General features: G+C 35.2%; 2 protein-coding genes across 2 annotated transcripts; both read left to right on the forward strand.

Annotated features, from left to right (window-relative positions):
• Window positions 1–20012: 20012 nt before the first annotated feature.
• LOC142230170 (uncharacterized) lies at window positions 20013–27765 on the forward strand. Its single transcript, XM_075300799.1, has 2 exons — window positions 20013–20697; window positions 26461–27765. Exon 2 carries the CDS (start codon window positions 26467–26469, stop codon window positions 27250–27252), a length of 786 nt encoding a protein of 261 aa, XP_075156914.1. The 5' UTR covers window positions 20013–20697; window positions 26461–26466; the 3' UTR covers window positions 27253–27765.
• Window positions 21199–26391, forward strand: LOC142231024 (uncharacterized). The gene has a single exon (XM_075301642.1). It carries the CDS (start codon window positions 21199–21201, stop codon window positions 26389–26391), a length of 5193 nt encoding a protein of 1730 aa, XP_075157757.1.
• Window positions 27766–72089: the final 44324 nt, after the last annotated feature.

A 72089-nucleotide genomic window follows, 5' to 3' on the forward strand; every position in this document is an offset into this window, starting at 1 on the left:
TCTAAGAGAAGCAAATTTCATCCGATCCGGTTGAAATTTGGAACTTGATGTAGCATATGGTCACTAACAGCCATGCAAAAATTGGTCCACATCGGTTCATAACTATATATAGCCCCCATATAAACCGTTCTCCAGATTTAAACTCCGGAGCATCTTGGAGGAGAAAAATTCATTCATTTAAATGTGGAACGTGGTGGTAGTATATGGTCTCTAACATCCATGCAAAAATTGGTCTATATCGATCTATAGTTATATAGCCGATCCCCAATCACACAAAAATTGGTCCATATCGGTTCATAATCATGGTTACCACTCGAGCCAAAATTTTATTTCTATAGAAAATTTTGTCAAAATTTTATTTCTATAGAAAATTTTGTTAAAATTTTATTTCTATAGAAAATTTTGTCAAAATTTTATTTCTATAGAAAATTTTGTCAAAATTTTATTTCTATAGAAAATTTTGTTAAAATTTTATTTCTATAGAAAATTTTGTCAAAATTTTATTTCTATAGGAAATTTTGTTAAAATTTTATTTCTATAGAAAATTTTGTTAAAATTTTATTTCTATAGAAAATTATGTTAAAATTTCATTTCTATAGAAAATTTTGTTAAAATTTCATTTCTATAGAAAATTTTGTCAAAACTTTATTTCTATAGAAAATTTTGTCAAAATTTTATTTCTATAGAAAATTGTTTCAAAAAATTTTTTTCTATAAAGAAGTTTGTTAAAATTTTATTTCTATAGAAAATTTTGTCAAACTGAATTATATGCGTATTTAATTGGTCCTTTTTAATTTAATATATACCACGTATGGACTTACTTACAATTTAGAAGGCAAGCGTTACTCCAACTCAAGTAATTCGATTGTGGATGACAGTTTTTGGATGATGTTTCTACGCAATCCACGGTGGAGGGTACGTAAGCTTCGGCCTGGCCGAACTCATATGGAAACGACATTTTGACACAATTTCCTCTAGAAATGAACTTTTTGGGGAAATGTCGTATATAAATAAAATTTTGAGAAAATTTCCTATAGAAATGAAATTTTGAGAAAATTGCTTAGAGAAATGAAATTGTTGGAAAGTTTCCTATAGAAATGAAATTTAGAGAAAATTTCCTATAGAAATGAAATTTTGACAAATTCTCCTATAGAAATTAAATTTTGAGAAAGTTTCCAAAAGATGTGATATTTTGAATTTTTTTTTTAAAGAAATGAAATTTTGAGAAATTTTCCTATAGAAATTAAATTTTAAGAAAATGTCCTGTAGAAATAAAATTTTGACAATATTTTCTATATTAATGAAATTTTAACAAAATTTCCTATAGTCACAAAATTTCCAATACAAATGAAATTTAAATAAAAATTTGCTATGGAAATGAAATTTTTACAAAATTTCCTATAGAAATGAAATGTTGACAAATTTCTCATAGAAATGGAATTTTGAGCAACTTTCCTATTAAAATGTACACTCAAAAAAAAGTGAACTCTCTATTTCACTAAAGCCAATTTAACTTTATTTTAGTTCATGGAAATATTAGGTTTGGAGAAAGTTTTCTTTACTCTAATAATTTTTTGTGTACGTTAGTTAAATTAACTAAACCCGAGGAAAAAAATATACTCAAATGAAGCATAAAGATTAACTAAATTCGTACCTTCCACAAAATAGTTCAGAATTTCTTTAAATTTGTACATTTTACCAAAAATGCGTCCATCATGAACTTCGTATGTCACTAAAGACATTCTTGCAATTTTTAACTCCAAGTTTTTTCTTCAAACTACAAAATTTTCTTTAACAAGTGAAAAAACTTAGTTATGTCTAATAAATTTTCTTGTATTTGTCGAAAAATATTTACTTATTTTTATGACATCGGCGTGATGCCAACGTTTGTAATACTGTTTAGTTAAAATTTTCTACAAATATTCCAAATTTTTTAAAATTAACCGAAAGTTTTCTTACTGGTGGGTTCACTGTTTTTTCAGAAATTTGCTGCATAAATAGTCTAAGTGAGCCTGATACATCGGGCTGCCACCTAACCTAACCTAACCTACTATGGAAATAAAATTTTGACACAATTCCTACAAAATTTCCCCCAGGAAAGGAATGTTGTCAAAATTTTCTATTGAAATGAAATTTTTGCCAAAATTTCCTATGGAAATTAAATTTTTTCAAAAATTTTCCATTGAAATGAAACTTTGACAAAATTTTCCAAGGCCATTTTAGCAAAAATTTTCTTTAGGAATAAAATTTTGACAAAAATTCCTACATACAATAAGTTTTTAAATATTGGTTTACAAAAGCCAAATTCGGATTTATACCTATATATTCCTTGTATGTTTTATGCATACTTCATGAGTCATAAGAAAAACAAAAAGTATTTTCAACACCTTATTTTCTGCAAACATTGTTCGCTAATCGATTTTTGTGCGCTATCGAAATAACAAGTGTCAAAGGATAACATCATCCATTCTGCATGGGATTTTAGTTTGCACTTGAACAAACTATGGAATCAGGAGTGGGTAATCAAAACAATTGTTAATCATATAAAATAAATATTCAATGGAAGACAAATATTGAACATGAAATGGATTTTTACAATACCACAAATACACCCAAAAACCGCAATTTAAGATAAGAAACTCATCAAACTAAGGTCCATAAATGAAAAGGTTCAAGTAGTTTATATTGGATGGAAAATAAAACAGCATGAACGACATGACAAACATGCATCCTGTGACCACTTAAGTTGAGGAGAATCAACGACAAAAAACAACAAGGATCAAAAGGGAAAATGACCAAAACACTTGTTGTCACACTATTGGGATATACACGCAATCCAGGCTTCTGGAGGGTGCGCCCGAAAACAGAATAAAAGAAAATAGGTGAAAGATCCAAACAAAAACATGCGAAACCAATCACTTCAAATGCACACCTACCACCAAAGGACATTGTGGATCTGAATGTGACAACGACACCATTTCAAAATTCGTCCTCAGTCACAAAGGCCTAACAATGAATCGAAGCGAAACACTTCACCTACCAAAAGGGACGACAATAAGATGACAATTGAATTTGATGATCCTTAACGAAATCAAAGTCAATAGCAGTCATCGAACTAAGAATAACAGAAATGATTTTGAAGAAAATAGGATTAAAGATCCCTCATACAACAGCAGTTGGGTGCTGTTTATATTTAAAATTCGAATGTAAAAAAATATACCAATAGGTTGCTTCACCTAAGTAGACATTTTGTACCTGGCAGACATACAGGTATGACAATCTTGAAAAAAAAAGACAAAGGACAGAAAAAAAGTGAAGCATAACAATGTGATGAGCGTAGTTGACATATTTCACGAAACAATGGATCAGTAGTGGAACTATTACAGTGTTGGACAAAATCATCAACACTGTTGATGGTGAAAGTTTATTAACAAATACAAAAACAGTTAGCTATGTCTACCGCTAGGTTGGGATCAGGGATCCGGAGCGGTCCATTTTTTTCGCTCCGCTCCCGCTCCGGAGAAAAAAAACCGCTCCGCTCCGAGAAAAAAAATCGCTCCGCTCCGCTCCACGCTCCGCTCCGCTCCTCTTCAAGGAAATTATAGTACAAACATTGTATTATTTGTTCAATTGAGTTTTATTTTATTTAGAAAAATCGGGCGGTACATATATGGGAGCTATAGCTAAATCTGAACCGATTTCGATGATTTTTTGCACATATAGTTAGTGCTATAGAAGATTACATTTCGCCAACTTTGAGTAAGATCGGTTGATAAATAAGGGTTTTATGACCTAATTTGGCAAAATGGGGCGATACATATATATGGAACCTATATCTAAATCTGAACCGATTTCGATGAAATTTTCAGACTTAAAGGGTGATACAGAAGATTATTTTGTGCTAAATTTGACGACGATCGGTTAGTAAAAAAGTGCAACGTGACCCCATTTGTCGAAATGGGGCAATACATATATATGCTATATCTAAATTTGATCCGATTTATTCCAAATTCAATAGCGTTCGTCCTTGTGCCCAAAAAAACTCCCTGTACCAAATTTCATCAAAATCGGTTAATAATTGCGACCGGAATCCTGTGAACAACAAATACATGGACAGACGGACGGACGGACACCAAGCGCTAGATCGACTCAGGAGGTGATTCTGAGTCGATCGGTATATACTTTATTGGGTCTAAAATCAATATTTCTGGTAGGCACATTTTTTGGCAGATCAAACTTATTATACCCTAACCACTATGTGGTTTAGGGTATAATGACTTTAAAACAATGTGTTGAAACATTTTATTAATTTTGAAGATTTTTTCAGAAATATTAAATCCATTTTGACTTCATTAAAACAAAATTTTCATTCATGTTAGGATACACATTTTTATGTCGAATCACTTAGCTATAAGGACAAACAGACTTCATTGAAAAGTTTAGAGACTTTTAGACAAGGAAAAAACTTTACTTCAGAGAAATAGGTTTTCTATTCTAAGCAAAATTCGTATTCATATTTTACGCATGTGAAATATTTGGCCTCCCGACAATATTCTTTGCGGTGCACCATCTACTATTTAATATGTGATAGAAACCAAATTTATGAAAATGGACCAAATTCTGTTTGGTCCGACCATCGGACCAAATTTAAAAATTAGAAATTTTTTGGACCAATTTTGGTCCGATCGGACCAAAACGGCAACGCTGATTGGAATTGAAAGTCTATACACAGAGTAGAAGTAGCTACTCTCCGAATGTTTTTTGTTTTGCAACAGACGTAGAGAAGAGGTTTTGTTATATTTGTAATGTGTGTGTGTATGTTTATGTTTGCAACAACCTCCATCGAAATCAGTCCGTGGTATACCTACGAATACTCTTACTCAGATCTAGTGTTACCTAATTTCGCTTTTTTCACTTTTAATGCAAAAATACATTTTCGAACAGCGTTTTTAAGAAATGTTCGTTCTCAAAAAAGTAGATAACATGCAATAATACAAATCAAGTCAATGTGAAAAAAAAATAAAATAAATGTATATGCGCACATTTTTCAACCAAAATTGAAACTATCCATAATTTTAATTAAATTTTCGAGAACTAATATCAGAAATAAGAGAATTCTAGGATATAGTACAATAGTAAAGCAATATGAATGTCCTTACACTGAAAAAAATCATGCCCGGTTCCAAAGATTTTGTCTTTACTTTAACAGTAAGGATACTTTAAAGACGTAATTCTCTTTTAAATTTGGGGGTTATGTAATTGCTTCTAGGAAGCAAATGTTAATTTTTCATTTTTTTAGATTTTTTTCGTCAGTTGTTATGAAAATCCTTTAAAAACGAGTTAACGAGTTATTTTTTTTTTTTCCATATTAAGACTCGACTTCCAGTAGAAATTATGCTATGTTTCAAGTAAAAAGCGTCTTTAAAATAAAGTGTTGAAAAACATGTATTATTTTTAACTATTTTTTGCTTTGTAGGCAAGATGCAAAAAGGAAACAAATTTAAAGACAATTTTATTAATTTTAAAGAATTTTTCTTAATTATTAAAGTCACGTTGACCTTACCTCAAAAATTTTATCTTTCATGTTATGATACTCATTTTTAAGTAAAATCACTTAATTATAAGGACATTACAACTTCATTCAAAAGTGTATTGCCTTTTGGACAAGAAAAAAAAACGTTATTTTAGAGAAATGCGTCTTCCATGTTAAACAAAATTTGCATTCTTATTCCATGGACATGGAATCTTTGACTTCACGACAATATTTTTTTCAGTGTAGAAAACTAAAAAAATAAATATAAATAAGATCGTTTAATTGCATTTATTTGACGTTCATTACAAACATCTTTGTAGTAATACGGGATGAAATTGATCGAAAGTACTGTTATTACTTTTACAACACATACTAGAGATATATTTTGACATTTGCCGTTTTTGAAAACAATTACTAAAAAACACGTTGTGTTTTCCCCAATGTACGTACGTACAAAAATACATATCGTACATTTTAAACGTTTGCTCACACTACGCTAAGTACTAGCTAAATTTGAAATTACCTACACAGTGTAATTTCATAGTTACACATTTCATTCAAGTAATATTTTATTCGGAGCGGAGCGGTTTTTCATTTGGAAACCGCTCCGCTCCCGCTCCGCTCCGGATTTTAGAAATGCCGCTCCCGCTCCGGCTAAAAAAGGGCTTGCTCCGCTCCGGATCCCTGGTTGGGATGTCCTAAATTTTAGGACGCTAAATTTGGGAGCCACCGTGGTGCAATGGTTAGCATGCCCGCCTTGCATACACAAGGTCGTGGGTTCGATTCCTGCTTCGACCGAACACCAAAAAGTTTTTCAGCGGTGGATTATCCCACCTCAGTAATGCTGGTGACATTTCTGAGGTTTCAAAGCTTCTCTAATTGGTTTCACTGCTATGTGGAACGCCGTTCGGACTCGGCTATAAAAAGGAGGTCCCTTGTCATTGAGCTTAACATGGAATCGGGCAGCACTCAGTGATAAGAGAGAAGTTCACCTATATGGTATCACAATGGACTGAATAGTCTAAGTGAGCCTGATACATCGGGCTGCCACCTAACCTAACCTAAATTTTAGCACGCACAATTTAAACAATATTAGCGGCAAATTTCTTAAAAAAAAAATAATAAAATTCAGATACCTTGCTAAATTTAGGAAACTGATATTTGGAACGTCTCTCCGGTAATGTCGTATGTCTTTGAAGTGAAGTAAATTTTCCTTAAATCAACTAAGATACCAAATATTTGGATTAAAGATCAAAAGGTTCAAATATAAGCTAACACTTATTTTTAGTATTGTTTTTTTAATCAAAAATTCTGACAATGTATGTTAAAATTGTATGTTAAAATTTGAATTTCAAAACTAACTTCTATTTGTACGAAAATCGTTTTGTTAATATGTATATCGCAAAAAGTGAATGCCAAGTTTATTGTTATAGAACCTAGATTCAATGCTAGATAACATCCTAAAAAATGTTTTATTTTAAAGAAACCGAATCTTTGGCTCGGAATCTGTACCAAAGATCAAAATCGGTGGATCTAATTTTTGTATTACCAGATCGACTATACACATAAAGAATATTTCATTAGAATTGCGCCAACGATATTTTTCATTAATATAACGAACGATTTTCATGACAACAATATAAATGTTCGTTAATAGAAGGAAACGTTTCGTTGTTTAATAGAAAATTCGTTTCAATAATGAAATTATTCATTATATTTACGAATTTGTTTCGTTGGCCTAGTTTTAATGACACATGTCGCTATTATAATGAAGGTTTTCTACCAGGTAAACATGTAAACTGCAACTTAAAATTCCAAATGCGAACTCGATCTCAAGTATACGTTATCATGTTTCAATTAAAAAGCGTCTCTAAGGTAAAAACTTGAAAGACGTATCCTATTTTTTAATGGTCTTATTTTTTATGTTATCAGACCTCATAGAGTATATGTCATCGAGAAATACTGAAGAAATTCGAATCTATTGTTCAAGCACTTTTGCCACTCTGATAGAGGTATCTCCAAAACATTCGTTCTGAATACATCAAACGCTTCTTCAGGTGTCAAAAACATTGACTTGCCATTTTATTTAAGTGCTCAAACATGGATTTTTTTGAGTCGATGTATGAAAGCTTGCATTGTTGTGGTGAAGTGTTCCGTCCCCGGCGGTTGGCCAGAAGAAACTGTTCTAGTGGTACGATTTTCTGATTTCTTTCCGAAAATTTATTTTTGTCCCACTAATGTCTGAGGTTGTCTCAATTTCACGATAGACCACATGACGAACTTTCAATATTAGTTGGTGCACAACATCTATAGTTTCCGGAACAACAACTGAATTTGAACGAATTTTACGAAATTCGTCTAGGAGTGAACTACGACCTCGGTTGAATTCACAATACCATCGATAAAACCCTAGTCCTTGATGGAGCTAAATCGCCAAAAATTGAATTAAGTTCATCGATGCACGAAAATGTTCACGATTTAATTCCATTTTTGTGGGCGATCGAAATTTCATAAGTTGCAGTAAACAACACAAATAGCCGGTGATGCCAACTCTCGAAGGCCAAAAGGCACCAAAAATATATTACAAATTCTAACATACCAGTTCTAGAGCTTTCATTCGGGATCGATTTTTATAAATCCCGGGATTTTTTAAATATTTTAAGTAATAACAATCTAAAGCTCCAAAAAATTGTTGGACATTAAACCAATTAATGTAATTCAGTTTTATAAACAAAAAAAAAAAAAAACAACAAGTATATATGGCCGTAAGTTAGGCAAGGCCGAAGCTTATGTACCTTCCACCATGGGTTGCGTAGAAACTTCTTCTAAACACTGTCATCCACAAAAGAATTACTTGGGTTGCGGTAACGCTCGCCGATGGCAAGGTATCTTAAAACCTCCTAACACCGTCTTCTAAATTGTAAGTAAGTCCATACGTGTTATATATTAAATTAAAAAAGGCCGATTAAATACGTATATAATTCAGTTTGACAAAATTTTCTATAAGAATAAAATTTTAACAAAATTTTCTATAGAAATACAATTTTGACAAAATTTTCTATAGAAATAAAATTTTGACAAAATTTTCTATAGAAATAAAGTTTTGACAAAATTTTCTATAGAAATAAAATTTTAACAAAATTTTCTATGGAAATACAATTTTGGTAGATTATTTTTGGCTCGAGTGGCAACAATGATTATGAACCGATTTGGACCAATTTTTGTGTGATTGGGGATCGGCTATATATAACTAAAGACCGATATGGACCAATTTTGGCAGGGTTGTTTATATAGGGGCTATATATAATTATGGACCGTTTTGGGCCAATTTTTGCTTGGTTGTTAGGGACTCACACCACGTTCCACCTTTGAACCGAATCGGATAAATTTTGCTACTGCAAGAGGCTCTGGAGGTCAAATCTGGAGAGCGGTTTATATGGGGGCTATATATAATTACGAACCTATGTGGACCAAATTTGCATGGATGTTACAGACTATATACTAACACAATGTTCCACATTTGAACCGGATCGGATGAATTTTGCTCCTCCAAGAGGCTCCGGAGGTCAAATCTGAAGAAGCGTTTATATGGGGGCTATATATAATTATGGACCGATATGGACCAATTCTGGCACGGTTGTTGGAGACCATATATTAACACCATGCTCCAAATTTCAACCAGATCGGATGGAATTTGCTTCTCTTAGAGGCTCCGCAAGCCAAATCTGGGATCGATTTATATAGGGGCTATACAATTATGAACCGATGTGGACCAAGTTTTGCATGGTTGTTAGAGACCATATACCAACATCATGCACAAAATTTCAGCCGGATCGGATGAAATTTGTGTCTCTTTGAGCCTCCGCAAACCAAATATGGGGATCGGTTTATATGGGGGCTATATATAATTACGAACCTATGTGGACCAATTTTTGCATGGATATTAGAGACATATACTAACACCACGTTCCACATTTGAACCGGATCGGATGAATTTTGCTCCTCCAATAGGCTCCGGAGGTCAAATCTGGAGAACGGTTTATATGGGGGCTATATATAATTATGAACCGATGTGGACCATTTTTAGCATGGTTGTTTGAGACCTAATACCAACACCATGTACCAAATTTCAGCCGGATCGGATGAAATATGCTACTCTTATAGGCTCCGCAAGCCAAATCTGGGGGTCCGTTTATATGGGGGCTATACGTAAGTGGACCGACATGGCCCATTTGCAATACCATCCGACCTATATCAATAAAAACTACTTGTGTCAAGTTTCAAATCGATAGCTGTTTCGTTCGGAAGTTAGCGTGATTTCAACAGACGGACGGACGGACATGCTTAGATCGACTCAGAATTTCACCACGACCCAGAATATATATACTTTATGAGGTCTTAGAACAATGTTTCGATGTGTTACAAACGGAATGACAAAGTTAATATACCCCCCATCCTATGGTGGAGGGTATAAAAAGAAATTTCAAATTGCTATCATACTTAACGAACACCTAGCCCAACTCAACATTATGAAGAAAAGACAATCAACAAAAATTATCGAAAAAAATTGTTAAAAAGCAATTTCATAACGCTCTCTTATTCAGCAAAAGATCTTAGGGATTTTGATTATACAAGGTATATTTTCGAACACAAGTATCCTTTTGTATTTCATCTTTTTAAGAACCCTCTTAAAAATATCGAGCCATCCAAATTTTTTAGGATAAACGCGATCTTTTCCTATTGTAGACGGACCTTTTATCATTGCTTTTTATTTTATGTGGCGCGAATTCCATTTCACTGGTACTCATTGTTCAAAGGAGGAACTGATCGTTTACTTCGATTTTTGATGAAGTTGTGCTGTTTATAGTATACGCATGTAATTATAAATGAAAACTGTATTAAAATTTGGTAAGTACGTAAAAATCGCATTCGCATTTTAAACACAATATTTTTTTCAGTGATACTACAATACCCTGACCCTAGCAATTTAATTTTCTAGGTCATACAAGTTTGATTTACACTGTACTTTTTAATCTCTTACACCAAAGACTGTGTAATCTCAAGTCAATATTGTCGAAGGATAAAAAAGTCACAATGACAATGAAAAATCAATTTTGAATTTTTCTCCTCTCCTTGTTGACTTACATCCTAATGTTGAAAAAAAAAAGAGAAAAACAAGAAATAATAACAAAATGCACATGTTGTTGATCATTGGAATGACACAATTCGTTAGTAACATTTATAACAAAAGGTTCGTAGTGGCACTATAATGCGTCATCTCTTTCCCTCATATTCCTCACTTTCTTCCTTACATTAGAATGATGTATGATATTTTCAAGGGCTCATAAAGGTTTATTTTAAGTTGAACCTCCTCTTTTCTGGGCAAACATTCACCACACGGTGTCACTAATGATAGGCTTGTGTAGTGTAAGAGTCACCTTAATGCCCTTGTCTGCAGCATCCTTACCTCAAATTGACAATACTTACCAAAAAAAAAAAAAATGGAAAAGTAGGCTCTGACCCTATAATTTTCTGCTGGGGACATTTGATTTGTGTGTCGAAGACTAAAACCTAACGTAACAGATTATTTGATTTCATTCTTCCCCATGGCAATGACGAACTGTCAGTTTCATTTGTTTTTGTTGTAGATTTGCTTTTCTTCAAAACTCTCTTCTCATCTAAAAGTCTTTTGTTAACTTCCTGCTACGGTCCATCGATTGTTATAATGACAGTCATTAACTTTTGACAATGGCCTTCATATATAGTGAATGCCTAAGCGGAGATTCAAAGGACAATAGTTCAGACTGTTGATTGTTCATTTGCTGACGCCAGCATTGTATGTTATAGAGCATGTGTTTTTTATAGACATTTTGATGTCTAGCTTCATCACGAAATTCATTAATCAAAAATTTCTTTTTTTTTTAATTTTTTTTACAATTTAAATGAAATCAGTTTTAAATTTAGTTTTGTATTGTAGATTGGTATGACATACACTTCATTTTGCGTATATGGGTCACGTTGTTAACCTACATATATTGTTTGTATAGTGTGTGTGAGTTTCTCATGCCAGTAAGAAAGTTCTGGTAGTTCGGATCCCGAAAACAATTGCCAGAGAAAAATATATCAAATATTGATATATGATTTTTTGGAAGATCCGGTGATTAATCACGAGTCACAAGAGAGTCGTCACGGCATTTTCGTGTGTGAGTACAAATGTTCGTTTCGTGAGTGTGCGTGAGCTTAGGACCCACTCTCAAACAATTTCGTGCGTGAGTAAGACTTTTCCGTCGTGAGTGTGCGTGAGTAAAATATTACTCACGTGCACACCTCTAGTGTGGATGGACTAGTCACAGTTCTAGTCAAAGCGCACACCCAAAGAAAAAATACTTTCCCCAGAAACGAAATTTTAGACAAACGAAAATCCCCTTTAATGTAAAATAATTTATTTAAGAGCAAATGAATCCGAATTGACGAGAAACGATTCAACGATAGTCTCCAATCATTTTTATTTGCTGTTAAGGAAAATATGTTAGAGTCAAATGAAAATTTTGTTTTTTTTTTTAAACTTCGCTCCTCAGAAAAGAAAACTCTTCTTTCAGTGTATGGACGTAATCGGTCAATTTACCATGGGGTAAATTTACACTTTATTATACGACTGGGACTAATTCCAAAGGACATATCCTGGGACAACTTAGTATTGAGATGTCCTCATTGACCAGTCTGGGACAAACTCTTAACCCATTTCGTTTGGATTATCCGAATAACACCAAAATGGAAAATCTTTGAGAAAATGCTGAACAATAGATTACTCTGTTAATTGAATTTCATTTCAGTGCTTTTAAAGAAAATTATTAAAGTTAATTTCGGTTGTCTAAAATTTCGCTTCTAAGAAAAGAAATTATGCACAATGGACTGAAAAGAAATAGTCAAATATCTACCATCAGTAAACGAGTCTTTTGATAAAAAGAAACGAATCTATAACCTTTCAAAGGAGCGCATTAACGGCAATAATTTTTTCTATCACACTTAAATTATTACTTGAAGTATTACTAGTTCAGAATTTCTTAAAATTTTGAACTCCAATTTTTTCCTTCAAACTACGAAATTTTATTTCGCAAGTGAAAAAATTAAATACTTCCGGCATTTTTTACACAGTTTAGTTAAAATTTTCTTAAATTAACCAAAATTTTACTTTCTAATGGGTTCATTTTGTTGATTATATTTCAGCCCTCAAACAATGACACCAACACTAACCAATTCCGATCCGATTCAGATATCTCGGAGGACATTTTGTAATCTTCGCATCGCCATTATATACACCCCACCAAAACATGCCTCTTTATGCTGTAGCACAAAATGTACTTGAAATGTCACGCTTTTCCGATTTTAATCTCAAGTGTACAACAGACGTATCCATTATTCTCAGCTAACAGAAATCAATGGCAAAGTTTGAAGATGCCATTTGGCATGGGAATGACATTTTAAAATTGTGAGCAAAAAAAGCTCAAATAATGAACGACGTCATTAACAAAATATGAAATAATTGAAAGCATAAAATAATTCGTTCTTGTCATCAGCGTCATCCTCGATGTCGTCGTCAACCCCTAATCCCAGAGAGGATTTATTTCAAAATTAAAATATGGCAGGACACTTAAGCCATCCATCCAACATCAGCAAGGACAACATCAGCCTCAACTTTCAAGCATTCATCAAATCCTCACCGGATATGCTAAATACACAGATTTCAAGATGCCATTTTATCCATGGGAGATTGAAAATCCTGCCTACTACTAGACATGTCCTTTGCTAAGTTGGTCGTTGGTAAAAAACAAGCGCTTGGAATCACAAAGCTCAAATGAATGCATCAAGTTGTTGATTGTTTGCTTTCATTAGAGGCATATGAACTCAAGGAGGAAATATTCATTCCATCCTACTCTCCCATTGTAAATGGAACAAAAATGGTGGATAGCGGCGTTGTGAAAAGGGAATGAGTCCTTATATATGTACATAGAGATTGTAGTACATAAACAAAGACAGTGCTTGTTGGAATATGTCAAAAGGATAATATTGCGCCATAGGAAAAAATGACGTCTTTCATGTCCTTTGTTATCATAAGAACGGTAAAGAGTAGTTCAGGGCAACTCTTTGACGTGGATAATGAATGAATATCCACCCCAGCCACCGACCACGCTACCACTTTGCATTGGGTGCTGCAAAAGCCCTGGATGATCCTTGAGTTTTTAATGAAAAATAACATACAGACTTCAAACTGAAATCCTAAACGAGCTATAACATTATTGGCCGCAATTAAGGCCAGATACAGGCCTTTGTGGCCCTTGTGGATACAAATATTTATAGCTGTCTCCTTGTTGAATGCGTTAGCCATGTAAACTAACAACTTTTCCCTCGCCAAAAATGTTGAAAAAAAAGCACATGACAAGCTCACAAATCGGTTGAAAGACTTAAATTTCATAGATTCCTGGAGATTTATTTTTCGTCAGATCTGCATGAATTCCGCTACTTTTTTTTTGTAGTCATCCTCCAACACCAACTTAAAACGTCGTCTATAATGGTTCAGAATTAGCTTTATATATACCCCTATCTTTGATTTTCACAAGCAACCGCATATGTCACATAGAACATCGTAGCATATCGGAATATTGATCTTAGACCCCATAAAGTATACAGTGTAACAACCAACTTCAGGTTGCTATCAATCTGGCAGCTGACATTGATTTATACCAGTGACAGTCCATTTCATTGTTTGCAAGCTTACAAAATAATTTTCATCTATTGAATTCAAAAATTTAAGCCCTGGCCAGACCAATATTTTGAACACAGACTACACGCAATATCATTACCTCAAACGTGTTTCAAGAGCAAAATTTTATTTTTGGATGGTGACCATGTAATATGTTTATCGCAACCATTTTATTTTCTCGGAAGTTATGTATCTGACTTCGCAAACATGTTATGTTGGCGGCTGGGAGTTATATCTAAATCGGTTAAAATTTAGATATAGCTCCCATGTATATGTACGCCCGATTTGGGGAAATATGGTAGAATGTTTTATATTTTATACCCATTTTCAATGGAATATGCCTCCATTTGACTTGATATTTTGCACTGAGAATATATTTAATATCATATTTAAGTGAGTAAAATTTGATCCAATTCGGTTCAGATTTAGATTAAGCCTCCATATATTTGTTCTTCCAGTTTAGGCAAATATGGTCAAAGTACATTTTACACAAAATTCTGTGAAGATTTCCCCCATTTCATAGTCATATCCTACACAATGTAATGCCAGACTTCCAACAGAACGATTGAGATTTAAGTAAGGCTCCGACTTGTGGAAATATCGGTCGACTTGTCCAAATAATATAACACAACCCCCAATTGACCACCTAACTTGGCAAGATCTACCCAATATCCTTGTAAAATCGCCACTGCTACGTAGCAGTATTAGTAAAAATTACTCAAATTGTCCTATATCTCCTATACATACATATGTATCGCCCGATAAATGAAAAAGAAAATGCTCTTTTGCACAATTGCATTAAAATGGCTTTAGCTTTATGTTATATTTCCCATATTTAATTAATATGTAATTAATAACATAGTGTCGTAAAGTGTGCCGAATTCGGTTGAAATCGGTTGAGATTTAGATATAGCTCCCATATATATCTTTCGCCAGATATACACTTATATGGCCCGACAGGCCAGAGCTTTACTTTGATATGCTTTAAATTTTGTACAGAGAGTAGAGTTAATGCTTTGCATATGCATGCCAATTTTGGATGAAATCAGTTCAGATTTGGATATAGATCCCATATATATCTTTCGTCCGATTTACACTCATTTGGCCACAGAGGTCAAAGATGTAATCCGATTTACTTGAAATTTTGCACAGGGTGTAGAATTAACATTGTAACTATGCATGCCAAATTTGATTGAAATCAGTTCAGATTTCGATATACCTGTCATATATGTCTTTCGTCCGATTTACACTCATATGATAACAGAGGATAAAGTTGTAATCCGATTTACGTGAAATTTTGCACAGGATGTACAATTAACATTTTAACTATGCATGCCAAATTTGGTTAAAATCGGTTCAGATTTAGATATAACTCGCATATACACAGTCTCACACAAGTTAACATACTTCTCAGTTTTGTACCTCTTAACTAAACCTGTTTATTGTTGTTTATAACCCACACCAACAAAATCTTCTTTAAAATTAACAAATAACATAGTTTGTTTTTCAAATTAATTTACTAAAACTAAAGGATATATATGTATATTTCTTATACCCTCCACCATAGGATGGGGGGTATATTAACTTTGTCATTCCGTTTGTAACACATCGAAATATTGCTATAAGACCCCATAAAGCATATATATATATTCTGGGTCGTGGTGAAATTCTGAGCCGATCTAAGCCTGTCCGTCCGTCCGTCTATTGAAATCACGCTAACTTCCGCACGAAACAACGTATCGACTTTGAAACTTGGCACAAGTAGTTGTTATTGATGTAGGTCAGATGGTATAGCAAATGGGCCATATCGGTCCACTTTTACGTACGGACCCCCAGATTTGGCTTGCGGAGCCTCAAAGAGAAGCAAATTTCATCCGATCCGGGTGAAATTTGGAACGTGATGTTAGTATGTGGTATCTAACAAACACGCAAGAAGTGGTCCATATCGGTCCATAATTATATATAGCTCCCATATAAACCGTTCTCCAGATTTGACATCCGCTCCGGAGGTCTATATACTAACCATATAGGGACCATATACTAACAACCATGCAAAAATTGGTCCACATCGGTTCATAATTATATATAGCCCCCATATAAACCGTTCTCCAGATTTGACCTCTGGAGCTTCTTGGAGCAGCAAAATTCATCCGATCCGGTTCAAATTTGGAACGTGGTGTTGGTATATGGCCCCTAACAACCATACCAAAATTGGTCCATATCGGTCTATATTTAGGTTAGGTTAAAGTGGCAGCCCGACTAAGTTTCAGACTCACTTAGACTATTCAGTCCATTGTTATATATACCCGATCCCCAATCATATCGGTTCATAATCATGGTTGCCACTCGAGCCAAAAATAATCTACCAAAATTTTATTTCTATAGAAAATTTTGCCAAAATTTTATTTCTATAGAAAATTCTGGTAAAATTGTATTTCTATAGAAAATTTTGTTAATCTTTCATTTCTATGGAAAATTTTGTCAAAAATTTATTTCTATAGAAAATTTTGTCAAAATTTTATTTCTATAGAAAATTTTGTCAAAATTTTCTAAAAATTTTATTTCTATAGAAAATTTTGTCAAAATAAATTATATACGTATTTAATCGGTCTTTTTATACCCTTCACCATAGGATGGGCGTATATTAACTTTGTCATTCCGTTTGTAACACATCGAACTAACGTAGATATATTGGTCCATAATTATATATAGCCCCCATATAAACCGTTCCCTAGATTTGATCTCCGGAGCCTCTTGGAGGAGCAAAATTCATCAGATCCGGTTGAAATTTGCAACGTGGTGTTAGTATAAGGCCGCTAATAACCATGCCAAAATTGGTCCATATCGGTCTATAGTTATATATAGCCGATCCCCAATCACACAAAAATTGGTCCATATCGGTTCGTAATCATGGTTGCCACTCGAGCCAAAAATAATCTACCAAAATTTTAGTTTTATAGAAAACATTGTCAAAATGTTATTTCTATAGAAAATTTTATCAACATTTTATTTCTATAGAAAATGTTGTCAAAATTTTATTTCTATAAAAAATGTTGTCAAAATTTTATTTCTATAAAAAATTTTTTTCCAAATTTTATTTCTATAGACAATTTTGTCAAAATTTTATTTCTATAGAAAATGTTGTCAAAATTTTATTTTGTCAAAATTTTATTTCTATAGAAACTTTAAACTTAATTATATACGTATTTAATCGGCCTTTTTTAGTTTAATATATACTACGTATGGACTATGTGGTATATATTACGGTGTTAGGAAGTTTTAAGATACCTTGCCATCGGCTTCAGTAGAAGTTTCTACGCAATCCATGGTGGAGGGTACATAAGCTTGGGCCTGGCCGAACTTACGGCCGTATATACTTGTTTAATTTCAAATATGCCAAGTATGGACTTATTACTTACAATTTAGAAGACGGTGTTAGGAGGTTTTCAGATACCTTGCCTTCGGCAAGCGTTATCGCAACCCAAGTAATTCGATTATGGATGGCAGTGTTTAGAAGAAGTTTCTACGTAATCCATGCTGGAGGCTAGCCGAACTTACGGCCGTATATACCTGTTAAAATTTTATTAGCTAAAGAAAATATGAATTTTTTAGCCGTATGTAAACTTGTGTGAGACTGTGTATATGTTTTTCTGATTTAGGCAAAAATGGTCAATTTCCTTGTAAAATCGCCACTGCTAAGTCGAAAACATGTAAAAGTGACTGCAATTTTCCTTTACTTCTAATACATGTTGCTAAATCGTAAATAGAGTTATGCGAAGTTGCCTAAAAATTGCTTAAGATTTAAATGTTTCCCATATTTATACCTGTAGCCGACTGAAAGTTTGAGTCTATAGATTTTTTATAAGTCTAACAAATTTTGTCCAGATCTGGTTAGATTCTAATATATCTATATATAGATGATGATTTTCGTAATAAGCTGAAAATCAAATACAAAAATAATTGAAATCACAATTTTTGTGTTTGATTCAAGTATTTACTTTTTTCTGTGTATGGGAACATTAACCTTTATATATAGTACCCAACATATTTGATATGATATCGAACATATGGATCTTCAAGATGGTTCAGGGTTTAATATAGTCGGCCCCGCCCGACTTTAGCCTTTCCTTACTTGTATCTCGATTGTTTCCATAATTAGAAAAATTAAATGCGCATCCGAATATCGTAACATACACTCAAAAAAAGTGAACCCTATATTTCACTAAAGCCGATATAATTCTATTTAAGTTCACGGAGGTATTACGCTTTAGGAAAGTTTTCATGACTTTAATAATTTTTTGCCTACGTTAGTTAAATTAACTAAATTAACTTATACTCAAAGGAAGCATAAAGATAAACTAAATTCGTATCTTCCACAAAATAGTTGAGAATTTCTTAAAATTTGTATAATTTACCAATAACGCGCCCACCTTCAACTTCGTATAACACTAAAGATATTTTTCCAATTTTGAACTCCAATTTTCACCTTCAAACTTGGAAATTTTCTTTAACCAGTGAAAAAAAATGAATTATGCCAAATAAATTTTCTTGAATTTGTCGATAATTATTTACTTATTTTTGTGAAATCGGCGTGACATGTGCATTTCTAATACAATTTACTTAAAATTTTCTAAAATTAAACTATTTTTTCTAAAATCAACTAAAATTTTCTTTCCTGGTGGGTTCACTGTTTTTTCAGTGTAGGGAACAATTAACGAAGTATTTGCTATAATTTTTTTTTCATTTTCTCATGTAGCACTCTTTCGTGAAAAGGCCCCTGATATGATCGCCTTAAATTTCAAATTTCATTGTAGTATCAATGTCATGCTTGAATGAATTGCAGGGGTGTGACGGTTGTATTTTTGTACTTTAATAATAATGTCCTTTTGCATATCTTCTGTGTATGTGTGTGATGCTAAAACCAGAGCATTGGTATTGAATCAAAGTGTGTGTGTATGCGTGTGAATGTATGTGTTTGATGCTTTGTGGTTGTTTAATGCTGCTCATTATAAACAATTTTTGCATAATGAATGTTGTCATTGAGAAATTTACTCATTGTACAGCCAATGTGGTTGCCTGGCTGTTTGCCAGTATGTGAGTACAGGCTACTCTGATTCATAAGGATTATTAAAGAACAACCACCGCCATCACAGGGAAGTGATTAAAACGAGATGTGAAAGGGTGCTATTGCCATGAAATTCACATGACTGTTGTTGTTGTTGTTTTTTTTTAATTTTTACTTACATAAATGAAGGAAGGGAACGTCGTCGCATTGAATCACAGTAACAGGAATCATGTTTCACAAACACACCAACACACACACACATGTAATAGAACGACAAAGGATTAAAGAGTAAGTTATGAAATATGAACGCATTGCTAGCAATGCAAGTATTTAAAATCTTTATTTTCCTCATAAGGAAGCCACTTAGAAAAACCATAGGTTTTCAATAAATCCAGAAGGTATTCCAAGTGAATACGCAATGTACTTAAAATCACAAAAATTAATATTGCAAGACATTCTGCCCCATACATGGCCTCTTGAAAATGCCATATTGGCTCTTTAATTTATATACAAAGATACATTGAAAAGGATGTGGACAGAATAAGTGGTAAGGGTAATTTACTTAGCATGTCCCTGATGATGTTTCTCTAGACAATTCTCGTCGCAGGCAACCATTTATGACGTTTTATATTTTCATAATTAGTATTGTTGGCGCCATCTAGTGGTATCCAATAATAAATACTCAAAACTTCATTGCACTGAACTTCAAATTTCATAGCAATTAGAACTCATATATATCATAAAAAAAACAACGATTCGCCCTCTCAAGTTTCAAGCAACGATAGTACTGAGTTTCCTGTCACAACCTTTTGCATCGTAGAGAAAAGCAGAACAGCCATTGAATTATTCAAAAAAAAAAAGGAAACAAAAACCTAAATATAGTTTACGTTAAACCATACAATAAAAAGCAATTTATTATACAATCAGCACAAAATCCTTCGCGTATTATTTCGGGGAAAATAATAGAAGTGCGTAAGCCGCTAAAGAAAGCGCCAGAGGAACACCCTGACCCATATTGCATCACTCTTGCTGCGACTACCACTCCTAACCAGTCTTGTCGGGCAGTGGTCACTTCACCAGCTTTGTCAGACAGTGGTCAGTTAACCACCAGTGTGGACAAGTTCCCCATAATATCACAATTCGGAACGGTTGGGTCCCTCGTGTGCATTGACTTAGCTCTGTCTCTAATTGTATCCAGCAGAGAACGAAGATTTCGCCAGGAAGCTGGTGAACTAACCACCTAGGGCACTTGGGCATTCCTGTACGGCGGACGATACTGGTCAAGACTCGCGAAGATACATTTGGTCCTTCTCCCCAGTAATTGAACCACGGATTGAGGTACGTAAGAAATATTTTATTGTGGGTTTGATATGCATGTGGCCCATATATAGTGTGTATAAGGCTGATGTGGAATAAAAGTGAGGTTAGCCGAAATTTTTACATAACGTGTGGGTATATGTACAAACGCCATATTTGATCCGAGCTTACGGTACATTGTTGTTGGTGGTGTTCCTCGTGTATTGGCATATAATAGTGAGATAAAGGGACTGTTTCAAGATTTCATCAACGTAACAAATACAAATTTGCGGTGCTCCTCGTATGGTCCGAATACTGATATTGTTGGTTTGTTAAGAATTTATGCCGTCCTAGCCAAAATTGAGCAGTGCTAGTGAGTAGCGGTTGTTCTTTTTTTATGAGTTTGAGTTGTTGGTCCGTGTGCCGGCGTCTTACGCAAACGAAACTACCTGGACGAGGTTACGTCATTGTTGTAATTATTACAATTTGGAAAGTTCAGTTGGATATTCAAAAATAGATTCGAAGTAAATTTTTGGATATAAAATGTCGGTGGCGGATACATACAATGAAGTGGGTGAGGAATTGTCGCGCTATGAAAATCGATTGAAAGCGGAAAATTTTTCCGATTACTCGATGGAGGCTGTGGATTGTGAGAGAACTGAATTAGAAATATTGTGGGCAAAGTATAAATCGGCTTATGAGGAACATGCCTCAGCTTCTAAGGAAAAGAAAAAGATTCACCTTCTGCATAATCAATATCATAAAACATACATCAGATGCGTAAATATTATCGCTAAGGTCCGAAAGAATGTTCAAGAAAGTGATGCTCAGACAAATGTTGCTCAAAAGTCGTCAGAGCTTTCGATACATGTACCTCCTTGCGATACTGGAGTTTTTGCCGGTGACTACGCATCGTGGCCGACCTTTCGTGATTTATTCACTGCAATATTCATTAATAATTCGAAACTAACCGCTGTTGAAAAACTATTTTACCTATTTCAAAAAACGGAGGGCGAAGCTAGGGAAATTAATAGGAATGTGGCGTTGACCGCTGAGAATTTCGAAATAGCGTGGTCCAATCTGAGAAGACAGTACGAGAATAGGCGAATTTTAGTAAACAGTCAATTACGGTTGCTATTCAATATGGTACCATGTCAGCAGGATTCTTTTCAGGAAATAAAAAGGTTACAGCGAGATATTAGTAATTGTATGTCGGTTCTTAAGTTATCCCAGATAAATATCGAGTCTTGGGACCCGATATTTGTGTATTTATGTTCCGCGAAGTTGTCAAAGGACACGTTGAATCTTTGGGAGCAGTCAATACAGGATAAAACCGAACTGCCAAAATGGAGTGATTTGGATAGATTTTTGACAGGACGTTTTCACGCGTTAGAAAGTGTTTCAGATATTCTAGCACCTGCGGATCAATGGGGTGTCAAGGCACAACCGATAGTGCGAAGTAGTCATCAAACTATGTCAAAGGTAAAAAGATCTAAATCCCATCACTCCAAGAGCGACGTGGTACAATGCAAGCTGTGCAAAGAATCACATCTCATAAGCTCGTGCTATAAGTTTTTAAACATGGATCGTAAGAATAGAGCGTCTATTCTAAGAAAATTTAAATACTGCTTCAATTGTCTTAAGATTGGCCACATGTATGCCAATTGTCCCGGTCCAAATGGTTGTTCGAAATGTAATGGTAAACACCATACACTTTTACATAGAGAGGACGTTTGCAAAGGTCAGGGTCAGGAAGGGTCAGCAGGTCGTACTAACCCAGGTCTAGGTACTTCTACAAGAAATGATAATATACAGTCCACTAGTATGGCCAGTGATCTCGGTTCAGTACAGGTCCATCATATCCAGGGGTCAAGAAACGTAATGCTTGCAACTGCTTGGGTAAATATAGTTCATCTGGGTTCTATGTATGCAGTGCGAGCATTGATTGATCCATGCTCAGATGAAAGTTTTGTATCAGAAAAGATACAGACGTTATTAAAGCTACCAACAGTACCGATCTCAGCCGAAGTATCGGGATTGGGGGGAGGTCTGGTTAGTAGGTCCAATAAGATGGCACGTTTCCAAATCAGTCCCAGAGCGGGAAGGGGAAGTTCGCTACCGGTGGAGGCCTTGGTGGTCAAAGCAGTAACTGGTAGTATTCCTACTCATTCAGTGTGTCTTCCAAAAGGCATGGTGTTGCCAGAATTGGAGTATGCTGACCCAAGTTTTTACCAAAGTGGTAAAGTAGACTTACTTCTTGGCGGTGATTTGTATCCGATGATATTAATGAGTGGGGTGAAACATGGTATATTTGAATCCCTCGTGGCTCAGCAAACTATTTTTGGCTGGATAGTTACAGGACCCACCAATGGTCATGAACGATCGCGAATATCAGTAAATACATACTTCACGAAAGTTTCCTTGGATGAACAGCTGTCCCGATTTTGGGAGATCGAAGAGGTTTCTCGTAAACGTTTTTTATCCGAAGACGACAAGAAATGTGAGGAGATTTATTGCGCCAGCACAGTGCGACGCCCGGATGGTAGATATGCGGTGAATTTGCCTTTTAAATTGGAGCCATTCGAACTTCAGTCGAATCGGTATATAGCATTACAACAATTTTTACGGAATGAGAGGGGTTTGATGCGTGACCCAGAAAGAAAACAGTTGTATGACGACGTCCTTAGAGAGTACATAGAATTGGGTCACATGGTTAGGGCGAAGGAGCAAAGAGAGGGTCCACATTATTATCTGCCCCACCATGGGATCTTAAAGCCAGATAATACAACAACAAAACTGAGGGTCGTATTTAATGCGTCAAGTCGGTCGATGAATGGGAAAAGTTTAAACGATTTGTTGTATGTGGGCCCAATTTTACAGGCAGATTTAGTCATGTTGGTTTTGAAATGGAGATTTTTTCGTTTCGTGTTTGGTGCTGACATTTCGAAAATGTATAGGCAGATTTTAGTGAATCCAGACCACACTCGTTTTCAAAAAATACTATTTAGAGAATCAACAGAAGATCACGTAGGAGATTTCGAGTTAAAAACGGTGACCTTCGGTGTAACATGTGCGCCATATTTAGCAATGAGAACTTTGTTACGCTTGGCTGACGATGAAGAGGATAGATTTCCTATTGGTGCTCAATGTCTTCGTGAATGCCTTTATGTTGATGACGCGTTGGTTGGGGCTAATACGGTAGAAGAAGGACGGGTGGCGCAAAGACAGTTAATTGATATTTTGCAGTCTGCAGGGTTTGAACTGAGAAAGTGGACAGCAAATGATACTGGCCTTTTGGCAGACATACCTCCAGAACATTTGTTGAGTTCTTCGTTCCGTTGCCTTGATGATAAGAGCATAGTAAAAACACTTGGAGTGCGATGGAATGCGTCAGGGGACTATTTTTATTTCGTAACTGAGAAGATGTACATGAAAGACAAGTATACCAAAAGGGAGGTACTTGCTCTTATATCACGTCTGTTTGACCCTGCTGGGTGGCTCGCCCCCGTGATCGTGACCGCAAAAATTTTGATGCAGCAAATGTGGCTAGATAGAATTGATTGGGATGATGAGATTAAACCGACCACGTTACAAAGATGGAAAGGATTTCTATCAAGATACAATGAGATAGATTGTATTAAAATTCCCCGTTGGGTGGGATACTCTCCTGCATGTGATGTAGAGTATCATGGATTCTGTGACTCGTCAGAATCCGCGTATGCAGCAGCGGTGTACGTGCGAGTAGCTATTGAGGACCAAATATTTTCAAATCTGTTAGTGGCAAAGACGAAAGTTGCTCCAATAAAAAAGTTGTCCATTCCTAGATTAGAGTTATGTGGGGCGGTGTTGTTGGCAGAATTAGTGGAGGGTGTCATTTCACAGATGAAGATAACAGCAGCTTCTCGGTATTTGTGGTCAGATTCTACTATTGTATTAGCATGGCTCAAGAAGCCCCCATGTGTGTGGAAGACGTTTGTAGCAAATAGAGTTGCTCTTATTTTGGAAAAGGTGGGTAATATATCTTGGTCGCATGTGAGCACGGATTGTAATCCAGCCGATCTGGCCACGCGGGGGACCCATCCTTCGGACCTAAAACAGAATTCTCTGTGGTGGCATGGTCCAGATTGGCTTAGAAGTGAGAGATGTTTTTGGCCACAAACAAAAGATACATGGGAGACCACACAGGAATCAAGAAGGGTACAGGCTTACGTTGCCCGATCGGGACAGGATATTGATATATTGGAACGGTTTTCCACGCTTCCCAGAGCTATTAGGGTCCTCGCGTATGTGTTTAGATTTTTCAACAGAGTACGTGCGAGAAAGGATTCATCAGTAATGGCCGCTACGTCCAAGTTGACGGCACAGGAAGTGACTTTTGTTCGTTCACGTCTGTTTCTGCTTGCCCAACGTCGTTCCTTCCCAGATGAATATATGAAGCTTTCAAAGAAACAATTTGTTGCCTCCAACAGCCCACTACTCAGCCTAACACCTTTTTTAGATCAAAAGGGAATTATTCGCGCTAATGGGCGACTGGGTGCTACCACCAGTTTAACCTATAATGAACGACACCCTATTATTCTCTCTCATACCTGTAGACTAGCTAAGTTGTATGTGGACTTCATTCATAGACTTACACTGCACGGAGGACACCGATTGGTACTCAACACCATTCGTTTAGAGTGTTGGATTTTGAAGGCTAAAACCCTGATAAAGTCTCACATTCGGAATTGTAAGGAATGTGTTTTATACCGCAAACAGTGTCTGGGGCAGATTATGTCGGTGCTTCCCGACACTCGAATTACCTGCAATCGCCCTTTTACAAACACGGGGGTCGACTTTGCTGGCCCATTCGAACTAAAGAGCTTTGCTGGAAGGCGTTGTAAAATAACTAAGGGATACGTGTGCCTTTTTGTCTGCTTCTCGACCAAAGCTATTCACCTGGAGGCGGTCAGCGATTTGTCGACCCCTGCCTTTTTAGCTGCGTTTGTAAGATTCGTATCGCGTAGGGGGTGCCCCAATCGAATGTATTCTGATAACGGTAGGAATTTCGTGGGCGCCGCTCGTAAACTAAACTCCGAATTACAATTGCATGTGAAGGAGCTCAAAGACGAGGCGCTAAACAAATATGGGCACCAGCAACTATCGTGGCACTTCATTCCTCCCGGAGCACCTCACATGGGGGGCTTGTGGGAGGCAGGCGTTAAAAGCACAAAAATGCATCTTAAAAAAATTAGTGGTCAAACGAGATACACCTTCGAAGAATTTGCTACAGTATTGGCCGCTATCGAAGCGTGTCTCAACTCTCGTCCTCTTACTGCTTTGTCGTCAGATGCTGAAGATTTGTCCGCTCTAACTCCCGGTCATTTTCTGATTGGTGGTCCAATCTTAACCCCGGCTGAACCAGAAGAAACTTCTTCACCGGAAAGTTTAATCAACCGTTGGCGAAAAGTCAAAGCAACTCAAACTGAATTCTGCCGTCGATGGAAGAAAGAGTATCTCTTCGAGCTTAACAAACGAAATAAGTGGAAGGTACCCCAGGTCGATTTAACGGTGGGTGACCTCGTAGTTCTAAGACATGAGCCAGTGTGCCCAACTGAATGGAAGTTGGGACGGGTTATAAAAGTATATCCTGGTCCGGATGGACAAGTTCGGGTGGCCGAGGTCAAGACTCAGACTGGGATAGTAACTCGACCCATTCATAAGATGGTGCTACTACCTCGTGGCCCACAGCTATGACACTATATCTGCTGCAAAGTTTTCCACCTCTCTCCAACATTCATGGTCCAACTATTTTTGTCTTTTCAGCTTCTCATGGCTTCGTGTTTTTTCAATGAACGTTACGCATGTCCAATATGTGGCCGTTGGCATGCTATCCGGGATTGTACTAGATTCTTGGTTTTGGACCCTGGTCAACGTCGGGATAAAGCTTTAAGCAACAGTCTTTGTACTAGCTGTTTGGCACAGTCGCATGAAAGACGTGATTGTTCTTCCGAGACGAAATGTCAATTATGCTATCGTGGTCATAATTCACTGCTACATCCTATAGGTCCGAACAGCTGTTGGTTCTCAATGACCGCCAAGGCCAGAATATACCCAACTGGAAATGGGTGGCACCGACTGATTAGGGTAGTTGTTGATCCAAACCTGCCTCATTCGTGTATTTCACTTGACGGAGCTGAAGAATTAGGCTGCCGTATCATCAAGGGGTACACCAAAGTTACTTTACGACATCGTCTCTTTGACAGGGACCCAGTGGAACTGAAATGTGCGGTTGAAGATACCCAATACGAAAACACACCAGATGCTCCTTTAGACAGTTCTTGGGTCAAGTATCATCCTGTGGTGGGACGTGCTCATCTAGCTGACCCAGATTGGGACACTCCTAAGTCCTATCAGTTGATTGTAGGAGCTGACGCCATTCCGGTGGTCTTAAAAGGGGCAGCGATAGCTCCGCCTGGGAAATGTAGCATTCAATTTTCCGTTTTTGGTCCAATGTTTTTTGGAGAGGGTAAGAAACAACCCAGTGTAATATCTTTATCTATGAGAGGAAGCCATATAGAGAAGCCGACAGTAGCAAGACAAGGACTCCAATCTTAGTTTTAAAGGATAGGCATATTCCTGACCTATTTTCTTATATCTCATTTTTTTCTATGTCATTATATTTTTTTAATACTATTGGATTTAAGAATTGAATGAATTTGAATTGATATCTTATGGTTTATACATTGTATTTCACAACACTACATTTTATAAGCAAATGAAATATTATAATTTTTCCTCTTTTTTATACTACATTGCACAAGTGGTGCAAGGCCGGGAGTATGTTGGCGCCATCTAGTGGTATCCAATAATAAATACTCAAAACTTCATTGCACTGAACTTCAAATTTCATAGCAATTAGAACTCATATATATCATAAAAAAAACAACGATTCGCCCTCTCAAGTTTCAAGCAACGATAGTACTGAGTTTCCTGTCACAACCTTTTGCATCGTAGAGAAAAGCAGAACAGCCATTGAATTATTCAAAAAAAAAAAGGAAACAAAAACCTAAATATAGTTTACGTTAAACCATACAATAAAAAGCAATTTATTATACAATCAGCACAAAATCCTTCGCGTATTATTTCGGGGAAAATAATAGAAGTGCGTAAGCCGCTAAAGAAAGCGCCAGAGGAACACCCTGACCCATATTGCATCACTCTTGCTGCGACTACCACTCCTAACCAGTCTTGTCGGGCAGTGGTCACTTCACCAGCTTTGTCAGACAGTGGTCAGTTAACCACCAGTGTGGACAAGTTCCCCATAATATCACAATTCGGAACGGTTGGGTCCCTCGTGTGCATTGACTTAGCTCTGTCTCTAATTGTATCCAGCAGAGAACGAAGATTTCGCCAGGAAGCTGGTGAACTAACCACCTAGGGCACTTGGGCATTCCTGTACGGCGGACGATACTGGTCAAGACTCGCGAAGATACAAGTATCACAATTGAGCTATGCTGTTGTTGTTTCTGCACCCTTTTTTGCCCTCGTATTAAATGTCGCCGGTTTTGCCGCGGAATGGGATTTGTGCAAATGTCCCATTGAAAATGTCAAAAGCATGTCATTGGCTTGGGGTTGTTTTTTTAGGATTCAGTTTTATTGTTGAGCGAGAAAAAATATGGCGGTTTTTTTCTTTTGAGAGATCACTAGACATAACGACGGCAATTAGCTGTGGTTCCATCTTGAAGATATGAGGAGGGGGGTCCTATTTCTATTTTAAGGAGTTGAGATTTCAAAATTTTACCACAATTTAATTAGCTCCAAAAAATCATTTCGCTGCTTTCCAGTCAAATTTATAAAAGTATGGATGTCTAATATAACGAAAAGAGGGATTTCTAAGAGAAAATCATAAATGATTCTTAAGAGAGTATCATATGTCTTATGCGATAACTCAGGAGATCTTTAATAAAGAGTTGCGAAAATATATGACTACAACATACACCATACATTGAAAAAAAAAAAAATACTTACATGATATTAAAGATAACGCATCCTAAATTTTAGGATGCGAAACTTTCAAAATATTAAACAAATTTCTTTAAAATAATGAAGTTTTAATTAAAATAAAGTTTATAATCTTTGCTTCAACATTTTTTTTTTCATTAAATTTAGGACACAAATTTTATAAAGTCACGTGTCTTTGAACTAAGGCTAATTTTCCTTAAAGTAAAGAAACACATTTTTGATTGAATAAACTGAAATATTGAAACTTTAAGATAAAAACACTTCAAACATAGGCTAAGACTTTTTTTGAGGATTTAGCGTCTTCGGTTTTAAGATATTTTTTTTTTTTGAATTAAGAAAACATTTTTCACGTTGAAGTATCCGTTATAATTTGGATTTTTAAACTGGCATTAGTTTGTAGGTAAGTACTTTTATTAATAAACCGCGGAAAGAGAATGAAAATTTGATAAATGAGATCTGTATGCTAATTTTAATTTTATTGGTCCTAGATTGAAAACCATTTAGGTCGCTAAAAATTTCTTTATTTTAAAGAATTCACATCTTTGGCTCGGAATCAATACCAAAATCCTTAAGGGAAGGTCAAAATCTTTGGATCCAAGTAAACTTTTTTGAATTTAAAAAAATATTCTACTAACCAACCAAACATGTCAATTATCCCGAAATCGGTGATAATCTATATTTATGCAGATATATCTAAATAAGAACGGATTTTTTCCAAAATCAATAAGAATTGTGTCATACAGAAAATTTTATTTCTATAGCAAATTTTGTCAAAATTTTATTTCTGTAGAAAATTGTGTCAAAATTTTATTTCTGTACACTGAAAAAAATATTGTCGTGAGGTCAAAGATTTCATGTCTTTAAACTACGAATGCAAATTTTGCTTAGCATAGAAGACGCATTTCTCTAATATAAAGTTTTTTTCCTTGCCCAAAAGTCGATAAACTTATCACTGAAGTCATATTATCCTTATAATTAAGCGATTTCACTTAAAAATGGGTATCATAACATGAAAGAAAAAATGTTTGGCCTAAGGTCAACTTGACTTTAATAATTCAGAAAAATTCTTTAAATTTAGTGAAATTATCTTTAAATTTGTTGTCTTTTTGCATCTTGACTACAAAGAAAAAAATCGTTCAAATATAGGACATGTTTTTCAACACTTTATTTTAAAGAGGTTTTTTACTTGAAACATAGCATAATTTCTACTGGACGTCGATTCTTAATTTGGAAAATAAAGTTGTCGTTAACTCGTTTTTAAAGGACTTTGATAGCATATGAAGGAAAAAAGCTGAAAAAGCGAATAATTAAAATTTATTTCCTAGAAGCAAGTACACAAAACCGAAATTTAAAAGAGAATTGTGTCTTAAAAGTATCCTTACTTGTATTCTCCGCTTCTTTGGCTCGGAATCAATACCAAATTTTTTAAAGTAAAGACAAAATCTTTGGAACCGGGCATGCTTTTTTTTTTCAGTGTAGGAAATTGTGTCAAAATTTTATTTCTATAGCAAGTATTGTCAAACTTTTATTTCTATAGAAATGTTTGTCCAAATTTGATTTCTACAGAACATTTTGTTAACATTTTATTTCTATAGAAAATTTTGTCAAAATTTTATTTCTATAAAAAATTTTGTCCAAATTTTATTTCTACAGAAAATTTTGGCAAAAATTTATTTTTAGAGAAAATTTTGTCCAAATTTTATTTCTACAGAAAATGTTGGCAAAATTTTATTTTTAGAAAAAATTTTGTTAAAATGTTATTTCTATAGAAAATTTTGCCAATTTTTTTATAGAAAATTTTGTCAATTTTTTGTTCTATAGAAAATTTTGTCAAAATTTTATTTTATTTCTCAAAATTTTATTTTATTTTGTCAAAATTGTATTTCTATAGTAAATAGTAAATTTTGTAAATTTTTTGTTTTATAGAAAAATTTGTCAAAATTTTATTTCTATAGAATTTTTTTCAAAATATTTGCCAAAATTTTCTATAGAAATAAAATTTTGATAAATTTATTATTTCTTTAAAATAAAATTGGAGAAGAATATTTGCAAAATCTACCAAAAAATGTCTACCAATCTGCCAAACGATATAAAAATTGTGGCAAGCAGCCACCGTGGTGCAATGGTTAGCATGCCCGCCTTGCATACACAAGGTCGTGGGTTCGATTCATTCTTCGACCGAACACCAAAAAGTTTTTCAGAGGTGGATTATCCCACCTCAGTAATGCTGGTGACATTTCTGAGGGTTTCAAAGCTTCTCTAAGTGGTTTCACTGCAATGTGGAACGCCGTTCGGACTCGGCTATAAAGAGGAGGTCCCTTGTCATTGAGCTTAACATGGAATCGGGCAGCACTCAGTGATAAGAGAGAAGTTCACCATTGTGGTATCACAATGGACTGAACAGTCTAAGTGAGCCTGATACATCGGGCTGCCACCTAACTTAACCTAACCTACAAACTGTTGCAACCGTGTATAATAAACGATGGGTCTCAGGCTCGTCTTTTTTAAAAATTGCGATTAACAGAGCCATCGGTTAATGATAAACTGATTGTCTTCAACATGATATAGAGATTGCAGTAGGTTTTAGCGCAATCCTGACTTTGTATATTTGAGACCATGTAGAGATGTTCGAATATCACTGAAAAAATTGTCGCGAGGCTAAAGATTTCTTGTCCTTAATAAACGAATGCATTCTTTGCTTATAATAAAATATGCATTTCACTAATATAAAGTTTTTATCCCTATCCAAAAGCCGGTAAAATTTTCAATGAAATCGTTATTTCGTTATTTGATTCGGCCAAAAACTGGGTATCTGTACATGAAAAAAAGTTTGGTTGACTGGAGCCAACATGGCTGTAATAATTCTGTTTTTTTTTTTTAATTAATGAGATTGTCTTTAAAATTGTTGTCTTTTTGCAACTTGAAAACAAGCAAAAAAAAAAAACAAAAGAAAAGAAAACAAAAAAAAAAAAAAACAAGTATATAAAACAGTAAGTTCGGCCGGGCCGAATCATAAATACCATGAATAAAATATATTATTTTCCTTTGAAAATTTCAGGGGGGTTTGATGACAGATATTTTTCCAGCAGATCAGTTCAACTAGTACCCTTCCCGAAGATAAATTTAAGATTTTACCTATGAGGACTAGATCAGATTCTGGACTAATTAGAACCATTTTTTGTTTGAGTTTTATAGGAATCATAAACGTATCTTGTAAGTGTGCAAAAAATTATGAAATAACGCCTTGATTTGAAATCTAAAATCCGTAGATTTTTACCTCAATTATTTAAATGATTACGAGAAGTAAAATCTGGAAATTTTACATTCAGCTTTATGCAATTTTCATGATCAGTACACCTTCTGTACCCTTAAGATCTGAAATCGGTCTATATGGAGGCCTTACCAGAGTTGCCACAACAAATTTTTATTTTGGACCAAATTTTTTTCCAAAATTGGACCAAAATTCGTAAAAGCGGACCAACTTTTCCAAATTTAATTAATATAATTTAAAAGATAGAAAATGTTGTCCAAATTTTATGTCTACAGAAAATTTTATTAAAATTTTATTTTTGTAGAAAATGTAGCCAAAATTTTATTTCTATAGAAAATTTAGCCAAAATATATAAAGTTATCGCAAAATTTTATTTCTTTTTAAAATTTTTACATAATTTTGTATCTATACAAATTTTTTAAAGCTTATTTCTGTAAAGGGTGATACGGTCAAAATTTGGTCAAGGGAAAACGCGTGTAAATCGGTGAAATCGTTTATTTAAAAAATCAAATTAAATTTCTTTTTCAAGTTCAATTAGTATAAAATTCAGGAAAAATATTCAGTTAGGCTTTCGCTTTTCCAAATCCGAATTGCCGGGCCTCACGCTTGACACCTGCCATCAGATTTTGTACAGCCACCTTGTCCACCTTCTTCGCGCAGAAAGCCAGTTTGCCTTGAACTGCTGCTCGTCCTTAGCAGTTTTTTTTTGGTTTTCTTTAGGTTCCGCTTGACAATAGCCAGTATTTCTCAATTGGGCGGAGCTCTGGCGTGTTGGGAGGGTTCTTGTCCTTGGGAACCACCTGCACGTTGTTGGCGGCGTACCACTCCATGGCCTTTTTACCGTAATGGCAAGATGCCAAATCCGGCCAAAAACAGTACGGAACAACCGTGATTCTTCAGGAAAGGCAGCAGACGTTTATTCAAACACTCTTTCACGTAAATTTCTTGGTTGACAGTCCCGGAAGCTATGAAAATGCTGCTTTTCAAGCCACAGGTACAGATGGCTTGCCAAACCAGATATTTCTTTGCTTACTTTGACAGTTTTATGTGCTTGAAAATATCTGCTACATTTCCCCTTCCTTTTGCCGTATAAAACTCCTGTCCCGGAAGCTGCTTGTAGTCGGCTTTGACGTAGGTTTCGTCGTCCATTACCACGCAGTCAAACTTCGTCAGCATCGTCGTGTACAGCCTCCGGGATCGCGCTTTGGCCGTCGTATTTTGTTTATCATCTCGATTTGGAGTCACTACCTTCTTGTAAGTCGATAGTCCGGCTCGTTTTTTGGCTCGATGCACGGTTGTAGACGATACACCCAGCTTATTTGCGGCATCTCGGAGAGAGAGGTTAGGGTTTCGCTTGAAACTACGGGCAACTCTCTTTGTCGTCTCAGCGGCTTCCGGTTTTCGATTTCCCCCCGATCCAGACTTCCTGGCTGTCGACAAACGTTCCCCAAACACTTTAATTACATTGGTAACGGTTGATTTGGCAACTTTTAGCGATTTTGCCAGCTTTGCGTGCGAGTCGCTCGGATTTTCGCGATGCGCGAGCAAAATTTTGATACGCTGCTCTTCTTGCTTGGACGGCATTTTGACAACTGAAGAGTGAATTCCAAAATCAAAATAGGAGCAACATTCTACACACACACCTTCAAAATGAGGGGTGTTCAGGTCTATATTGACCAAATTTTGACCGTATCACCTTTTACAAAATTTTATTTCTATGAAATTTTTGTTAAAATTTTATTTCTGTAGAAATTTTTGTCAACATTTTATTTCTACAGAAAATTTTGTGAAAATTGTAAAAAATTACGATTTGACGAAAATGGCCCAAATCAACCAAATTCCATTTGGTCCGACCATCGAACCAAATTTAAAATTTAATAATTTTTTGGACGATCGGACCAAAATGGCAAACCTGGACCTTGCAAATTGACCGATAAAAACTGATAAAACTAAATTATTTTGTGAGTCTAACATGTCAGTATATTTTCAATTTGATCGGTCTAATGGGGACTATGCCAAAAACATGGAGGGATACACACAATGTTCAGCACATCTATTGTAGTTCTAGAATCTAGACCCAGTTTATAAGGGGTCTATATTAAAAACTGTACCGATACACAATATATTCGTCACACCCTTTTATGGTCCTATAATACCTCTAGATTTCCAATTTCAGGCATACTGGATAAAAACTACGGATTCGAGAAGCCCAAGAAGTAAAATCGGGATATAGGTCTATATGGGGGCTATATCAAAACATGGTTCGATAATCACCATTTTTGGCACACCTTTTTATGGTCCTAGAATACGGTCTCTATGAGCTTAAGACCCCAAATCGGGCGATCGGTTTATATGGGAGCTATATCAAAACCTAGACCGATATAGCCCATCTTCGAACTTCGCCTGCGTGCAGCCAAAAGACGATTCTGTGCCAAATTTCAGGACGATAGCTCCATTATTGAAGACTGTAGCGTGATTATTCACAACAGACAGACAGACAAACGGACATGCTTATATCGTCTTAGAATTTCTCCCTGATCAAGAATATATATACTTTATATAGTCGGAAATCGATATTTAGATGTGTTACAAACGGAATGACAAACTTGTTATAACCCCGTCACCATTCTATGGTGGTGGGTATAAAAAGTTCAAATATAAGATATGTCTTTGAACACTTTGTTTTAAAGACGATTTTTGCTTTAAATATAGCATAATTTCTACACGAAGTCCAGTTTGGAAATTTAAGTTTTCAGTTGCACATTTGTGAAGGACTTTGATAGCACATGAAGAAAAAAAAACGAATAAATTCAAATGTGTTTCCTAGTATCAAGTACGCGAAGGTCAAATTTAAAAGAGAACTTGAATTCCCCGCTTCTTTGGGATCAATACCAAAAACATTAGTGTTAAGACAAAATCTTTGGAACCGGGCAAGCTTTTTGTCAGTGTGGTTATATTAGCTCAACAATCTGCAAACGCATTCTTTTGAATAACTTATGAACTTATACTACATAGTACACCTATAAAACCATAAACCATTTCATAAGTCTGCATCCAATTTTGAAGGTTAGCCAAATAAGAAAATTAGCATAAAAATATCAAAGCGAAATCGGTTCCCTAACACAAATATAAATATGAAGGATATGTCAATTTCCTCAACAACAACACCACTTAAGTTGCCTGGCTTAGTAGGTAGGGCTAGAGCCCAAAGCAAATGATGACCAACACTAACCTGATTTCGTTCATGTTTACTGCGAAATTTCAACAAAACTCGACCACTACAACAAACAACCAAATTTATATTGTTTTATGGTTCGAAATATAGCGCTCATGCAACATTATGTTGCCTTTGCATATGAATGACGACAACATCTTGGCTCATTTGGACGGATTGAGATCAACCAGTAATGATGAGGATAAGATTTCACATCTAAATGACAATAAAATGAAACAAATTTTGTTTTCATACCTTCCACTGTTTACAGAGGATCAATGACAAGGGACAAGGAGTAAAACTATAGAACAATAACGCCGTCGCTTTAACAGCTTCCATGGTCAGTCGTCATTGAATCCAATGATAGTGGCAAACTATTTAGCTGCGTAATAACAACAGCTCAGTGCAGCATCCAATTCTGAGGTAAGCCGACTAAGGGTATTGTGTAAGAAACGCGTGACCAGGCCAAATAATGTTTTGTTTCCTGGAAAAGCAAAAATTACACCAACATGAGTTCATACTAAATATTGACACTATTGGGATAAACCAAAATTTGGGACAATTAAGATAAGAAAGGGTGCCCTGATAACAGCTAAAGTGAAAAATCCAAGGACTCTTATTGTAGATCCCGATTGAATGTGCACAAGATAGTTGAGACAGGACGCATTTCAAAACATGGTCCTAGTCATATCCTGCTAAGGGAACTAAGAAATAGAGAAAACACCCAGGAAAGCTGACACAAGAAATTGCCAGAAAGGTGATTCTCACCGTTTTCTACATTTTCTGTGAACCTCGTTTTACAGTGTTGTTTCTACCCTGACCCACATGGGGCCTAATTCAAAGTAAACATCAATATTAGCTATATTTAGAGTCCTTTATGGGTCAAAGCAAATATCGGGCAAATGAGGTTTCTATGGGGCCAAGAATTTAAATCGAGAGAATTTCACCACGACCAATATTTCGATGCGTTACAAACAGAATGACAAAGTTAATTCCCATTATTTCTTCCAAACACAATAGGTTAAGTCTTTGAGCGGGAGCCACCGTGGTACAATGGTCAGCATGCCCACCTTTCATACTCAAGGTCGTGGGTTCGATTCCTGCTCCGACCGAACACCAAAAAGTTTTTCAACGGTGGATTATCCCACCTCAGTAATGCTGGAGACATTTCTGAGTGTTTCAAAGCTTCTCTAAGTGGTTTCACTGCAATGTGGAACGCCGTTCGGACTCGGCTATAAAAAGAAGGTCCCTTGTCATTGAGCTTAGCATGGAATCGGCAATGATAACAGGTTGGCTGATAAGTCCCCGGTCTAACAAAGAAAAACACATTTTTATACCCTCCATCATAGGATGGGGGTATATTAACTTTGTCATTCCGTTTGTAACACATCGAAATATTGCTCTAAGACCCCATAAAGTATATATATTCTGGGTCGTGGTGAAATTCTGAGTCGATCTAAGCGTGTCCGTCCGTCCGTCCGTCCGTCTGTTGAAATCACGCTAACTTCCGAACGAAACAAGCTATCGACTTGAAACTTGGCACAAGTAGTTGCTATCGATGTAGGTCGGATGGTATTGAAAATGGGCCATATCGGTACACTTTTACGTATAGCCCCCATATAAAGGGACCCTCAGATTTGGCTTGTGGAGCCTCTAACAGAAGCATATTTCATCCGATCCGGCTGAAATTTGGTGTATGGTGTTGGTATATGGTCTCTAACAACCATGCAAAAATTGGTCCACATCGGTCCATAATTGTATATAGCCCCCATATAAACCGATCCCCAGATTTGGCTTGCGGAGCCTAAAAGAGAAGCAACTTTCATCCGATCCGGCTGAAATTTGGTACATGGTATTGGTATATGGTCTCTAACAACCATGCAAAAATTGGTCCACATCGGTCCATAATTATATATAGCCCCATATAAACCGATCCCCAGATTTGGCTTGCGGAGCCACAAAGGGAAGAAAATTTCATCCGATCCAGCTGAAATTTGGTACATGATGTTGGTATATGGTCTCTAACAACCATGCAAAAATTGGTCCATATCGGTCCTTAATTATATATAGCCCCCATATAAACCGATCCCCAGAATTGGCTTGCGGAGCCTCAATGAGAAGCTACTTCCATCCGATCCGTATGAAATTTGGTACATGATGTTGGTATATGGTCTCTAACAACCATGCAAAAATTGGTCCACATCGGTCCATAATTATATAAAGCCCCCATATAAACCGATCCCCAGATTTGGCTTGCGGAGCCTCAAAGAGAAGCAAATTTCATCCATCTGGCTGAAATTTGGTACATGAGGTTGGTATATGGTCTCTAACAACCATGCAAAAATTGGTCCACATCGGTCCATAATTATATATAGACCCCATATAAACCGATCTCCAGATTTGGCTTGCGAAGCCTCAAAGAGAAGCAAATTGCATCCGATCCGGCTGAAATTTGGTACATGATGTTGGTATATGGTCTCTAACAATCATGCAAAAATTGGTCCACATCGGTCCATAATTATATATAGCCCCCATATAAACCGATCCCCAGATTTGGCTTGCGGAGCCTCAAAGAGAAGCAAATTTCATCCATCTGGCTGAAATTTGGTACATGAGGTTGGTATATGGTCTCTGACAACCGAGCAAACATTGGTCCACATCGGTCCATAATTATATATAGCGCCCATATAAACCGATCCCCAGACTTGGCTTGCGGAGCCTCAAAGAGAAGCAAATTTCATCCGATCCGCCTGAAATTTGGTACATGATGTTGGTATATGGTCTCTAACAATCATGCAAAAATTGGTCCACATCGGTCCATAATTATATATAGCCCCCATATAAACCGATCCCCAGATTTGGCTTGCGGAGCCTCAAAGAGAAGCAAATTTCATCCGATCCGGCTGAAAATTCATCCGATCCGGTTCAAATTAGGAACGTGGTGTTAGTATATGGTCGCTAACGACCATACCAAAATTGGTCCAATCACACAAAAATTGGTCCATATCGGTTCATAATCATGGTTTTTGGCTCTAGTCAAAAATAATCTACCAAAATTTTATTTCTATAGAAAATTTTGTCAAAATTTTTTTTTCTAGAGAAAATTTTGTTAAAATTTTATTCCGTTCATATTAAAATTTTCATCATTGCTAAAATTTTATTTCTATAGAAAATTTTGTCAAAATTTTATTTCTATAGAAAATTTTGTTCAAATTTTATTCGGTTCATAATCATGGTTGCCACTCGAGCCAAAAAATAATCTACCAAGATTTTATTTCTATAGAAAATTTTGTCAAAAGTTTATTTCTATAGAAAATTTTGTTAAAATTTTATTGCTGTAGAAATTTTTGTCAACATTTTCTTTCCATAGAAAATTTTGTGAAAATTTTATTTCTATAGAAAATTTTGTTAAAATTTTTTTTCTGTAGAAAATTTTGTCAAAATTTTATGTCTACTTTGTCAAACTGAATTATATACATATTGGATCGATCTTTTTTGATTTAATATATACCACGTATGGACTTGTATACAATTTAGAAGATGGTGTTAGGAGGTTTTAAGATACCTTGCCATCGGCAAGCGTTACTACAACTTAAGTAATTCGATTGTGGAATGCAGTGTTTAGAAGAAGTTTCTACGCAATCCATGATGGAGGGTACATAAGCTTCGGCCTGGCCGAACTTACGGCCGTATATACTTGTTTTTGTCACAATTCGTTTTTATTATTCAACATAGTTCCCTTCAAGAGCGATACAACCTTCCAATTTGTTGATACCATTTTGGTAGTACTCCTTCGGTTTGGCCTCAGTTTCGGCGATCACCTCTTCATTGTAGCCACATTTTTTCCTTGCGAGCATCCTTTTGAGGTCTGAGAACAAGAAAAAGTCGCTGGAGGCCAGATCTGGAGAATACGGTGGGTGGGGAAGCAATCCGAAGCCCAATTCATGAATTTTTGCCATCGTTCTCCATGACTTGTGGCACGGTGCGTTGTCTTGGTGGAACAACACTTTTTTCTTCTTCATATGGGGCCGTTTTGCCGCGATTTCGATCTTCAAACGCTCCAATAATGCCATATAATAGTCACTGTTGATGGGTTTTCCCTTCTCAAGATAATCGATAAAAATTATTCCATGCGCATCCCAAAAAACGGAGGCCATTACTTTGCCAGCGGACTTTTGAGTCTTTCCACGCTTCGGAGACGGTTCACCGGTCGCTGTCCACTCAGCCGACTGTCGATTGGACTCTGGAGTGTAGCGATGGAGCCATGTTTCATCCATTGTCACATATCGACGGAAAAACACGGTTGTATTACGAGTTAACAGCTGCAAACACCGCTCAGAATCATCAACACGTTGTTTTTGGCCCATTTTGCACAGAGCTTCCGCATATCCAAATATTGATGAATGATATGACCAACACGTTCCTTTGATATCTTTAAGGCCTCTGCTATCTCGATCAACTTAATTTTACGGTCATACAAAATCATTTTGTGGATTTTGTTGATGTTTTCGTCGGTAACCACCTCTTTCGGGCGTCCATTGCGTTCACCGTCCTCCGTGCTCATTTCACCACGCTCGAATTTTGCATACCAATCAATTATTGTTGATTTCCCTGGGGCAGAGTCCGGAAACTCATTATCAAGCCAAGTTTTTGCTTCCACCGTATTTTTTCCCTTCAGAAAACAGTATTTTATCAAAACACGAAATTCCTTTTCCAAATTGCCGCTGGTGAGATTTGAACTAGCGTTCTTTATGTTTGTATTCACAATAATAAAGAACATCTCAGGAAGTAGTTAGAATACCATGCCGTGGTGTCCTATTAGGTTCGCATCACAAACACTTGAATAGACGTTTTGATGCGTCGTGTTCAATGGCGTTTGTTGCTGAGTGAGCTAAAGCGTTCTGTCATGGTGCCAACAGTCCCAGGTTCAACCCCCGGTGGAAGTGAAGAATTTTTCAATTTGTAAAATTAGATAATAAGAAAATAAGTAGTATATACGGCCGTAAGTTCGGCCAGGCCAAATCTTATGTACCCTCCTCCATGGATTGCGTAGAAACCTCTACTAAAGACTGTCATTCACAATCGAATTACTTGGGTTGCGGTAACATTTGCCGATGGCAAGGTATCTTAAAAAATCCTTAACACCGTCTTCTAAATTGTAAGTTAGTCCATACGGGGGATATATTAAACAAAATAAAAAAGACCGATTAAATACGCATATAATTCAGTTCGACAAAATTATCTATAGAAATAAAATGTTGACAAAATTTTTAAAATTTTGATAAAATTTTCTATAGAAATAAAATTTTGACAAAATTTTCCATAGAAATAAAATTTTGACAAAATTTTCCACAGAAATAAAATTTTAAAAAATTTTTCTACAGAAATAAATTTTTTTTATTGGCCATTGGCTATATATAACTATAGACCGATATGGACCAATTTTTGCGTGGCTGTTAGCGGCCATATACTAGCGCAATGTACCAAATTTCAACCGAATCGGATGAATTTTGCTCCTCCAAGAGGTTCCGGAGGTCAAATCTTTTCCATAGAAATAAAATTTTGACAAAATTTTCCACAGAAATAAAATTTTAAAAAATTTTTCTACAGAAATAAATTTTTTTTTATTGGCCATTGGCTATATATAACTATAGACCGATATGGACCAATTTTTGCGTGGCTGTTAGCGGCCATATACTAGCGCAATGTACCAAATTTCAACCGAATCGGATGAATTTTGCTCCTCCAAGAGGTTCCGGAGGTCAAATCTGGGAATCGATTTATATGGGGGCTATTCATAATTATGGACCGATATGGACAAATTTTTGCATGGTAGTTAGATACCATATACTAACACCACGTACCAAATTTCAAACCGGATCGAATCAAATTTGCTCTTCCAAGAGGCTCCGGAGTTCAAATCTGGGGATCGGTTTATATGGGGGCTATATATAATTATGGACCGATATGAACCAATTTTGTTCAAGACCACATACTGACACCACGTACCAAATTTCAACTGGATCGGATGAATATTGCTCCTCTACGAGGCTCCGGAGGTCAAATCTGGGGATCGGTTTATATGGGGGCTATATATATAATTATAGACCGATATGGACCAATTTTTGCATGGTTATTATAGACACATACTAGCAGCACATACCAAATTTCAACTGGATCGGATGAATTTTGCTCCTCCAAGAGGCTCCGGCGGTCTAATCTGGGGATCGGTTTATATGGGGGCTATATATAATTATGGACCGATATTGACCAATTTTTGCATGGTTGTTATAGACCACATATTAACACCACGTACCAAATTTCAACCGGATCGGATGAATTTTGCTCCTCGAAGAGGCTCTGCAAGCCAAACCTGAGGGTCGGTTTATACTGGGGCCCGATATGGTCCATTTGCAATACCATCCGACCTACATCACTAACAACTACTTATGTCAAGTTTCAAGTCGATAGTTTGTTTCTTTCGGAAGTTAGCGTGATTTCAACAGACGGACGGACGGACATGCTCAAATCGACTCAGAATTTCACCAAGACCCAGAATGTGTATACTTTATGGGGTCTTCGAGCAATATTTCGATGTGTTACAAACGGAATGATAAAGTTAATATACCCCCATCCTATGGTGGAGGATATAAAAATAAAAGTGTAACAAAAAATACTGATGAAAATAGAAAGTGAAATTGGAGATTTTGTTTAGTTTTTTAAATTTCTTCATCCAAATGAACTTCCAAAGCACAACTACTAAAGTCATGCAAAGGATCCAAAAATGAAATACTTTCGTCCTATGACTAATCCATGTAAAATTCATTGAAGATTATTTAAGTTTGCACTACTTCCGGAAGCTCTTTTTTTGTTTGGAAGCATTATATTCTTGTCATTATTCGTATAACTTTCGTAAAATACTTTCAATAGTTTAATCTAAAATCTATAATTCGCACCCAGAGAAGGTTTTCTCTGGGAAACCGAGAAAATAACATGGTTGCGAAAACCATGTTACATGGTCACCATACAAAAATAACATTTTGCTCTTGAAACATGTTTGAGGTGATCATATTCCTTCTCTGCGTGCGTATTCGTATTATTTATTAATAAAAACCCATAAAATCAATTTTTGTCAAAGTTAAAGTTTGTTAAAGGAGTAGCAAATATTGTACAAATGTCTCAAATTCAAATTTCCGACATTGTTTTTTACTAACATTGTGTTTCGTCACGGAGCTTTAGATTTAAATTTTAAGTATAGAGATTTTGTAGATGTGTAAAAAATTTTTTTTAATGGGTTCAGATTTAAATATATGTATATGACAATAGAAACCTTTACTTTGAGTGTAGGATTTTAGGATTCTGAAATTTTTAAAAAAAGAAAAAAATGTTTCTTTACATTTATTTTGTTAAAAAAAATCAAAATATTTTTAAAATTACATTTAACTGCTCCTAAATAGCTTTGTTAATGTATCGCAAAAGGGAAATAATAGTATTATAAAACCTAGTTTTAAACCATGATTGCTTCCTATAAATTTGTTTATTTTACAGAAGCTGCATCTTAAACTTGAAATCAATACCAAAATCATTAATTGAATATTATCCTTACTTGCATTCTCCGCTTCTTTGGCTCGGAATCAATACCAAAATTTTTAAAGTAAAGACAAAATCTTTGGGAGCGGGCAAGCTTTTTTTTCAGAGTAAGGATAACGTCACAAGTCGATGAAAGTATATGGCTATCGTAATTAAGGCATATGTTTGATTTCAGATTACTGAGTATTATCATGCATATGGACATGACATATTTTCAAATATGAATTGCTATAGTAAACGTGAAGATTCCTTTCTCGTTTTTTTTTGTTTTGGGAAAACAAAATACACATTCTACTCTTATAGCAATAATTTTAGTGAGGTGCACAGGGATTGTTTTTCTCGTTTATCACACGTCTGTTTCGAGGTGTAACGAATCCATCAAAACTAAAATTTAATTAATTGTGTTACGACTCTTCCTTTGATCTTCAAAATTGAACAGATCCAATATATACAACAATACCATTTTGTGTTATCTTGTAACTGCTGCAGTTGTGACCCACTGATGATACATGTAATTCATGGGATTACATGTTTTCGGTTGTTCTTGATTCTTAAGGGGACAGTCCCATTCGCCACAAACACACATTTGTTGTGTTTTTTTTTAAGAAATCAAAAATTAGCCGACATGGGTTTCATGTAATTCTTATTGTTCACATGAGAGGTTTGGACTACGCGATTACGCACGCCTCGTACATCCCATAAACAAAGAACACTTTTCTCCAACAGAGGCAATATTTCACTTTTATGGCCAATCATTTATTCACCATCCAATTGTAGTACCTGTACCTAGACTCAACAGTCTTAGCTGAAGTTATTTCGAGGATTTTCTTTTATCCGTCAACGTATTTTCCAAGTGTAAAGAAGTGGCTAAGTAACGATCTGCTAGATTGATCATCGTTATCATTAACGCGCCTCTATCTTGTACTATTGTCGATTTAGTATTGTGGGAAAATGCATCTTTTAAGGCATTTTGGTGGTTAATTTTCTTCGTTGGCAAGGTGAAAACAAAATTCCTTATCAAGCTTGCGGATACAATGAATTGAAATGGCCAATGATTGATTTGTCACAATCAATAATTAAAAATAAGGAATCTTACCCTTGAAAATGTATTCGTTTTTTTTTTTTTGTTTTTTCTTCATGTGTTATCAAAGTTCTTTAAACACATATTAACGACAACTTTAATATCCAAATTCAGGCTCTACTTCAAGCAAAAGTTATACTATGTTTCAAATAAAAAATATCTTTAAGATAATTGAAAAACATCTCCGCTTTTAGTTGAAGAATTTTTCAGAATTGTTAATGCCAAGACCTAGTCAAACAAAATTTTCTTTCATGCCATCTTTGCAATTTTAAGAAAAAAATTATATCAAAGAAATACGTCTTATATGCCAATCAACATGCGCATTCGCATTTTCCAGATGAGAAATCTTTGGCCTCATGACATTGAAGAAAATGCGTGCTTAGTTCCAAAGTTTTTGTTTTTCACTAATGATTTTGATATTGATTCGAAATTTCGTTCAATTGGTATAATTCCATCTTCCTATACATGTTGTTGTATCTTGGCAACAATCAACTTCAAGTTGATGCACATTGTATTCTAGTTAGATTATTTAACGAAATAAAACAAATCCCAATGAGAACGTTTTCTAATTATGACATGTAGAGGTCACTATAATCATTGGAATACACTAAGAAAATCGCACGAGTATATGAGCAGACTCAATCAATTGCATCGAATGACAAAAATATTTTAATGACGTTTGTGTCAAAGAAGCTATTCTTTAAAGCAATAAGGGATTGTAGTGAGTAGGACAGGTATGCCCTTAAAAAATTTTAGCTCTCGCCCCAGAATATTAATCGGTATACTTTTGTTAGTCTTCACTTGACGAGAAACGTGAAATTCCTATTTATATTTCTTGGAAACGAAATTTCAGACGATTTTCATTTTTCATTTATTGTTAGAATTATTCTTTGCAGCAAAACAAAGTTCATTGAGGGTAAACCATACACTGAAAAAAAGCATGCCCGGTTCCAAAGATTTTGTCTTTACTTTAAAAATTTTGGTATTGATTCCGAGCCAAAGAAGCAGAGATTACAAGTAAGGATACTTTTAAGACACAATTTTCTTTTAAATTTTGGGTTTGTGTACTTGCTTCTAGGAAGCAAATTTTAATTTTTCGATTTTTCAGCTTTTTTGTCATATGCTATCAAAGTCCTTTAAACCCGAGTTAACGATAACTTTATTGTCCAAATTAGGACTCGACTTCCAGTAGAAATGATGCTATGTTTCAAGTAAAAAACGTCTTTAAGATAAAGTGTTGAAAAACATGTCCTATATTTGAACGATTTTTTGCTTTGTAGTCAAGATGCAAAAAGACAACAAATTTAAAGACAATTTCATTAAATTTAAATAACTTTTATGAATTATTAAAGTCAAGTTGACCTTAGCCCAAACATTTTGTCTTTCATGTTATGATACCTATTTTTAAGTGAAATCTCTTAATTATAAGAACAATACGACTTCATTGAAAAGTTTATCAACTTTTGGACAAGGAAAAAAACTTTATATTAGAGAAATGCGTCTTCTATGCTAAGCAAAATTTGCATTCGTATTTTAAAGACATCATATCTTTGACCACACGACAATATTTTTTTCAGGGTAAAGATGATAAAAAACAAGTATATACGGCCGTAAGTTCGGCCAGGCCGAAGCTTATGTACCCTCCACCATGGATTGCGTAGAAACTTCTACTGAAGACTGTCATCCTCAATCGAATTACTTGGGTTGCGGTAACACTTGCTGATGGCAAGGTATCTTAAAACTTCCTAACACCGTCTTCTATATAAATAAAATGTTGACAAAATTTTCTAAAGAAATAAAATTTTGGTAGAATGTTTTTGGCTCGAGTGGCAACCATGATTATAAACCGATATGGACCAATTTGTGTGTGATTGGGGATCGGCTACATATAACTATAGACTAATAGGGACCACATTTGGCATGGTTATTAGCGGCCACATACTAGCACCACGTTGCAAATTACCAGGGAATTTGGATATTTTTGACAGATTTTCATTAAACCAATTATTTTCGTATTTGACTTAATAAAAATCGTATTTGATATAATTTTTTCATTCAATTATGCCAATAATTGATTTTTATTTTGTTTCATTTTTTTCTGTGTGGTGGAGGGTATACAAATATGGGACATATGAAGCGAGAGAAATTTTAATGCAATTTAAAAAAGAGATTTTATGATTTATCAGGCGATACATATTTATTCGAGATATAAGACAATTTGAGTAATATTTACTATTTTTGCAACTCATCAGTGGCGATTTTACCATGGCCAAATTTCACCACGTACCAAATTTCAACCGGATCGGATGAATTTTGATCCTCCAAGAGGCTCTGTAATCCAAATCTGAGCGTCGGTTTATATGGGGGCTATACGTAAAAGTGGACCGATATGGCCCATTTGCAATACCATCCGACCTACATCAATAACAACTACTTGTGCCAAGTTTCAAGTCGATAGCTTGTTTCGTTCGGAAGTTAGCGTGATTTCAACAGACGGTCGGACGGACGGACATGCTCAGATCGACTCAGAATATCACCATGACCCAGAATATATATACTTTATGGGGTCTTAGAGCAATATTTCGATGTGTTACAAACGGAATGACAAAGTTAATATACCCCCATCCTATGGTGGAGGGTATAATAATATACCCCCATCCTATGGTGGAGGGTATAAAAAGTAAAATTTGTAGGGAAGACTGACATTGTTAGTCGACATTTTGGAAAAATATATTTTACAAAACTCATAAAAGGATTTGAAAAACGAAACAATATATGTGGAATTATGACAAAACCCCATAAGTCAAAAAAATCAATTTTACAGGAGAGCGAAAATATACATTTAAGGGGTCAGAAAAACTTCTGTAGAAAATCTCTGGAAAATATTTAATATTTATGATGGACCTTTTCAATAGCTTATTTGTCCATTTTACCAAATTCACCTTACACCCCCCGATCTAGAGAAAATTTCCAATTATTGGCTTATGTTGTTTTGTCAAATGAAATTTTATTTAAAACGAGTATAAACGTTATTAAATTCGGTCCGACCCAATCTTTAATACCCACCACCATGATTCAAATATAATAATTTGCTTTGAAAACTCATCATCGTAGCATGTTAATAGAATCCATATAGAATTCCAGGTGGATTTGATGACAGATATTCTCCCTAGCAGATGGGTTCAAATCATAATCTTCCCGAAGTTACATTTTAAGTTTCTTCTTATAGAGGCTACATCAGATTCTGGACTTATAACAACAAGTTTTGTTTGAGTTTTGGAGGAATCTTAAATATCCCCTTTCATATGATTTGAAATCTAAATTCCTTAGATGTTTACCCCCATTAAAGAACTTCTAGATTTTTAGTTTCAGGTAAATCGCATGAAAATTGTGGTGTATAGGTGCTCAAGATTCAAAAATGGGGATCGGTTTATATGGGAGCTTTTTGTGGACCTAAAGTACCCCCAGATTTCATATTTCAAGCAAATCGGTTAAAAACTGCGGTGTTGAGAATTCGAAGAAGTCAAATCTGGAGATCGGTTTATATGAGGTCTATACCAAAACGAAAATCGATACACGTCATATTCGCCACAACTCTTTGCGGACCTAAAATATGTCTAGATTTTTAATTTCAGTCAAATCGAATGAAAATTGTTTCGTCTAGACGCTCAAGAAGTCAAATCTGGAGATCGATCTGTATGGGGGTTATACCAAAACCTGTACCGATACTCACCATATTCGGTACATCTCTTTGTGACCTAAAATATCGCTATATTTCCAATTTTCGCATGAAAATTGTGGTGCACAAGACCCAAAATCGGGAGATAAGTTTATATGGGAGCTCTATCAAAACTTGATATAGTGATTAGAACAGACAGACATACGGCCAGACGGATAAAGTATATATATTCTGATCAAGAATATATATACTTTATATAGTCGGAAGTCGATATTTCGATGTGTTACACACGGAATGACAAACTTATTATACCCCCATCACTATTCTATGGTGGTGGGTATAATTAAGTATACTGCAAAAATATTCTTAAAGTTAAATGTTTCGAGTTAAAAATGGGTATCTTTACATGAAAACAAAATTTGTTGGACTAAGCTCAACTAGGATTAATAATTCTGCAAAAATCTTCAAGATTAATGAAATCGTCTTTATCTTTATTTATTTGTTTACTTTTTGTATCTTACCCACGTTTTTAAAGACTCTGATGACACATGAAGAAAAAAATCAGAAAAAAAAACAAATTCAAATTTGTCTCCTAGTAACATTCAAAACTCAAATTTAAATGTGTCATAATTGTACACTTGCTTCAATTCTCTTCATCTTTGACTCGAAAAAATGCAAAGTATTAGTGTAAAAAAATGTTTATTAGAACCAAACGTGTTTTTTTCCGATTATATTTTTAGTAATCACTGCTTTCATTTGAAATTTTTGAGTCCAAAATGTCAGCGCGTTGGTTGGAGAGGCTTAATAATTTTTTATCACTTGTTTGCTTTTAAAGAGTGAATAAAAAATTATAACTGAAAATAAAAAGATTACGAAAATATATATTTACATTAAATATCCGATACGCAGATCTTAGCTGGGTCCACACAAATTACATTATATTAAGAAAATTAAAAATTTGAGTAAGATTGGTTAACAAAAAAGGATGCTATGGCCAAATTTGGGAAAATCGGGCGATACATATATATGGGAGCTATAACTAAATCTCAACCGATATCGATGATATTTTGCAAAATTAAAGAATGCTGAAAACATTAATCTGTGTTAAATTTGAAGACGATCGGTAGGCGTAATTTGACCCAATTTCTTGAAATAGTGTGATACATATATATGAGATCTATTACGGCGTTCTCACCAAACACGTTTTGGGGTTTAAAATGTTTTCCCTTTATAAGCACTTCAAAACAAGTCGTTTTCCCCTATACCAAAAATCGAATTCGAAACACAAGTTTTCCTCCGAAACACGTCAATTTTATAATATAAACGCCCCTGATTTGGAATATTCTCTGCCTGAACATACTGTTTTCAAAATATATGACAAATTATTAAAATAAATGTCATAGAAAAAACGAATAAACAAGGGCTTTGAAGAACATAGGTATGTGAAAATATATTTAAAAAACAAGTATATACGGCCGTAAGTTCGGCCAGGCCGAATCTTATGTACCCTCCACCATGGATTGCGTAGAAATTTCTACGAAAGACTGTTATCCACAATCGAAATACTTGGGTTGTGGTATCTTAAAACTTCTTAACATCGTTTTCTAAATTGTGAGTTAGTCCATACGTGGTATATATTAGACAAAAAGTTATGTATAGTTAAGTCTACAAATAATTACGAATCGATATGGACTTTTTACACGGTACGTAGAGAGCCCGAATTGAAATATGGGGGTCGCTTATATGGGGGCCATATACAATTATGAACGTGATATGGACCAATTTTTGTGTGATTGGAAATCGATTTATCTGAGGGATATATATAACTATAGACCGATATGGACCTAGTTAGGCATGGTTGTTAACGACCACATACTAGCACAATGTACCAAATTTCAACTCACTCGGATGAAATTTGCTCCTCCAAGAGGCTCCAAAACCAAATCTTGGGATCGGTTTATATGGGGCTATATATGTTTATGGACTGATATGGACCACTTTTGACATGGTTGTTAAATATCATATACGATCACCACGTACCAAATTTCAAGCAGATCGGATGAATTTTGCTTCTCCAAAAGGCACCGGAGGTCAAATCTGGGGATGGGTTTATATGGGAGCCATAAGCGTAGGAAGGCCTCTGGGGAGGGGGCTTAGACCCCCCAGAAAAATATTAGCCCCCCCCAGAATTTGAAACTCTATTTATGATTTTCCATTTTTCAATAAATGTCAATAGTTTTTTTAATTTTTATAAAAATTAAACAAGTATATACAATCGCACAAAGTTCCGCTAAAGACTTTCATGAACAATCGAATTACTTGGGTTATGGTAGCAGTTGCCGATGGCAATGTTTGAAGTCAGATATTTATGAAAAAAGCTATGGTTGAACTTATGATTGATCTAGTTTAGTCAATTTAATTAAAAAAATAGTAATTGATATTAAAACTTTTCTTTCATAAATTAATATCTTAATAATGCCAAAAAAGTAGTGAAAATGTTCTTTTTGGATCTAGAAGTGGTGCAAAATTGGCGGAGAAGCAATGAATGTAATATGAGCTTATCATAGGACAAATGTCCACCGTTTCAACAGCCGTTGCAATGAATTTGCATTACTTCTTAAGGTGAGATCCGAATTCAGTGTTTTGAATGTGAATTAAAAAATTTTGTGATATTTTCCCAAATAAATAATTTTTATATTGTTTTTATGATTTTTAATGCATTCTGACGCTTGTTTGAAACATTTTTCCTCGAATAATTTCCAAAATTATCGATTTTTCTATAATGGATTTAGCAGTTTTGTGGCAAAATTTGAATAATTTGTACCAATTTATTTATTCTTAATCTTTTTTAAACTATTTGAAAAAAAGAAAACAAAAAATTACACATTAAAAAAAATGAAGTAAAAAAACTTCCTGTGTAGTTAAAATAATTGAGGACATTTTTGGAAGTACTTTTAAAGTTGTGCCTTTAGAACAACTCACTATTCTTTTGCTGGGTAAAGTGTGGAACTACTTTTAGTTGCTTTATTATAAATTAATTGTCGAGTTATTTTGATGTCAAATTTTTTATTCAATTTTATGAAATAAAACATTAATTGAAACTATAAGTTCAGTCTATAAATTTTTAGCTAGGGGGGCTATAGCCCCCCCTAGGAAAATTGTCTAGCTACGCTAATGATGGGAGCTATATATAATTATGGGCTGATAGGAACCAATTCCTGCATGGTTGTTGGATACAATATACTAACATCACGTACCAAATTTCAACCGAATGGGAAGAATTTTGCTCTTCCAAGGGGCTCTGAAGGTAAAATCTGGGGATTGGCTTATATGGGGCCTATATATAATTATGGACCGATTTCGACCAATTTTTCCATGGACCATGTATTAACACCACGTACCAAATTTCAACTGAATCAGATGAATTTTGGTATTCCAAGAGGCTCCGGAGGTCAATTCTGGTGATCGGTTTATATGGGGGCTATATATAATTATGGACCGACGTGGACCAACTTTTGCATGGTTGTTAGAGACCATATACTAATACCATGTACAAAATTTCAGCCGGATCGGATGAAATTTGCTTCTCTTAGAGGCCTCGCAAGCCAAATCGGGGGATCGGTTTATATGGGGGCCGTATATAATTATTGACCGATGTGGACCAATTTCAGCGTGGTTATTAGAGACCATATACTAACACCATGTACCAAATTTCAGCCGGATCGGATGAAATGTGCTTCTGTTAGAGGCTCCACAAGCCAAATCTGAGGGTCCCTTTATATGGGGGCTATACGTAAAAGTGGACCGATATGGCCCATTTGCAATCAATAACACCTACACCGACCTACATCAATAACAACTACTTGTGCCAAGTTTTAAGTCGATAGTTTGTTTCATTCGGAAATTAGCGTGATTTCAACAGACGGATGGACGGACATGCTTAGATCGACTCAGAATATTTCGATGTGTTACAAACAGAATGACAAAGTTAATATACCCCCCATGCTATGGTGGAGGGTATAATTATAACTGAAAATAAAAAGATTACAAAAATATATATTTACATTAAATATCCGATACGCAGATCTTAGCTGGGTCCACACACAAATTAGATTATATTAAGAAAATTACAAATTTGAGTAAGATTGGTTAACAAAAAAGGATGCTATGGCCAAATTTGGAAAAATGGGGCGATACATATATATGGGAGCTACAACTAAATCTGAACCGATATCGGTGATAGTTTGCAAAATTAAAGAATGCTGAAAACATTAATCTGTGTCAAATTTGAAGACGATCGGTAGGCGTAATTTGACCCTATTTCTTGAAATCGTGTGATACATATATATGGGATCTATTACGGCGTTCTCACCAAACACGTTTCTCACCAAACACGGTTTAAAATGTTTTCCCTTTATAAGCACTTCAAAACGAGTCGTTTTCCCCCATATAAAAATCGAATTCAAAACACAGGTTTTCCTCCGAAACACGTAAATTTTATAATGTAAACGCCCCTGATTTGGAATATTCTCTGCCTGAACATACTGTTTTCAAAATATATGACAAATTATTAAAAAATTTTATAATAAAAACGAATAAACAAGGGCTTTGAAGAACATAGGGAAGTGAAAATAAATTTAAAAAAAAATTTCCTCTGCGATCGCGGTATTTATTTGAACAAACGGTGCGTATATTTGAATTTAGAGTAAATGGGAATTTCGAGTTTCCATGACAACCGTCAAACTAAAACATTTCAAATCGGTGTGAACGGTGAAACATTTTGGAAAAATGAATGAGGAAAACGAGTCAGTGGGAACATAGCATATATCTAAATATGATCCGATTTGTTCGAATCGAATCGTCCTTGTGCCAAAAAAACACCCGAACCAAATTCCATCAAAATCGGTTAATAATTGCGACCGGAATGCAAGGGCTAGATGGACTCAGGAGATGATTCAGACTCGATGTGTATATATTTTATGGTGTAAAATAAATATTTCTGCTGGGCACATTTTTCTGCAGATCGAAGCTTCTATACCCTATACCACTATGTGTTTTAGGGTATACAAGTTGATTTAAATTAAGTGAATAATATTAAAATCAATCAATATGGGGCTTTAATTAAGTTGGTCAGCCGACTTATGCGTTCTAACATTTTAATTGTACAAGAATGACTAATCATTCCCGAACGACGCATTTGTCAAATACATTCCTTGTTAAGGACAAAACATGCTTTTGTAAGTTTTGTCTAATCATTGTTTAATAAAGGAAATCTTTTGCTACACTCAAACAATGTGGCGACATTTGGTGGCAACATTAGGCCCTTGCAGTTATTCTACTCAACTGTATCATAGACGAATGTTGAACAACAACAATTATGAAAAACTCCTTGTTGTAGACAAAATGCCACCAGTGACATTAATCAATCATCAATCATGACGCCACATCGTCATATGCCATTCCCCTCGTTTTTCACAAACGTTATTGAAGAATATAAAGAGCAATATGGAATGTTGTTATATGATGAAAAATTAATACATTTTGCTCTGTATTTTCGTGATACATATTTGGATGTAATGTTAGCATTGTGCGCATTTGAATGATTTGCTAGTTAGTACAACACCACCCGCGTGACATGTTGTTTTACTTCTTTGGTGGTCATCACGACATCAATGGCAGCGGCAGTATAGCTTCCGTTTCCTGTTAAACCCATATGCGCAAGTGAAAATGATTTTTGGTTTAGATTATTAGTGTAAGCCAAAGAAGTTGGGACGAGCTATTGATTACAAATCCCAAAATGGATTTCTTATGAAACAATAATCGTCATTTCTTATTCTAGCAATTTTTCACTGAATAGTAGAAGGACTTCAGAATGTTCAACATGAAATACAAACATTGTAAGCGAAGATATTTACTACTGTGGGCAAAATGCAACGTAAAGTTTAATTTTTCAATTCAACATGCAAAAATATAATTTATATTTTCGTGTTACATTTGGAACTGTGTGCACGCAGAGAAGGAGTAAGGTCACCCAAAAAATGTTTCAGGAGCAAAATTTTACTGATCGACGGAGAAAATGGAACAAGTTTTATCCCAAAAAGGTTGCCGAAGTTAGACACATAATTTCTGAGAAAATAACATGGTTGCGATAAACATTTTACATGTCACCTGTCCAAAAATAACATTTTGCTCTTGGAACATAATTGAGGTGATCATATTCCTTCTCTGGGTATAACTTCTGCACGCAAAGAAAAAAATTTAGAAAACGGGTATCGCAAAAATTATTATTCTTTTTTAGTTTTCTGAGTTTCATCAAACAGTTCAAATTTTTCTTTTCTAAAAAAATTGGATGCAAATTTTTTATTTTTATTTTATTTTTTAAATAATTCGTTTTATTCTAAAATCAAAGCCCATTTCATTGTTTCTATTCTTTTCGGGATTAACGTTTAAAATAGAACCCATTTTGAGATTTTGAACATTATTCACATTTCCAAAATTTTCAATCGTAAAGAAGGGGATCAACTAAAGTGGTTTGCTTTCTTTAAATCGACTTGTGTGTGCCCAACAATATGGTCTATATATAGAACAGCTACATGGTCCAGTGGATAGCGCGTTTCCTAACAAACGGTATGGCCCGTGGTTCGATCCTCCGTCTGAACGAAAGATAAAATTTGAAAGACGTCTTACATTGAATATTTGTTTCTACATTGTTTCTATTATAGAAAGAAATAAATCGCATGGAAGTTAGAAAGATATAAAGGAACATGCAAATGCACACGGACTGACGGACATCGCTAAACTCAATACGAGGGGAACTAGACTCTATAAAAAAGTATCGTCTTCAGATACTCTCAGAGTTACCATAGAAAAGTTTGCATCATATTCGCATACGTCGCCAAAAAAGTAGTGAACATGTTCGTTTTGGATCCGGTAGCGACGAATTTAACATGGGCATGTCACAGGACGGATGCCCGCCATTTCAAAAGCCGTTGCACAGAATTTGCATCACTTCTTAAAGTGTGATCCGAATTCAGTGTTGGAAGACTTGTAAGACTAAGACAGTTTAAAAGAGTGATGGACATTTTTTTGCGAAACGAAAACGCCCTAAGTCAGTTAAAAAAGTGATGGACATTTTAATTTAATTACACCCTTCACCACTACTGTGGTGCAGGGTATAATAAGTTTGTGCATTTTTATGTAACGCCAAGAAGGAAAAGTCTGAGACCCATTGTCTAGTATACCGATCGTCTTAGAATTAAATTCTGAGTCGATTTAGCGATGTCCGTCTGTCTGTCCGTCCGTCTGTCTGTATATGTAATTTTTTGTGCAAAGTACAGCTCGCAGTTTAAGTCCGATCGTCCTCAAATTTGGCACAGAGTTTTACATTGGCTCAAAGACACTCGCTATTGATTTTGAAAAAAATCGGGTTAGATTTATATATAGCTGCCATATATATTTATCACCGATCTGGTCATAATTGACGTATTTATCAACGAATTTTCTCAAAATTTCGGGCCTCCAAATATTTTGGGGCTTTCGTAAGATAAGCAAAATATCAGCCAAATCGGTTCAGATTTAGATATAGCTCCCATATATATCTTTCGTCTGATTGGAACTAATAAGACCAAAAAAGCCAGAGTTTTGTCCTGATTTGCTTCAAATTTTGCACAAGGAGTACGTTTAATAGTATTGTTAATTGTGCTAAATTTGGTTGAAATCGGTTCAGATTTAGATATAGCTCCCATATATATTTTTCGCCCGTTAATATGCACTTAAAAGACCCCAGAAGCCAGAGTTTTGCCCTAATTGGCTTTAAATTTTGCACAGGGAGTAGAATTAATATTGTAGCTATGCATGCCAAATTTGGTTGAAATCGGTTCAGATTAAGATATAGCTCCCATATATATATTTCGCCCAATATGAACTCCTATGGCCCCAGAAGCCAGAGTTTTGAAAATTGCTTACGATTTAAATGTTTCCCATATTTTTTATACCCCCACCATAGAATGGTGACGGGGGTATAATAAGTTTGTCATTCCGTTTGTAACACATCGAAATATCGATTTCTGACTATATATATATTCTTGATCAGGGAGAAATTCTAAGCCGATATAGCCATATCCGTCTGTCTGTCTGTCTGTTGTATACACGCTATATTCTTCAATAATAAAGCAATCGTGCTGAAATTTCGCAAAAACTCGTCTTTTATCTGCAGGCAGGTCAAGTTCGAAGATGGGCTATATCGGTCCAAGTTTTAATATAGTCCCCATATAAACCGACCTCCCGATTTTGGGCTTATAAAAACCTTAGTTTCTATCCAATTTACTTGAATTGGAAATGACCACAAAGAGGTGTGCCAAAAATTGTGAGTATAGGTCCATGTTTGGGTATAGCCCCATATAGACCGATCTCCTGATTATATTTCTAGGGCTTCTAGAATCGATAGTTTCTATCCAATTCGCCTGAAATTGGAAATTTAGAGGTATTTTAGCACCATAAAGAGGTGTGTGGGAAGTGTACTGGTTGAACTGATCTGCTTGTCATCAAATCCCCCTGAAATTTTCACAGGAAACTATAATATTTGATTCATGGTGGTGGGTATTTAAGATTCGGCCAGGCCGAACTTACTGCTTTATATACTTGTTTACTAACATTTTGTTCCATCCCAGGGCATTAGCCAATTTAAATTTTAAGTATACATAAGTCTAACAAATTTTGTCCAGATCGAGTCAGACTTACTTGTTAAACATGTATTTCAAACAATCAATTGTTAAACTAAAAAGACCAAGTCAATTTAGAAAGTAATTGAAAATAGTTACCTTTTTTTATAATACCTCATTCATATTACACTTCCAAAATCTACGTTAACTAGATTTCAACTGTCATTTGCCTTGTAAAAAAGGGATTTCAAATCTACTTTTAGTAGATTTCGAGCCTAATGTAACCAACAACAATTAAATGTTTAATAGAACCAAGTAAAAAACAAGTAAGGAAAGTCTAAAGTCGGGCGGGGCCGACTATATTATACCCTGCACCACTTTGTAGATCTAAATTTTCGATACCATATCACATCCGTCAAATGTGTTGGGTGCTATATATAAAGGTTTGTCCCAAATACATACATTTAAATATCACTCGATTTGGACAGAATTTGATAGACTTTTACAAAATCTATAGACTCTAAATTTAAGTTGGCTAATGCACTAGGGTGGAACACAATTTTAGTAAAAAACAAGTAAGGAAAGTCTAAAGTCGGGCGGGGCCGACTATATTATATCCTGCACCACTTTGTAGATCTAAATTTTCGATACCATATCACATACGTCAAATGTATTGGGGGCTATATATAAAGGTTTGTCCCAAATACATACATTTAAATATCACTCGATCTGGACAGAATTTGATAGACTTCTACAAAATCTGAAGACTCAAAATTTAAGGCGGCTAATGCAATAGGGTGGAACACAATGCTAGTAAAAATATGGGAAACATTTAAATCTGAAGCAATTTTAAGGGAACTTCGCAAAAGTTTATTTATGATTTATCGCTCGATACACGCAAAGAAAAAAAACGTTTGGAAAACGTGTACCGAAAACGTTTTTCTTTTGTTAGAGTTTTTTGAATTGCTTCGAAAATTTTAAACTTTTATCACCAAAAAAATTCGTTTGTTACAAAATTTTTATTTTTTCAATAAAAAAAGTTATTTTTGAAATAACAACACAGTCCATTTCGTTTATATCAAACACTGTTCTTTTCTGACTTTTGGTCTTTAATAAGACACATTTTACAGTTCAAAATTTAATATAGTACAATGTAATGTTGAACATTTTTTCGGAATCTTCCGAATATATCTGGAATATATGTAAAAAAAAACAAAAGCAAAAAACATTGGCCGAAGCAGGGATCGAACCCACGACCCTTGGCATGAGAGTCGGACGTAGCTACCACTGCTCCACGGTGCCAAACTAAATGTTTTTTCCGGTAAATAAACTTTGTTTATTCGGTTCGTGGGCGCCGCAAGCTATGCTATATAAATATAACTTATATGGATATTTATCTATTGATGACCATAACAGGTACATAGCTCAGTGGTTAGTGTGTTGGCTTACAATGTGCATGGTCCGCGGTTCGATTCTCCGTCCAGGCGAAAGGTAAAAAAAATTTTAAAAATTTATAAAATCGTATAATTTCTTCTACATTGTTGGTATTACAGAAAAAGGTGTTAAGAACTAAAAATCCTCGTGGATGTGAGAAAGATGTGAGGGACAATGCAATTAGCAAGAAAATAATGTTTTTATGAAATTTATGAAATTGTTTTTACATCCTGGAAAAGAATAAACGTTTATCACAAAAAGTATATACTTTTCTTCCAAATACACTTCCTTACAGCGAAAAGCAAATGAGAAACGAACTTTGTTTGTCTAAAATTTCGTTTGGGAGGAAAGAATTATTTTTTTGCGTGTATATATGTATTAGAAGTTTAGGAAAATTAGAGTCATTTTTACAACTTTTGGACTAAGCAGTGGCGATTTTACAAGGAAAATGTTGGTATTTTGACCATTTTTGTCGAAATCAGAAAAACATATATATGGGAGCTATATCTAAATTTGAACCGATTTCAACCAAATTTGGCACACATGACTATATTACTAATTGTACTCCTAGTGCAAAATTTCAACCAAATTGGGCCAAAACTTTGGCTTCTGGGGCCATATAAGTCCATATCGGGCGAAAAATATATATGGAAGCTATATCTAAATCTGAACCGATTTCAATCAAATTTGGCACACATGACTATACTACCAATTGTACTCCTTGTGCAAAACTTCAAGCTAATCGGGATAAAACTCTGGCTTCTGGGTCCTTATAAGTGCATATCGGGCGAAAGATATATATGGGAGCTACATCTAAATCTGAATCGATTTCAACCATATTTGGCACGCATAGCTACAATGCCAAATATACCCCTGTGCAAAATTTCAACCAAATTGGGCCAAAACTCTGGCTTTTAGGAGCATATTAGTCCATATCGGGCGAAAGATATATATGGGAGCTATATCTAAATCTTAACCGATTTCAATCAAATTTTGCACTCTTGACTATACTACCAATTGTACTCTTAGTGCAAAATTTCAACCAAATTCGGCCAAAAATCTGGCTTCTGGGGCCATATAAGTCCATATCGGGCGAAAGATATATATGGGAGCTATATCTAAATCTGAACCGATTTCAATCAAATTTTGCACACTTAACTATACGACTAAGTGTTATGTTTGTACAAAATTTCAAGCAAATCGGTGTAAAACTCTGGCTGCTGGGTCCATATTAGTGTATATCGGGCGAAAGATATATATGGGAGCTATATCTAAATCTTAACCGATTTCAATCAAATTTTGCACACTTAACTGCACTACTAATTTTACTCCTAGTGCAAAATTTCAACCAAATTGGGCCAAAACTCTGGCTTTTAGGACCATATTAGTCCATATCGGGCGAAAGATATATATGGGAGCTATATCTAAATCTGAATCGATTTCAACCAAATTTGGCACGCATAGCTACAATGCTAAATCTACTCCCTGTGCAAAATTTCAAACAAATTGGGCCAAAACTCTGGCTTTTAGGAGCATATTAGTCCATATCGGGCGAAAGATATATATGGGAGCTATATCTAAATCTTAACCGATTTCAATCAAATTTTGCACTCTTGACTATACTACTAATTGTACTCCCAGTGCAAAATTTCAACCAAATTCGGCCAAAAATCTGGCTTCTGGGGCCATATAAGTCCATATCGGGCGAAAGATATATATGGGAGCTATATCTAAATCTGAACCGATTTCAATCAAATTTTGCACACTTGACTATACGACTAAGTGTTATGTTTGTAAAAAATTTCAAGCAAATCGGTATAAAACTCTGGCTGCTGGGTCCATATTAGTCTATATCGGGCGAAAGATATATATGGGAGCTATATCTAAATCTGAACCGATTTCTTCCAAAATCAATAGGGTTCTATTCTGACCCAAATTAGGAATATGTGCCAAATTTGAAGGCGATTGGACTTAAATTGCGACCTAGACTTTGATCACAAAAATGTGTTCATTCACAGACGGACGGACGGACAGACGGACATGGTTATATCGACTCAGGGACCCACCCTGAGCATTATTGCCAAAGACACCATGTGTCTATCTCGTCTCCTTCTGGGTGTTACAAACATATGCACTAACTTATAATACCCCGTTCCACAGTGTGGCGCAGGGTATAAAGATTACAGACAAATGTTTCATTGCTTGATACAGATTCAATTTCTTTTGCTTTTAAAGAATATATTTTTTAAGAATTTCGCTCCTGAAGAAAGTATATTTTTTGATGGGTGCAGTTTTGGCCACGTTTGGTGTCATTTGATTGACACCTGGTGCAATATGCATATTGATCCCCTTTCATGAACGAATGGTGTTGAAAGGTGAACGCCCTTAATGATTCTTTTTATCGATATAAAGAACACTCTGGGAAAAGTGCACAGAAAGATAGTTCGTTTTAGTTTATATTTAAATTATTTTAATAAATTTTCCCTGAAATTTTCTTTATTTCAAGTATGTCTCAAAAATTGTATTAACTAAACAAGTGTATAAATTTCAATGAACGTGGAAATAAATTCAATGTTAACTACACAAGAAGAAAATTTGCATATATTTCTCAAAAATAGTAAAAATGGACTACGGAGTATCCAATGAGTATCTTCTTTACAGTTTTGGTTTTTATGAGAAAGAAGAATTTCTTAAATTGTAGCTAAAAAAAATCTAAAAAATGTAATACAAGTTAGTTAAATTTTCGTATCGAGGAGATAAGATTAAAATTGCCGGCATGTTTTGAGGATTGTAAAAATAATTGGCATAACTGTTATTTATCAGGAGGTCATTGCTTTAAAACTGGACGAAAGCTGTTTATAAAAATAAATAATGATTTATCATTATACAAACAAATTCATCTTACTTTTTGCTCACAGCAGTATACTAGTTACTACGACATATATTACTCTTGGATTTATTGAATGTCCTTTCTATTGTTGACTTCTACTCCACCACCAAGCCCAAATTTAGCATGTCCACTAATCTATCAATATGTGGTATAAAAATCCATATAGAACAATCCATTTGTTTAATTAAAAATACATGTAGCATTGAATGCCCTATGATGTTTTTCCTTTTTGAAGTTTCCAACCTTCCCATATGGACATATTGATGGTCATATTTGGTGATTACTTATTTGTTACGAGGGTCAACTTGTTATTGTATTGGTTAAAATGTTAAATATTCACTGAATCATCCCAAATGAACTGTGACAAACTTTTTAATATATTCTACCTCCCCCCACTCCCTTTGCTTCTAATACCACAAATTTATTAGAAAATAAATATATTTTTTGTCTGATCATTGAGAAAATATTTATGACAGAATTCAATTTTGTACTGCATATGACAACATCCATTAGCATGAACTATACCTCACCAGAAGAGAAGAGAGAGGACGACAACGGCGACAATGTTTAAAATGTGACTGAGTCTGTGATTGACAAGGAATGACAAGTGTTTTTCAGTGTTTGCATTAAATACTAATTGTGTCGTCAATTCATAACTCATAGCTCATAATTATTTGACATTTTTTTTTCAACAAAAAAAATGAAATATTCTTGCAAACACGTGTCTTGCTATAGGGTGTACCGGAAAATCTACATATATGTTACTACAAAACTGATACGATAGGAAATTAACATAAACAAGTATATACGGCGGTAAGTTCTGCCAGGCCGAATCTTATGTATCCTCTTTCCTTCTTTCCTATAGGAAAGCCCCTCGTCGTTGAGGATTACTTGAAAATATAGGAATTCCATGTGAATTTTATGAAACATACTACCTCAAGGAGTTCGGTTCAAATGATACGCTTTCCGAAGTTAAATTTAATGTTTATATATATGGAAACTACATAAGATTCTGGATTTATAAGAATCATGTTTGTTTCGATCTCAAACAACTCGTGTAAGCGTGCAAGAAAATTGTGAAGTAACGCCTTCACACGAAATAAAAATTCTATAGAATGAGTATGATAAGTAAAATGTGAAAATATTACTCATTGGACATTTGGAGAAAGTATTGCCAAAAACTACCAAAAAAATATTATTTTGCAAAAATGTTCTCAACATTTTATTTCTACAGAAAATTTTGTAAATTTTTTTCCTTTGGAAAATTTTATTTTATTTTTTGTCAAAATTTTGATTTCTATAGAAAATTTTGTCACAATTTTGATTTCTAGAGAAAATTTTGTCAAAATTTTGTTTCTATAGAAAATTTTGTCAAAATTATATTTCTATAGAAATTTTTGTCAAAATTTTATTTTTATAAATAATTTTGTCAAAATTTTATTTCTATAGAAAATGTTGTCAAAGTTTTGATTTCTATAGAAAATATTGGCAAAATTTTGATTTCTATAGAAAGTTTTGTCAAAATTAAATTTCGGTAGAAAATATTTTTAAAATTTTATATCTATAGAAAATTTTGTTAAAAATTTATTTCAATTTATCTACAGAACATTGTAACGGAACGAAATACATTTTTGGTATTGCATTCGTCCGTACATAGATTTATTTGATTGTGTGTTGTTTAATGTATGTGTGCCTTTTATGGCCACATACCCACTGCCCTACTCTCCACATACCCACTGTCATTCAATAGAGTCTGGGTGGGTATGGGGAAAATAATTTGTATGGCAGTCTGACTTTGGGAAACATTTATTTTTGCTTGCTATGAGCATAATTCTCATCTACGTTGTGGCTGTGGGAGAATATAAACTCGGTGTTTTTGGACAACGAGCAAGAGTCTCCCGACAGCCGAAGGGTACTGAACACGACGAGTGGCACGACCGCAGTCAGTTCACACTAAGCGACAGGAACTCTACCACCGCACTAAGTGTCTCGGCATTTAGCTTGCTTCCGCACTAATTGTTTCGGCAATTAGCTTGCTTCCGCACTAATCGTTTCCCGACGATTAGCTTGCTTCCGCACTAATAGTTTCGGCTATTAGCTTGCTTCCGCACTAGTAGCTTCGGCTATTAGCTTGCTTCCGCACTAATTGTTTCGGCAATTAGCTTGCTTCCGCACTAATCGTTTCACCGACGATTAGCTTGCTTCCGCACTAATAGCTTCGGCTACTAGCTTGCTTCCGCACTAATTGTTTCGGCAATTAGCTTGCTTCCGCACTAATCATTTCACCGACGATTAGCTTGCTTCCGCACTAATAGCTTCGGCTATTAGCTTGCTTCCGCACTAGTAGCTTCGGCTATTAGCTTGCTTCCGCACTAATCGTTTCACCGACGATTAGCTTGCTTCCGCACTAATAGCTTCGGCTATTAGCTTGCTTCCCCTAGTAGTTTCGACAAATAGTTTGTAGTTTTGTTACTAACCCAACAACGAATCAACACCGAATCACCACCTCACCCGGATTGTCAACATCGCTATCCACGTGGAATCGCCGCATCACCCGAATCAACAACGTATCGCCGCATCACCCGAATCATCAACATCGGCCAACCATCGACAGCCGACCAAACCAACACAACCAGCCACCGACGGCTGACCAGCAACTACCATCACCGCTACCGAACCATTAACCGAATCATCAACCGAACAATCAACCGAACCGTCAACCGAATCACCAACCGATCATCATCACCGCAACAACGACTTTAGCCGAACCAAATCGTCAACAACCGCCGACTTCAGTACTAAGAGGCTACGTAATAAATCACCGCCCCTCAGCATACCGTGCAGACATAAACATTATACGTATATAAGGTCCAAAAAATAAAGCTCGTACTAATATTATTGTATAAAAACCACCAAATCGTGTGTTCTTAATTTAAGGTTTGTGGGTCCTTAAAGTTGATCCTGGACGACCACTGGTCTACCTCAGCCGACGACAAAACCACGTTACAACATTTATGAACTACCATGAATTCTACAAACCTACCAAACCGTGATTACAATACTGTAGTCTTTGTCTGTAGTCTTTGTAAGCGGATATATACGAGTAACTAAAAAAATTTTTTAAATTGTGGATTCGACAAACAAAATTTTATTTTCTTAAAAATTCACTCTAAAGGTGCTCTTGACAATAATCTTCTAATGGATTTTTTTGTTGAAATTTTGTGAAAAGTACTTTTTCGCTCAAAAAAAAACCGTTTTTGTACTTTCTCAAAAATTGATGTCAATGGTTTCCGAACTGATTTTGGACGACCTTCTCGAGATTCGACTTGCAGTAATTCGTCCTCGGTAGAATTCACCATATCATCGATAAACACTGGCCCTAGACGGAGCTTCATGGCCAAACATTGAATTAAGTCCATCGATGCACTGTCATCGCACGAAATTTTTCACAATTAAAGTACATTTTAGGGAGAGATGAATCTTTTAAGTTGCTGTAAACCACCTAACTAGAGCTAGTGTGTCAAAACGTTCTGAATATGTATAACCTCAAAAATGTCAAGCTGTACAACAGAGTTGACGGTTGGCAGATTGCAACCCTAGGTTTGCCCAATCCCGAAATATAAAAAGAAAGGACGACATCTAGTTTAAGTATTTTTCAGGTGTCAAAAAATATTGACCTCACAGTTTATTATTATGTACTGGAACAAAAAAGTCATTCCATGCCAAGTCAGGACTATACGGTTGTTGACCCATCAATTCGACGTTTTGAATGATTAAAAATGTTGTTCTTTATGCCAATGTCTCCGTCTTCCACGTTTAGGTTAAAGTGGCAGCCCGATTAAGTTTTAGGTTCACTTAGACTATCCATTGTCTTCTACGTTTGGTTTTCCTGATTTCTTGAAAGACAACTGATAAACAAATGATTCAATACGATACAGAATTGACTGTTCTGGGTTTTCCGAAAAAAAGGTAATTTGCTTGAAAATGCTTCATACGCGAGCAACTTTTATTAGATTTGGCTCATCTTTCGGGCTCATATGTGTAAATCCACGATTCATCACATGTCAATATGTCATAGACGTGTTTTGAAGCACCGCGATAGAATTTTCCTAGCCTTCCTTTCGACCAATCGACACGATTGGTATCAATCCCACGATAGAATACATGACAGTCTTGCACCATCAGTTGGCGCACACCGTCAATCAGGGATGGAAAATGCAGTACTATAGTACTTTTTTCAATACTTTTTCAACCTGGTCAGTACCGTAGTACCCCCGCGAATGACTTAGTACCTTTTGTGTAGACATTTTTGAGCCGATATCAGATTTATGGTACACTAGTTTTGACAAAATATGTTAATATAAGAATGTTTTTAATAAACTTATTTGCTAGTAGTCTTTTACAATTTTGGCAAAACAGACAAGTTCATGCGGAAGAAAATCTCGATTTTGTAAAAGCCATAGTCAAAAACACGATTTCATTGAATTTCAATAATGTTTTAGTCGAAAAAAGCATGTGATTTATATTACGCTTCCACACGAATACTTTATAGATAAGAAGTTATTGATCGCGTACTAAAAAAATGCGAACCATTCAAGGTCGAAACTTGAGACAAAAATAATCTACCGACATTTGGAGAAAATATTGCCAAAAACTACCAAAAAAATATTATTTTGCAAAAATGTTGTCAAAATTTTATTTCTACAAAAAATTTTGTAAATTTTTTTCCTTTGGAAAATTTTATTTTATTTTTTGTCAAAATTTTGATTTCTATAGAAAATTTTGTCAAAATTTTGATTTCTATAGAAAATTTTTTCAAAATTTTATTTCTGTAGAAAATTTTGTCAAAATTTTGATTTCTATAGAAAATTTTGTCACAATTTTGATGTCTATAGAAAATTTTGTCAAAATTTTGTTTCTATAGAAAATTTTGTTTCTATTGAAAATTTTGTCAAAATTATATTTATATTTATATTTATTATACCATTTTATGGTGACGGGGGTATAATAAGTTTGTCATTCCGTTTGTAACACATCGAAATATCGATTTCCGACTATATAAAGTATATATATTCTTGATCAGTGACAAGTTCTAAGACGATATAAGCATGTCCGTCTGTCCGTCTGTCTGTCTGTCTGTCTGTCTGTCTGTCTGTCTGTCTGTTGTAATCACGCTACAGCCTTCGATAATGGCGCTATCGTCCCGAAATTTGGCACAGATTAGTTTTTTGTTTGCAGGCAGGTCAAGTTCGAAGATGGGCTATATCGGTCCAAGTTTTGATATAGTCCCCATATAAACCGACCTCCCGATTTGGGGTCTTGGGCCTATAAAAACCGTAGTTTTTATCAGATTTGCCTGAAATTGGAAATCCAAAGGTATTTTGGGACCATAAAGAGGTGTGTCGAAAATGGTCCGTATCGGTCCATGTTTTGGTATAGACCCCATATAGACGGATCTCCCGAGTTTGCTTCTTGGGCGTCTAGAAACTATATTTACTATCCGATTTGCCTGAAATTGGAAATCTAGAGGTATTGTGAGACTATAGAGAGGTGTGTCGAAAATGGTTCGAATCGGTCCATGTTTTGGTATAGCCCCCATATAGACCGATATCCCGATTTTGCTTCTTACGCGTCTAGAAACAGTATTTTCTGTCCGATTTGTATGAAATTGAAAATCTAGAGGTATTTTGGGACCATAAAGAGATGTGTCGAAAATGGTGTCCATCGGTCCATGTTTTGATATAGCCCCCATATAAACCAACCTCCCGATTTGGAGTCTTGGGCCTATAAAAACCGTAGTTTTTATCCAATTTGCCTGAAATTGGAAGTATAGAGGTATTTGAGGACCATAAAAAGGTGTGCCGAAAATGGTGCCCATCGGTCCATGTTTTGGTATAGCCCCCATATAGACCGATATCCCGATTTTGCTTCTAGGGCTTCTAGAAACTATATTTACCATCCGAAATTGGAAATCTAGAGGTAGTTGAGGACCATGAAAAGGTGTGCCGAAAATAGTGCTCATCGGTCGATGTTTTGATATAGCCGCCATAGAGACTGATCTCCCGATTTTGCTTCTTGGACTTCTAGAAACTATATTTTCTATCCGATTTTCCTGAAATTGAAAAATCTAGAGTTCTCTTGGGACCATAAAAGGGAGTGCCGAAAATGTGTGCCGAAAACGGTGCCCATTTTTTGGTATAGCCCCCATATAGACTGATCTCTCGATTTTTACTTCTTGGGCGTCTGGAGACTATATTTTCTAGCCGATTTGTTTGAAATTGAAAATCTGGGGGTATTTTAAGATCGCAAATATGTGAGTAGCAAATGGTGCCTATCGGTCCATGTTTTGGTGTAGCCCCCATGTACACCGATCTCCCGGCTTTATTTCTTGGGCTTCTAGAATCCGTAGTTTTTATCCGATTTGCTGGAAATTAGTAATCTATTATTCAACGATTGTCTCTAAAATTTGGGTCAAAAGAAAACTTTGCTTGTCTAAAACTACGTTTCTCAAAAAAGAAAACACTTCTTTCAGGGTATAGCAGGCGCACTGATCATGAAAATTGCTTCAAACTGAAAGTAAAATTTCCAGATTTTACTCATCGTATTTAAATAATGGTCGAAAAATCTACATATTTAAGATTTTAAATCAAGGCGTAATTTCATCATATACACGATATGTTTATAATTTCTCTAAAACTCAAACAAAATTGGTTCTCATAAATCCAGAATCTGATCTGGTCTTCATAGGTAGAATCTTTAAAGTTTGTCTTCGGGAACTGACTTGCTTGGGAGAAGATTTGTCATCAAACCCCCTACAATTCTATATATTATCAAGTAACCCACTACGACGAAGAGTTTTCAAAGTAAACTACCATATTTGATTCATGGTGGTGGGTATTTAAAATTCGGTCCGGCCGAATTTACTGCTTTATATACTTGTTATAAATAATTTTGTCCAAATTTTTTTTATAGAAAATTTTGTAAAAATTTTATTTCTATAGAAAATTTTGTCAAAATTTTGATTTCTATAGAAAATATTGTCAAAATTTTGATTTCTATAGAAAGTTTTGGTATATCTATAGAAAGTTTTGTCAAAATTAAATTTCGGTAGAAAATATTTTCAAAATTTTATTTCTATAGAAAATTTTGTTAAAAATTTATTTCAATTTATCTACAGAAAATTTATGAAATACCATGAATTCTACAAATCTACCAAACCGTGATTACAATACTGTAGTCGTTGTAAGCGAATATATACGAGTAACTTAAAAAAAATCAAATTGTGGATTCGACAAACAAAATTTTATTTTCTTAAAAATTCACTCTAAAGGTGCTCTTGACAATAATCTTCTAATGGATTTTTTGTTGAAATTTTGTGAAAAGTACTTTTTCGCTCAAAAACAAAATACCTTTTTTGTACTTTCTCAAAAATTTTATTTTCCATCCCTGGCGTCAATGGTTTCCGAACTGATTTTGGGCGACCTTCTCGAAATTCGACTTGCAGTAATTCGTCCTCGGTAGAATTCAGCATGTCATCGATAAACACTGGTCCTAGACGGAGCTTCATGGCCAAACATTAAATTAAGTCCATCGATGCACTGTTATTGAGTTAATCAACATGGAAAGTTTTAAAAAATCATCGCAAGAAATTTTTCACATTTAAAGTACATTTTAGGGAGAGATGAATCTTTTAAGTTGCTTTAAACAACCCAACTAGAGCTAGTGTGTCAAAACGTTCTGAATACGTATAACCTCAAAAATGTCAAGCTGTACAACAGAGTTGACGGATGGCAGATTGCAACCCTAGGTTTGCCTAATCCCGAAATATAAAAAGAAAGGACGACATCTAGTTTTAGTATCTAGGTAGATCTCGCTTCCAAGAAAAAATATACAGAAAATATATATTTCTTCTCACAGCCCTCTCTGACACATATTCGCTCATTTTCAGAGCACAAGGTTGCCTCGTATTTACTGAATGCTCTTTGTCGCAACTATTGCCAATGTATACCATGTTTTGTGAATAACATACTTCGTTTGCGTAGCTTTTCCTTCCAGCTGGTGTAATTTTGGAATCTCTATCTCTTTTAACCCAAAAAACAATTTCGTTTATTCCACAATTTAGGAATCTCAAACAATTCTCTCCATGCTATTTATAGATAATTGTTTATAGTTTGAATTTTAGATGTTGTTGTTGTTGTTTAGTTGTGAATATAAACAAAATAAAGTGTTTGGCAGTGTTTATAGAAAGCATCCACCCGAGATTGTCTCGAAGAAGCAACAGGCCAAGCTAATGCTATTGCTAACCGCTACTACCGATTGACTAGGTGCCACCTGGGCTGTGTCAATTGGCGCCTACCATAAACCCCAAAGTATGTTCAGCCATACGTAACGCGCACATACCTCCTTAGATTTGTATGCCTAATGCCAAAATGTAATAAAAAATGGAAATTCGTTAAAGACGAACACACGAATATACAATTACACCAAATGTTTGACGTGTGCTTGCACTCTGATGAATTTTTGAATTGACTGAAGAATAATGGAAAATGTAATGAGGAAAAGTTTAGAATCAGAATAGAAAAAAAACAACAGTGGTATAATTTGGAATAATTTCTCCTTTAAATTTCCATACAATCTGCGGGACTGTAAATATTTTTTTTATTTGGTAAATGTTCCATTCTTGAAGAGAAATGAAGAACGGTATCGTAATTGAGATGATTATCATTAGAGCAGACTGTTGTAAAGACATTAGGACAGGTGCTGATGTTGTCTTATGTTTTGCTTTATTTTCAACTTGTGTCGTAAGCTCTTGAAAGTAGCCCAACATTTTTTATAGGGAGAGCATAGGTGTTAAAGGAATGCAATCACTAGAAAAAATGTATTTTAAAAGAATAAATGAAAAGTCAATGCAACTCTTCTTATTTATGTGAGCGACCCCGACCCCAACTCCCATTTTCATGAAGCTCAGTCAGTGCTACATTGGTTAAACAGACTCGAAAATCGCACGATAGACATATCTGTCATTTTGCCCATATATTCCATATAGGATCGGTTTATATGGGGGCTATATATAATTATGGACCGATGTGGAGCAATTTTTGCATGGTCATTAGAGACCATATATGTTATTGTATATGTTCGATTATTACTCGACAACAAAATATGAAATGACTTGCCAGCTTTGAGGAACCAAAATCAAATTCCTTTAGTTTGGAATACGAAAGAAATCTTTAATTCGATATATAGGAACAGGATATAAATATTTGAAAATGGTCTTTTCCATTATGCCTTGAAATTGCTATCAACCGTTTGTCCAATAAAGAGAAACGATAACTGAATGAGAGTGAAACTCTGAAGAAAATTAACAACTTTTGTTAATTTTTACTAAAATGTGTTGTCAACTTTTTTGTTTAATTTTTACAAATTCCAAAATTGATTTTATGCGGGAGATTTCGGTCATTTGTCCCACTGTGCATCGGTTCAAACAACTGCATTTAAGAGCACTCAAAACATCGATTTCATGGGTCACCCACCGCATAGTCCTGACTGAGGTCAAAGGTTTTCGACACCTGAAGAAGCAGTTGACGAGTTCAGAATGTATGTTTGTTTGGAGATACTTCAATCATAGTGGCAAACGTGATTCGACAACTGGTTCAAACGCATGCAAAAATGTATACACAGAGAGTTGGAAAACGTTTGCAGTAATGAATATTCGACACTTAGAACGAAATATAAATTTCAATATTTTTCCGGTACTGTTGAATATTTTTATCCCCAACAACCATGTGGCGAAAATTCCAATAAATGTTCTTCTGTCTTGCAAGATAAATAGTTGAGGCAATCAAATGTCTCTTCTATGAAAAATATTTCCTGAAATCGGTAGATGCGAACTACCGTAAAAAACTTCTCAATCGTAATCATCACATCACAGCCGAATTCGATTTGAAAAAAAAAATCAAATGTCAATTTCATCATTTTTAAATTCATTATATATTGTTTTATATCAAATCCATAAACATGTGTACATAAATTTAAACCCAAAACGACTACATATGTCGGAAATACAGCCGAAGTGTAAAGCGAGAGCTCCTCCATAGACCGCATACAAGATATTCCCTTGAAGAGATCGTAATGGATTGAAACTAAACAAGTATATACGGCCGTAAGTTCGGTCAGGCCGAAGCTTATGTACCCTCCGCCATGGATTGCGTAGAAACTTCTTCTAAACACTGCCATCCACAATCGAATTATTTGGGTTGCGGTAAATATTGCCGATGGCAAGATATCGTAAAACCTCCAAACACCGTCTTCTAAATTATAAGTAAGTCCATACGTGGAATATATTAAATAAAAAAAGACCGATTAAATACGTATATAATTCAGTTTGACAAAATATTCTATAGAACTAAAATTTTAACAAAAATTTCTATAGAAATAAAGTTTTGACAAAATTTTCTAAAGAAATAAAGTTTTGACAAAATTTTCTATAGAAATAAAGTTTTGACAAAATTTTCTATAGAAATAAAATTTTCACAAAATTTTCTATAGAAACAAAATTTTAACAAACTTTTCTATAGAAATAAAATTTTGACACAATTTTCTATGGAACTAAAATTTTGACAAAAGTTTCTATAGAAATAAAATTTTAGTAGATTATTTTTGGCTCGAGTGGCAACCGTGATTATGAACCGATATGGACCAATTTTTGTGTGATTGGAGATCTCCTATAGATAACTATAGACCGATATGGACCAAGTTTGGTATGGTTGTTAGCGGCCATATACTAACACCACGTTCCAAATTTGAACCGGATCGGATGAATTTTGCTCCTCCAAGAGGCTCCGGAGGTCAAATCTGGGGATCGGTTTATATGGGGGCTATATATAATTATGAACCGATGTGGATCAATGTTTGCATGGATGTTAGAGACCATATACTAACACCACGTTCCACATTTGAACCGGATCGGGTGAATTTTTCCCCTCCAAGAGGCTCCGGAGGTCAAATCTGGGGATTGGTTTATATGGGGGCTATATATAATTGTCAACCGATGTGGATCAATTTTAGCATGGTTGTTAGAGACCGCATATCAACATCATGTACCAAATTTCAGCTGGATCGGATGAAATTTGTTTCTCTTTGAAGCTCCGCAAGCCAAATCTGGCGATCTGTTTATATTGGGGCTACATATAATTATGGAGTTGGAGTTGGAGTGGGTTTATATGGGGCCTATATATAATTATAGACCGATATGGACCAATTTTTGTATGGTTATTAGAGACCGTATACCAAAACCATGTACCAAATTTCTGACGGATCGGATGAAATTTGCTTCTCTTTGAGGCTCCGCAAGCCAAATCTGGGGATCGGTTTATATGGGGGCTACATATAATTATGGACCGATGTGGACCAATTTTTGCATGGTTGTTAGAGACCATATACCAACACCATGTACCAAATTTCAGCAATATCGGATGAAAGTTACTTCTGTTTGAGGCTCCGCATGCCAAATCTGAGGATCGGTTTATATGGGGGCTATATATAATTATGGACCGATATGGACCAATTTTTGCATGGTTGTTGGAGACCATATACCAACACCATGTACTAA

The sequence above is a fragment of the Haematobia irritans genome, chromosome 3 (assembly GCF_050003625.1).
Source record: "Haematobia irritans isolate KBUSLIRL chromosome 3, ASM5000362v1, whole genome shotgun sequence".
In the NCBI taxonomy this organism is placed as follows: domain Eukaryota; kingdom Metazoa; phylum Arthropoda; class Insecta; order Diptera; family Muscidae; genus Haematobia; species Haematobia irritans.

Excerpts from the sequence above, each read along its gene's own strand:
- LOC142231024 (XM_075301642.1), top strand. The coding sequence starts at position 21,199 with ATGTCGGTGGCGGATACATACAATGAAGTGGGTGAGGAATTGTCGCGC.
- LOC142230170 (XM_075300799.1), top strand. The coding sequence starts at position 26,467 with ATGGCTTCGTGTTTTTTCAATGAACGTTACGCATGTCCAATATGTGGC.